This window comes from Rhinopithecus bieti, unplaced genomic scaffold (assembly GCF_001698545.2).
Source record: "Rhinopithecus bieti isolate Rb0 unplaced genomic scaffold, ASM169854v2 scaffold_71999, whole genome shotgun sequence".
NCBI lineage: Eukaryota > Metazoa > Chordata > Mammalia > Primates > Cercopithecidae > Rhinopithecus > Rhinopithecus bieti.
In genome coordinates this window covers 544,401-616,489 of record NW_016826903.1, presented here as the reverse complement: position 1 = coordinate 616,489, position 72,089 = coordinate 544,401, and the positions used below count along the sequence as shown (strand labels likewise).

At 38.8% G+C, this 72,089-nt stretch overlaps 1 protein-coding gene across 1 annotated transcript in view; it reads left to right on the top strand.

Moving 5' to 3' along the window:
- Nucleotides 1-70,909: 70,909 nt before the first annotated feature.
- DEUP1 (deuterosome assembly protein 1) overlaps nt 70,910-72,089 on the top strand; it is a 101,473-nt gene continuing 100,293 nt past the window's right edge. The window contains 1 exon segment of the mRNA XM_017863699.1: nt 70,910-71,069. The gene's annotated coding sequence lies outside the window, so the exon portion shown is untranslated.

Here is a 72,089-nt window from a genome sequence, read left to right as displayed (position 1 = left end):
GATATGGCCAAAGTCATACTCAAAGTCAAGTGTGTATTTTTAAGTTATTTCATTTTAAATAATGAATGGAAATAGATGAATTAAACACTCAACCTAAGAAATTATAAAAGAGAAAATAAACTTCAGGGAAACAAGAATGGAATTAATAAAGATTTTAAAATAAATTAATGAATTATAAAACAAAAAATTAGAATATTTAATTTGCATAATCATGCATATTCAGTGAACATTAGGGAATTGCTTTGACTGCTATCATCTTTACTATGTTTCTGAATATTTATCTTTTTCTTGTTTCTGTTAGTACTGAATGAAATTATGGTTTACACTTTGAAGCCAATAAAATATTATGTAGTATTTTAAGCACTTCAGTGATTCACAAAGCACTTTTTTAAAAAAGAGATGGAGTCTTATTGTGTCACTGTGGCTGGAGTATAGTGGTGTGTTCATGGTTCATTGCAGCCTCAAACTCCTGGGCTGAGAAGATCCACTTGCCTCAGCCTCCCAAGTTGCTGGGACTACAGGTACACACCATCAGACCTGACTTACAAAGCAATTTTGAATACATTTTCTCATTGAACATTTATAACAACTCTGGGGGTAAATGTCAGCATTAAGAAAATCGAGATTGAGAAAAGTTAACAGACTTGCTGTACAGAGTACTTCTTTTTTTGTTCTTTCTTTTCTTTTTTTTTTTTTTTTTTTTTTTTTTTTTTGAGACGGAGTCTCGCTCTGTTGCCCAGGCTGGAGTGCAGTGGCCGGATCTCAGCTCACTGCAAGTTCCGCCTCCCGGGTTTACGCCATTCTCCTGCCTCAGCCTCCAGAGTAGCTAGGACTACAGGCGCCCGCCACCTCGCCCAGCTAGTTTTTTGTATCTTTTAGTAGAGACGGGGTTTCACCGTGTTAGCCAGGATGGTCTTGATCTCCTGACCTTGTGATCTGCCCGTCTCGGCCTCCCAAAGTGCTGGGATTACAGGCTTGAGCCACCGCGCCCGGCCTACAGAGTACTTCTTTACATTTCATTTGTGATTATCTAACCTTAGAAAATGAGGAAAAGTAAAAACAGGTGTGAGTGTATGTTTGGGAAATTCACTATGCCTAACATTATTTTATACATTACCCCTGGAAAGGAGAATAAAATGCATGCTATCATATTTAGAATTCAGACAGTAAGTATGTTTGAATTTAAAACCTGTTAAGAACCACATAACTCAAGTCAACCAGGGGAATGATATGCTTTATTGGCTTTGACTTCCTGAAAAGGTAAAAAAAAAAAAAACAAAAGAAAAAACAAAAAACCTGTGAGCCTGTAAAAATTAGACCTTTGCTTTCTTGGTTGGGCATAAGGAGAAATACATCAATGATAACTGTGCCTCTACTTATGATATTGCAGCTGTGCAAGAGCGAGACCAGTGAGAGGTTACCCTGAATCTGGTGGTTAATACTTGGCCAGGCATGGTGGGAGGAGAGCTCCACAGAAGCTCAGCAGTTGTTCTTTTCACATCCATCTTGTTCTGAAGATACCCTGAGACACAGGGGGCCTATTTCTGCAGTTCTTGTGGAATGGGAAAGTTGGGTTTCAGCCTAGTTCTTGAGGAATTATTATATCCATTTCCATCCATCTCAAAACAAAAGTGTACCCTAGAGACAGGGGTGGAAATATGCATCACTTGGCAATTAGTCCCCTTTCTGTTTATTCCTTTTGTTCATATCACCCAAATAAGAAAAAATACTTTCTTTCCTTTTTTAAAGTGTCTTCTCTACAGAGGGCTTACTGTAGTGACAGCATAGGAGTGGGCTAAATAAAAATGTAAAAGTCCATCTGAAAATGATTTGCATGAGACCAGAAGATATTCTTTCCACTTACCAGTGACCATACTGTTAACAAAAAGTCTTCTGATTCTGAATCTGACATTCCTTTCACTCTTCTCCTATCCCACTACTTGAATAATTTTAGCCCAGATTCAATGCTGATCTTCCTGTACTCTGAGTCCCAGCTTTCTGCTTTCTCTCTCAAATTTCTCATCACCAGTGCCACATAAAGGATACTAGAGGTGCTCTCGCCATTGCTCCACCCGTGAGACACACCCTTCTATAGAAGTAAAATTCCGCTGCTGAGAAAATTAAATTTATGTTCGAGTGCTATTTCTTTTGCGGCACTGAAAATTTATTTCTGATAAATTTGGGGACCCGTCCAGGATTCCCATTCTCCTCTGGGGAGGGTCTAGACCTCTCCCGTGAGGAGGCGCACCCAGTTGCCTCATTGCAGCGGCCTCAGGGGTAAAGAACTGAGACCCACTCAGTGTGATGAATAAAAGCGGACTCAGCAACACAGGAAGAAATAGGCCAGCAGCTTGGGAAAGGATTTTCACATACCATGGTGACCAGGTAACTCTGTGCACAGACCAATGTAAGAAACGTAGCAAAAGCGGCAAAGTATTTCCTCGATGGTAGAGACCAAGGTAAGAAAAGCCGCAGGGGCAGTGAAGTATTCCTTGGTCAGGACATACCAAAGCAAGAAAAGCCGTGGGGGTGGTGAAGTATTCCTTGGTCGGCGTATCTTGGAGGTTAAAAAGAGGCAGGGAATCTCCATTGGGGTGATTGAGCCTCACACAAACCTCCAGTAGTAGGGAAGGCAAGAAATTTCCAGTAAGGGAAATTGAGCCTCACCTCAAAACCACCAAGATGGGAAATACCCCAAGTAAGGTAAGAGATAAAAAGAATAAAGCTAACAACAATAATATTCCCCCTAATAATTCCCTAGACCTAATGTTAAAATATTAGAAGGATAAAACCAAAAACAAGAAAAAGAAGCTGCAGTCCCAGACCCTTCTCCTATCCTTGTTGTCCCCCTCCTTATAATCCTGCCTCTTGGGAATCGTCCCAAGAGCCCACTCACTACCAGCCTAAGTACCCTTCCCTAAAAGGACTCAACGTGAGATAGAGCAATGTAAAAAGGATATCCAGAACTTCCCTTTCCCCTCTTCTCGGGGGAAGAAAGAGGCATGATCTGTAGAGCTGCCATGGGAGCCTGGGAACGTGAACACGCTCCTGGTCAAAATGTTCCTAGAGCGGATCAATAATTTCCCAGCCAAGACCCCCAGTGGGATAATAACAGTGTAGCCTACCAAAAAAAAAAAAAAAATGCCAGACCTTAGGGAATTAATAAAGGGGATTAAAGAATAAGCACCCTGAACCCAGAATCTACCCAAACATTTGATATACAGCAAGGGAAAGATGAAGGGTCTATAGAATTTTTAGAGAGATTAAAAGAACAAATGAGAAAATATGCTGGTCTAGGTCTCGACGATCCTCTTGGGCACAGAATGTTAAAACTTCATTTTGTCACTAATAGTTGGCCAGATATTAACAAGAAATTACAAAAGACAGAGAACTAGAAAGATAAACCTATAGAAGAGCTTGTAAGAGAAGCCCAAAATGTGTATATAAGAAGAGATGAAGAAAAACAAAAGCAGAAGGCAAAAATTCTGCCATCCACCATACAATAAAGTCCCAGGGGGCCTCTAAAAAAAATCTAGACCCCCACTCGCCAGGCAATATAAAGGGTACAAAAGAGTAAAGCCAGGAGACTCAAAGGCAGAGAAAAAAAAATTTAAGAGGAGAGAGAAAGACTGACTAGAGGGAACAGAGGGAGTCAGAGAGACAGAGTCAAAGAGAGAGAAAGAGAGAGAGAGAGGCAGAGAGAGAGAAAGTGATAGGCAAAGAGAGAGGGAGAGAGGCAAAGGGAAAGAAAGAGAACAAAACAAATGTTTCAAATTAAAAACAGGTCACTTCAAAAGAGAATGCCTCAAATGAGAAAAAGAACAAAAGTCATATATAAAAGCAAATCAGCTAATATTCAATTTCTGTTAATTCCGGTAGCAGGGACAAATCTATTAGGAAGAGATTTAATGCCAGAATTAGGCTTAGGCCTCCAAATCAATCACGGAAAATTCCTGCCCTCCCTAAACTTGCTCACCACCGCAGAGGAAGAACACATTCATCCCAAGATGTGGTCAAAAGACAGGAATCGAGGAAAGTTACAGATTCCTCCGATTCATGTTAAATTAAAAACCCCTGGGGAAGTAGTAAAGCGCAAGCAATGTACCTTATTCCTTTAAAAGCTAGGGTGAATTTAAAACCGATAATTGATCATTGAAGGTCTTCTCCGTGATGGGCTTCTTAAACCCTGTATGTCTCCCTATAACACTCCAATACTGTCTGTAAAGAAGCCAGATGGGTCATACCGGTTAGTGCAAGACCTTAGAGCTATTAATCAAATAGTCCAAACTACACACCCTGCTGTTCCCAATCCTTATACTATTATCAGTAGGATCTCATACAGTCACCAGTGGTTTACGTAATAAGATTTAAAAGATACCTTCTGGGCTTGTCCGTTAGCAGAGGACAGCCAGGACCTATTTGCCTTTGAGTGAGAAGACCCTCACTCCAGTGAAAATAGCAATACTAATAGACAGCCTTACCCCCAAGGGTTTATGGAGTTTCCAAATTTATTTAGTCAAATATTAGAACAAGTCATTTAATTAGCAAAGGTAAATGGAAAATTGAGCTTGAATGGATTGAAGGCATTATATCCTTGCCTCTGCCAGAGACTAAACAAGAACTTAGAAAACTTCAGGATTAGTCGGGTACTGTCGTCTATGGATAGACTCTTATGCCCTAAAAAACAAAGCCCTTATACAAAAAGCTCATGCAGAATGGGCCAAAACCCCTCATTTGGCAATTACCAGAAATCCAACAGGTAGAAAGGTTAAAACATCTATTAGTAACTGCCCCTGTCCTAGTTTTACCCTCCTTAAGCAGTCATTCCATCTTTTTGTCAGTGTAAACAAGGGTGTAGCCTTACAAGTACTTACCCAAAAGCACAGAGGCCACTAGCAACCCGTAGCCTTCCTATCAAAAACCTAACCCAGTAACCCACAGATGGCCCAAATGCATTCAATCTGTAGTGGCAACTGCTTCGCTAACAGAAGAAAGTAGCAGAATAACTTTTGGAGGAAACCTCATTGTGAGCACACCTCACCGGGTCAGAACTATCCTAAGTCAGAAAGCAAAAAGGTAGCTTACTGACTCAAGAATCTTAAAGTATGAGGCTATTCTATTAGAAAAAGATGATTTAACATTAACCACTTGTTGGGATAATTCACTTAACCCAACAAGTTTTGGAACAGGGGATCCAAATCTAAAGAGAGCACACACATGTTTAGATTTAACTGATTATCATACAAAGGTCCAACCAGACCTAGGAGAAACCCCCTTCAGGACGAGACGACACTTATTTAGAAATGGTTCCACCCAGGTGGTTGAGGGAAAAAGACACAATGGGCATTCAGTAATTGATAGAGAAACTCCTGTAGAAATAGAGTTAGGAAAATTGCCTAATAATTGTTCTGCTCAAACGTGTGAGCTGTTTGCACTCAGTCAAGCCTTAAAGTACTTACAGAACCAGGAAGGAATCATCTATACTGATTCTAAGTACACCTTTGAAGTGGCTCATACATTTGGAAAAATTTGGACTGAATGAGGTCTTATTAATAGCAAGGGCCAATACCTGGTCCACAAGGAATTAATCACCCAAGTATTAAATAATTTTCAGTTGCCAAAAGAAACAGCTATTGTCTATGTCCCCAGACGCTAGAAAAGCCTTTCTTTTGAAAGGCGAGCAAACAACCTAGCAGATCAGATGGCCAAACAAGCTACTGTTTCTTAGCTGTACAACTGGCCTGCTTTGCAGCTAGGACACAAGGAGTTAAATGCTAGAATAAGCCAGACCTTATCTGAACTTCTGTCTAGGTCCTAGTCTCTACACCTAGCACATAATTAAAATCCCAGACTTACAAGCTTTTCAACAAAAGTAAAGTTTGATAAAAGTTAACAGTGTAACATGTATTATCCTAATTTCTAATCTTGGGGCCTTAGGCAGTCTATCCACAGACATGAAGGAAGTTTGCTTTGGGAAAGAACGGTTATCATCTTTGACAATAAAAAAGGAGAATTTATGTAAGAAGAATCTTATATGGTAAATTCTTGTCCTAAAGTAAATTAACTGGTTGTTTAAAGAAAGGGATGTTTACAATAAGTCAGAAAGTTAAGACATGTCAACGATTGTCTGTGAAAGTCGTGAAAAATGTTATAAAAGGTAATCTATGTAAGAAACTAATTTAAAAGTAATTAGGCCTCCTGAATTTTACATTCAATTTACTATTGAAGAAATAATTTATGTGCAAGGTGTGTAAGGAAAGTAAAACACACTTTTGGTAAAAGCATTATAAGGAGGCATAAGAATGTGGATTTTTACCTACATTAAAAGGTTAAAAAAATTGTTTTAAAGGTTTAAGCAAGTTTTGAAATGTTAATTGTAAAGAAAATTCTGTGTGTAAACATACTGGCTAAAGTTAAAGGGGTATCATCCAGTTTTTCTGTAAACTGGACATTAAAATAAAAGCACAACGGGTTTTCTTAAAGCACTAACCTGCTCTTTAACAAAATTATAAAGGGTTAAAAGAATCTATAAAATCTTACCTTATGGTCAGACATTAAAATTGGATAAATGTGTCTACAAGGTTTTATTAAAATTGAATTTAACATTAATAGCACACCAATATAAAGGTGAAATTTAGCTTATCTGGTATAAAATCATACAGGAATCATTGTCAAATGTAAAATGGTGTTTGGCTTTCTTTGGTCTAAAACTAGTAAAATAGGTGCTAAAGAGAATTCAGAAGGAAAATGGATATTGCCAGACCAGAGAGAAATGTTATCCAAATCCCTTATGAGGGAAATCTTGTTCCAACTGCATCAAGCGACCCACTGGGGGCCCCAAGCCATGTGTGACACAGTCCTCGGAGTTTATGGGTGCATAGAAATTTATACCCTGGCCAAACGGGTTACAGACAGTTGCTTAGTATGTAAGAAAACCAATAAACAAACTATAAAAAGATTACCCCTTGGGAGAAGGAGTCCAGGCTTAAGGCCATTCCAAAGTATCCAGATTGATTACACAGAAATGACTCCAACTGGTCATCCAAAGTATTTATTACTAATAGTAGATCATCTTACTCAGTGGGTAGAAGCTATTACCTTTTCAAGTACAACTACTAATAATGTAGTCAAGGCATCAGTTAAAAATATTATACCCAGGTTTAGATTAATAGAAAACATTGATTCAGATAATAGGGCCCATTTCACTGCACATGTCATTAAGAAATTAGCCCAGGTACTGGATATAACATGGGAATATCATACTCCCTGGCACCCACCTTCATCAGGAAGAGTGGAAAGAATGAACCAAACTATAAAAAAGCCACCCAACCAAATTAGTCTTAGAGACTTGGTTGCCATGGACTAGATGCTTTCCCACTGCCCTGTTGAGAATCTGAACTGCTCCTCGAAGAGATGTTGGTTCATCCCCTTATGAAATGTTATGTAGGTTGCCCTGTTTGCTCTCCACTGCTGACATTCCCACGTTCAAAACAAAAGATCAGTTTCTCAGAAATTGTATATTTGGTTTATCTTCCACTTTCTCTTCCCTCAGAATTAAAGGTCTTTTAGCACAAGTGCCATCCCTAGAGTTTCCAGTACACCAACATCAGCCTGAGGACCATGTCCTCGTCAAAAGTTGGAGGGAAGGAAAACTCGAACCTGCTTGGAAAGTACCCTGCCTAGTGATTCTAAGCACCAAGAACGCAGTTCGAACAGCAGAAAGAGGATGGACTCACACAACTAGAACAAAAGAGCACCACCCACTCCAGAATCATGGAAAGCTATTCTAGGGCCAACTCCAACCATGTTAAAGCTAAAACGGGGTTTGATCCCCTTATACTGCATTTTTTTCTTTTCCCCTTCTATTGCTAGTCTTCTCATTATTAACGTAACTAGGTCAAGTTCACCCCAAACTATTACTTTTGATGTTTGCCTTGTGATGCTCTGTGGAGATCTGCCAAACCAGAGGCAACTCTTCACTTCAGAAAAGTATCTTTATCCTTCCTAGCTCTCCTCATACTGGAAATCTGTTAACTGGGATAAGTTAGTTTGGGAAGAGTTTGGCAAAGATTCCAGTATAAACTGCGAATCTTCTCCTAGAGCAGAGCTTCTCTGCTGAAGTTGGTCCAATGCTGTACAAAATACTAAAGAGCAAGGATGGACCACCCCAAGAAGTACTGGCAGTTTCTTAAAACCATATATTCATTTCACTAAAGGAGTTACCCCTCCCCATGGTCAGCTGAACCAATGTAATCCAGTACAGATGACCATCACTGCTCCCCAGAGTTCTTCCCCTTCATCAAGCCGTTTCTATGGTATAGGAGCAGAAGTCTCAGGGAAGGACCCCATAGGATCCTTTGAAATGCACCTCATTGACTCCTCACCTCCTGCACCCCCTTCTCCCTCTCCTAAGTTCTCCACTAACTAGACCTTCTCTCGATATATATCCAATGATAAAACCAAAGTAGCTGTTGTAGAGGTTAAAGATTTAAAACAAACTATAGCAATTGAAACAGGATATCAGGACGCAAATGCTTGGCTGGAATGAATTAAATATTTTGTTTGCACACTAAACAAAAGCAACTGTTACACTTGTGTGACAGGCAGGCCAGAGACCCAAATCGTCCCCTTTCCACTTGGGTAGTCCTCTCACGGACCAGACCGGGCATGAGCTCTATGGTAGCTCTCTTACAGAACCCCACAGCCTGGGGCAATGAGTCATATAAGACTCTTTCACTGCTGTTCCCTGAGGTCAAGAGCCCTGCAGGTTGCAGGTCAGCCCCTGAGGGCCATCTGGCCTCCAGCCCCTGACGTTAACTTCACTTCTTGCCTTTCATGGCAGGGGGAAATGTTAGCATTCCTTGGAGACTTAACAAGGTGCAGTGAAACCAAGCCTTTTCAAGAGCTTGCCAATCAATCTGCCCTTGTTCATCCCTGAGCAGATGTGTGGTGGTATTGCGGGGGACTATTGTTGGGTACTCTGCTAAGTAATTAGAGCAGCACTCGTACTCTAATCCAATTGGCCAACCCTTTCACCCTAGCATTCAGTCAACATGATAAAAAATAAAATCATAAAAGAAGTAGTGCGTCACATGGGTCCTTTGACCCCCATGTTTATATAAACACTGTTGGAGTTCCACAAGGAGTACCAGATGAATTTAAAGCCAAAGATCAAATCACTGCAGGATTTAAGTCAATATTTTCGTGGGTGGCAATTAATAAAAACATAGACTGGATAAATTACATCTATTATAATCAGTAGCGGTTTATTAACTACACCAGGGATGCTGTCAAAGGGATAGCAGAATAACTGGGGCCCGCTAGCTAGATGGCCTGGGAAAACAGAATGGCCCTAGACATCTTAGCTGCAAAAGGTGGTGTTTTTGTTATGATTAAAACTCAGTGTTGTACCTTTATCCCAAACAACACTGCCCCCACTAGGAGTATAAGAAGGGCCTTACAAAGACTTACCACTTTATCCGATGAACTAGCTAAAATTCTGGAGTTGATAACCCTTTCTCAAGGTGGCTAGAAAGGTGGTTTGGTAAGTGGAAAGAAATCATAGCCTCAATTCTTACTTCTCTTGCAGCCGTAATTGGTGTACTCATTCTTGCTGGGTGTTGTGTCATACCATGCATCCGTGGGCTAGTACAAAGACTTATAGAAGCAGCACTTACTGAAACCTCCTTTAGCTCTCCTCCACCCTATTCAGATCAGCTTTTTCTGTTAGAGAATTAAGTCAAGCAGCAAAGCCAAGACATATTTAAAAAGTTTGAAGAGGAAGTACTATGAAAATTGAAAGGGGGGAAATTGTACGATACAATAAATTCCTCTTCAAAGGTTTTAGCTTGTTAATTGTTAAGTACAATGAGTTCTGAGATCTCTCCAAAGAACCAATGTATCAGTATGTTCAGCTCCCCTGTTCTTTGTGCTTCATTTTAAAGTTTAACTTCCTTGTTCTTTACGTCTCCTTGCCCCTAGTTTCAGTAAACAACCCCCTCCTAGCCTCTACCACCTGCTCTGACCTTAGTCACCATTGGTCACCTGCTCTGTTCTTAGTCATCCTGAGTCACCTGTTCTGTAACCATCCTTCCTGCCAAAGTACTCACCCTGCCACTCCGGCTCATACCCCTGCTGTCTTTAAAATAGCCAATCGGAATTAGCTTAGACTGTGCAGTCCAACCCTAGCCAACAGGGGAACAATACAGCAGTAGCGGCTACCTGTGTCAGGGATAAGAACCCTTTCCCTTCCCTTGTTCAGGTGTGCTCTCGCCATTGTTCCATTGGTGAGATGCACCCTTATATAGAAGTAAAATTGCCTTGCTGAGAAAATTTTTTTAAAAAAGGATGCTAGAAAGGCTTCCTGTTCCCAAAACATGTCCTCCATTCTCTTCCTAAAATGCCACAGCTAGAATCATTTAGATGAGGCAATTGGAATCTAATTTTTGACTCTGGAAGCATCAGAAGATTGTTTAACGGAGGAGATGGATATGATGAAATACAGAAATAAATAATTGCATAACAGAAACAACAAAATGAGAATAAAACAGAAAGAATGTGAAAACAGTTAATAAATAAAACAGACACAAAAAATTAAGGTCTGCACTTAGTCTGATGGCATAGTTAATATAGTAATCAAATTACTATAGTTTTAGAAGGTAACCTGCCCATACGTACTAAGATCCATCATACATTCTTAATGATAACTAACACTCATTTAAATTCTATACCATCACAGCACAGAGAAGTCAAGGAAGCTGCCCCAAACCACACAGCCAGCTGGGATTGATCCCAGGTGGTCTGTTTCCAGAGCCCGTGCTCAGCATCTACACTCTGTGCCTCTGATGGTCTTTGACCTAATAATACTACCCTTAGAGATTTATTTCAAGAAACAAATCCAAACCTAAAACAAAAAATGACAAATGGTTCACACCAGCGTATCTGAAACAAACAAGCAGAAAACTAGTTATAAACTAGACGTAAAAGAAACCAAGAAGTATTAATAATAACCACCCCTATTCATTGAGCACATATCCTTACATACTGGGCACTATTCCTTACGTATACCTGTTTATCTCATCCTCACAGCAGATTGATCTTCCACACATTATCAATGAAGAAATGAAGGCTTAGGAAGGTTAAGTCACCTGCCAAGGTTCATAGAGCAAGTAAGTGACAGAGCAAGAATTGAATTCAGGCTAATTCTAAATACTCTGTTTTCAACCTTCACTTCTCTTGTCTGTAAGAGCACTGAAGAGTGTTCACATCTTTCCCAATCTTGGCCTAGTGGTAACTAAAAATACCTTAAGCAGAAAATTTAGAAAGGTAGGGCTTTGGGCAAAACAGAATTACAACCAGGCCTCGCAGGTCACTTCCACTCTCCAGAGGCAGAGTCATGGACATTCCCCTGTGTCCCAGCAGGGCTTTCCTGTACCTTTCTGCAACTATGTACGGGGAATTTTCTATGTCAGCAGGTATGGAGAAGGGTAATGTCTGCAGTGAAAATCCCTGGTGGATAGCAAGAACGGGGCTGAATCAAATAATCAAGAGAAGAACAGATGAGAAAAGAGAAGAGAAGAGGCATCTACCCTTCTGATACTTAAGGAGAGCAAGGTTTTTCCAGTCTCTGTGTCATTCTGAATGTATGGGAAGAACTTAGCAAAGGGTTGCCAGATCTAGCAATTAAAAAAACAGGAGGCCCAGCTAAACTTGAATTTCAGATAAACAACGAATTTTTTTTTTAGTATAAGTACATCCCATGCAACATTTTATCTGGCAATCCTAACTGGACACTGTTTTTATTTTGTAAAAATGGGACTTCCACTTTCAGGTCATTTGTCTGCATGATATTGCCTTGTGATATTTAGCTTTCAAGCCTGACTTCCTCACTCAAAGGGCAGGGGTGATGTCTTACTCCTTAACTACACCTCTGTGCCTAGCAAAGGGCCAACACACAATATGCATTCACTAAATTCATTTCAACCCTAAATGTATGTCAAAATGAATGAATGACAGAGAAATGTACAATGTACAATTATAGAGTAGATTATTTATAAATAACGTATTATTTCAACATCTCTTTGAAAGGTGATGTCCTCTAGGAAAACTTCCCATATCTGTCTTAGGGTTCTTCAGAGAAACAGACCAACAGGATGGAGAGATATACGAACACACACACACACACACACACACACGCACACGCACGATGGATGGGGCGGGGAGTGTCCATTATAAGAAATTGGCTGACATGGCTAGGCTCAGTGGCTCATTCCTGTAATCCCAGCATTTTGGAGGCTGAGGTAGGAGGATTGCTTAAGCCCAGGAGTTTGAGACCAGCCTGAGAAACATAGTGAGACTTTGGCTATACAAAAATAAAAATTTAGCTGGGCATGGTGATGCATGTTTGTGGTCCCAAATACTTGGGAGGCTGAGGTGGGAGAATTGCTTGAGCCTTGGAGGTTGAGGCTACAGGAAGCCTTGATTGCACCACTCCAATCCTGGGCAACAGAGAGAGACCCTGTCTCAAAAAAAGAAGATGAAAAAGAAATTGGCTGACTTGATTTTGGAGATTGACAAGTTCCAAGATCTGCAGTAAGCAAACTGGAGACTCAGAAAAGCCACTGATCGTTTCAGTCCAAGTCTGAAGGCTCGAGATCCAGGACAGCCAGTGGTGTAGTTCCAGCCAAAAGGTCAGCAGGCTTGAGACCCAGAAACAGCCAATACTTCATTTTGAGTCTGAAGGCAGGGAAAAAAAAAACAATGTACCAGCTCAAAAGCAGTTCAACAAGAGGAATCCCCTGTGGTTCTGTGGAGGGTCAGCCAGCTTCAACTGATTGGGTGGAGCCCACCCACAATAGGGAGGTCAATCTGCTTTATTCAGTCAAATGTTATTCTCATTCGAAAACACCCTCCCAGACACACACAAAATAATGTTCAACCAAATATCTGAGCACACTATGGCCCAGTCAGGTTGACACATAAAATTAACCATCACACCATCCTCAAACAGAATTAGTCATTCCCTGTGGGCTCACGTAAGAGAGCTTATATTTAAGGATGGATATGAGGCACTGGTCTAAGCACTTTAAAGTTATTAGCAGCAATTTCAGTGTGGCTATCATTTTTCTTCTGCTTTAAGGCTCTTCCAGTCTTTTTGACCCTCTGCATGCTCCTATGATGGCTACAAGTCTATGCCACACCTTATTGTAAGCACCTTCAAAACAGAAGCGTAATGTGTAGCATGAAATAAAGCCTCAACTAAGAATTATCTTAAAAACTTGTTTTTGTTTGTCTCTTTTCTGAGCACTGCTTTTCTAGATAGGATGCATTTGGTTCAGCTATCCTGTTAGAATTTACACAGGTGTTCTCCTGAACATGAAGGACAGAGAGACTGCCCCGAAGACATGCCAGTTCTTTGAGTGGCAGAGGAGAATCATGGTCTGGAAACCTCAATGTGCACAAGTGGCTGCCAGATCCTGCCACTGGAATGGAAAATCATTGTCCTTATTTCATAGATGTGACTTCTGAAATGATACACCCCAACCCTCTTGGTACCTGCAAAGATAACTTCATTCATGGGAGACTCTATATGGTAATTTGGACCTTTGCTTCCCTCTCTCTAAAACCCTCCTCCATGGCCCACAATAGGGCTTGAATTCTAATCAATAATCATACATTAATGACTAGAGTTGTAATCCATGAACAACCTAAGTCTGAAAATCTGAGGGATTATTAAAATACAGATACATAGGCTCAAACCCAAAATGTCATATCAAAATGTCTAAGGAAGGAAATCTTCATTTTACAAGCTCCCAAGTGATACTTACGTCCCCTAAGGTCTGAGATCCAGAGCTTTAGAATTTTAAAAATGCCTTCATATATGTTATCCCTTTTAATCCTCACATCATTGCTTATATTAGCCTTGCTATTATTAGCTTCATTTTACAGATTAAGAAAATATAGACATCGCGTTAATTTCCTAATTATAACAAACTTAGTGGGTTAAACAATGCGATATATTCTCTTACAAGTCTGGAGGCCAGACATCTAAAATCAGTCATTCAGGGCTAAAATCAAGGTATTGGTAGGACTGGTTCCTTCTGGAGACCTCAGAGGAGAATCTACTCTTTGCTTCTTTCAACTTCTAGAGACTGCCTTGGCTTGTGGCTACATCACTCCAATCTGCTTCCTTCTTCACATGGCCTCCCTCTTATAAGCATTCCTGTGATTACATTGGGCACACATACATAATCCATGATGATTCCCCCTTCTCCAGATCCTGCTGTTATCACATCTGCAAAGTCCCTTTTGCCATATAAGGTAATATTTACATATAAGGTAATATAAGGGAATAAGAATGTGAGCATCTTTGGAAAGCATCCATTCAGCCTACCATAGGCACTAAGTGACTTGATGAGATCCATAGCTGGTGAATGGCAGAGCTAAAACACAAACTAAGAACTTTTGTTTTCAAACTCAAATTAACACGTTAAATCCTATTGTTCATTGACATTACTGAGCAGTGACTGGTTTCTCAAATTGCCTTCTGTCAGCTAATTCAATCAGGAACTTGAATTGATTGGATGCATGACAGGATAATTCAGAGCATAAAGAAAGGCTATACCCAGGTGGAATGTTACAGTGAGAACCCTTGACTTTCACAAGGCACCTTGCAGAGCACATCTGGAAGGATGAAAAGAATGCAGAACTACTGAAATCTTTGGCTAATCTGAGGCAGGACTCAGATGCAATGCTGCTAGCCTGTAGAACTTTTGCAATTACTAGAGACGAGCCCTCTTCAGACTCCCAGTTGGAGCATTTAGGGATACCCAGGGCTACACAAGAGGGCTTATATTCTTGCTACTCAAACTGTGGGCCCAGAACAGTAGCACCAGCAGCACCTTGTTAGAATGCAGGACCTCAGACCCCACCCCAGACCAACTGAATCAGAATCCCTATTTTAACAAGATTCCCAGGTGATCTGCATGCACATTAAATCTTGCAAAGTGTCGGCCTTATCACAGCCTACTGCCTCCATGTACGTTGGACAGGGGAGATGTTTTTATATCTCAGGCCCAGGGAACCGTTCTTAAAGGGATCCTGTAAACTCCAAACAGCCTGACTGAGGTAAGGCATAGAGCAAAGCTCTGAGACAAAATGACCTCAAGGTTATTTGCTGCACAGAATTGGGGTAGATACTAGTTTATGAAAAGAAACAATTCCAAGCCAGAGAGGACAAGAGTCAAGGCCATCCTTTGAATATAACTTCCATTCAACTTAAGAAACCTGGAAAACATCCAAGTATGATCTTAGGGCTATAGTCATGAAATGCTAAAAGCCACTGCTGGGTAAGAATAAACTGAAAAGAAATGTAAATGTCACCTGAATAGAATATAAGAATGTATGTCATCCAAAGGTTAGTATATTAATGGAAGTGAAGATGTAAAATACAAGAAGTCATTATGGTACTTTAATTCAATTATTTTAGAAAATCGGTTACTAAAGCCAAAGCAGAAAAACTTGTATATGAATTGTATTCTGATTTGGTTAAGCCAGACTTGGATACATTTATTATTCAATCAGGCAAACATTTATTGAATCCTCCTGTGTGCCAGGTACGCTGGGTATAAAAATAAACAAGACACAATATTTGGTCGCAAGAAATTCACAGAAGACACACACACACACACACACACACACACACACACACACACACACACTTTATGCTTTTTTAAATGTCGCAATACAGAATAATGAGACAAAATCTATTAGAGACAAAGAGAAAGAAGCAACCACATTGATGAGTAGAATGAATCGAAAATTCAGAAAATACAAAGAGCAGAGAGAAGAAAATAAAAAGCATATATAGTCCCACCACAGACTTTCCCAGTTAAAATTTTGCCATACGCTCTTTGAGACTTTTTCCCATGTACATATCTCTATCTTAGAGTATTTATTTCTGATTTATCAATTGAAGCAATTGGAATTGCTCATTTTGCAGGTTAAACATGACTAATGACAACTTCAGATGGTTCAACCTAACACTTCTGAAAATGTCTGGGGATAACTTATAATAGTAAAATATATAAAATAGGTCATTAAAAAAATAAAAACAAACATCCTCGACAACAGCAGTCATATAAATGGTCCCAGGCATCTGAGATCCATTAGTTACTGCCTTTGCTCTTTATACTGTAGCTATGAGTTTCCTGGAAACTAGGAAAATATGGAAAAGCTATTGTTATTAAAATCCTCTTTATATTGAAAGGAGGCATATGTTGTTTACCTGGAAAAAATAGATTTTTTTCCTCCCTGTGAAACGAAAGGGATTTATTATTTTAAATGATATTCCTTAAATGACTCTCCATTAGAGCAAAAACTATAATACTAAATCTTTACTCAATGATGACCCAATTTAATGCTGGGAGAGGATTTCAAGAAGCTGAAAACTAACAAGTTTCTCCGAGTCACTCTCAGATACTGCTTCAAGTAAGCTTTAGCAGGTACTCACTCACAGTCAGATTAGCTCCTAAATTCTCTTGAAGTGCTGACAATATTTGTCCTTAATTTAAGAGCACTCCATGTGTTGTTGGTTCTAGAAGTGTTGTCAGAGTTAACTTTCTGCTATGGCAATTAATTTACTAACATGATCCTTCCCCAAGCCAAAGATCCCTTCTGTGTTAGGTTTGCTCAAAGAGTGAGGACCAGAGATGTGCTCAGGTGACTTCTTTGGGGAAATGTCATACCATCAAGCTAAGGAGAGCTGGAATGTGACTATCAGGGACGTTTAGTGTGCCCCAGCATCTCTGTGACCTCATCTTAGCCCTAGTGACATGGTTGTCCTCTCACCCTTCCTAGTTCCTGCTAACACTCATTTTCCTAAGCTTTTTCTCTCTTTACTTCTTTTCTATTTCTGCCTCTTCCATCCAGCATAAGAGGCACATTCAAGATACCCTCCAGTAGGAGAAGATTTGATTGAGGAATCATTTAATGTGGAGCAGAGTCAGCCATAGAGTAGGAGGAGGCCACCACATGGACTATGGGTGAAGAAGGAGGGTGGGAGAATCAGGCAGACAGAAAGACCCGGGGTTCAAGCCCCCACAACTCCACTTACCAGTCTATGAACTGGACCGATGACGAAGCCTCTGGGCTGCTATGGTCTGGGCGAGACATATGCATTTAAAACTGAATGATTATTGCCCATGTTTTGAATCCTGTTAGGGTATCTCTGTGGCTACATGTGTGTTATTATTACTAAGATGGATTTAGTAATATTGTAACCAATCTACTAGGACTATTGTGAAGATTAAATAAAAACAATCATCAAGTGAAGACGTCAACCGTGTTTGACTCACAGTAAGTGCTCATTAAATATTTAGCTACTATTGCTGTGTTCAGCTGTTGATAGTTACTTTTGGTCTCAAATTCTGGTTCAATCTATTTCAGCCAGGTAATACAGTCACATGACGCAAATCCTAGTAACTTTGGGTACAAGGAATTGTCTTTTCTCCTAAAGGGATGATGAACATGACATGTGCTTGGTGTTTTACCTGTTCAGGAAGATCTCATTTTTGTATGAAGATGGGCTGTAGACAGGCTTACAGATAGCAACAATTCTGCAAAGGGAGGTATGTGTCTGCTTAGGTACTAGAACAAGCATTCAACAAGAGAGAAGCATATAGCATTGTAAGGCTTGGGAGATAAGATATGGGCTTTAAATCATTAAATGCATTATTGTAAACTGTCTTATTTGACAGTAAAAGGAAAGAACCAGTAAAAGAATATTCTGAGGAACTGTCCAGGATTTATCTACCATTGTTCCTAATCATTTCTTAGACATACATCTTGATACCACATCTACAAGAGCTTAAGAATAGAAAACAGTGTATTTTTATTTCTTTTATTTCTCCAGATTCTTAGGCAAATGATAGATTCTCAAATAGCAGTTGTAACCTGTCTTGTTGAAGACAGATAAATATTTGTTCATTGATAAATAAAAATACCTCCATTTTTTATTTTTGTTTTTTGCAATTTTCAGGATGTGACTGGAACAGAAATTCTTATGGAGCCTTTTGAAAAAGCTGTGCTTTCACAGCCCCATGTGCCCCCCTCCACCACATTTATCATAGTGCCTTAGCAGGCCTCTATGACTTCTTAGAGAACAAGAGAGGGAGAGGGCACCTCCATTTTTTTGTGGCTTCTGCATTTAAAAATTTTCTAACAGTCAAAAGAAAATTAAAAAGCACAACACAATGCATATAACATTGCTATTTACAAGATAATTTAATGATTTATACAAATATTAATGAAGGAACTATAACAAAAATAATTATAATCATCAATTTATAGCATTTCTGTAGTTAACTTTTCTCAAAATTATAAAAGGAAAAGCAAAAATATAAGATAAATATATTAATTTACACTGTAGTACAGATGGTCTGGCAATGAGATATGCATATTTAAGTTGTATGATCATTGACAACTTCTTTGAACCTTGTCAGGAAGTCTCTAAAACTATATGTATGTGATAATTTGTAAATAATATCTTGGGGTGAAGTCCAAATGGCCCTCGTTCAGCACCCCCACTAGCCAAGCATAATAATTCTATCAGCCACTTTATGAATAATGTCTACTTATAAATGATCTGAATTTGAAGATCCCTTAGATTTTTTTTCTGGCCCAGCACCATTCTCCTACTCAACTTTCTTCTTCTTCTTCTGCTCTTCCACATCCTGCCAACATCTGAATTTAGTCTTCAATAAAAATAAGAGTTGACACTTTTGATAATCAGCAAGGTGATCTAAACTTCCGAAACTTAACTAATGTAAGTCTATAATTGGACCCCTCCTAGCATTTTTAAAATGGCACAGTACAGAGGGATTACGGTTTGTCCTTAATGCTCCTATCATAAAGCTTCATCCATTTTATCTTCTGTACCAGAAAGAGTCCTTTTTCTTCTACTCCTCCCACATATCAATCAGACATCAAACCCTGTCTCTTCTTTTCTTTTCTTTTTTTTTTTGAGACAGAGTCTCGCTCTGTTGCCCAGGCTGGAGTGCAGTGGCCGGATCTCAGCTCACTGCAAGCTCCGCCTCCCGGGTTCACGCCATTCTCCTGCCTCAGCCTCCCAAGTGGCTGGGATTACAGACGCCCGCCACCACGACCGGCTAGTTTTTTGTATATTTTTAGTAGAGACGGGTTTCACCGTGTTCGCCAGGATGGTCTCGATCTCCTGACCTCGTGATCCGCCCGTCTCGGCCTCCCAAAGTGCTGGGATTACAGGCTTGAGCCACCGCGCCCGGCCTTGAACCCTGTCTCTTCTTTCTTTAAAATATTGATTTTTATTTTTTGGATAATAGACCTCTATAGAGTAAAAATTGCTAGGTGATACCATTTTACATTATTGTTGTTGTTTTTTTTATCTCCAGGTTAAGTAACTTTCTAAGATTTCAAAGCTAGTAAGTGATGGTGTGTGAGCCTAGCTTTTCTTTTCAATTCCAAAATTAGTGATTATAGTAGTCAGGGCTCTTCAGAGAAGCAGAACCAATAGGAAAGATATAGATATATCGTGATTATAGTAGTCAGGGCTCCTCAGAGAGCAGAACCAATAGGAAAGATAGAGATATATCGAAAGAGATTTATTATGAGAGATTGGCTCACATGATTACAGAGGCTGGGACATCCCACAATCTGCCATGTGCAAGCTGGAGGCCCTGGAAAGTCAGTGGTATAGTTCCAGTTGAAACCTGAATATCTGAGAACCAGAGGAGCCAGTGGTGTAAATCCCAGTCCCAGTCCCAGTCTGAAGGCCCAAGAGCTGGTGGGTTAATGGCGTAAGTTATGGTTGAGTCCAAAGGGCTGAACCAGGAGCACCAATGTCCAGCAGCAGGAGGAAATGGTTGTCCCAACTCAAGCAGAGAGTGAATTCACCATTCCTCTGCCCTTTTGTTCTATACGAATCCATTGGTGGATTGGATAATGCCCACTCACGTTGGTTAGGGTGGATCTTCTCTTATTTTTTAAAAAATAGATTTAGCAGATACAAGTGCAGTTTTGTTACATGGATATATTGTGTAGCAGTGAAATCTACACCTGAATAATGTACATTGTAGATGGTAGGTCTTCTTTACTCAGTCTACCGATTCAAATGCTATTCTACTCCAGAAATACTCTTGTAGACACACCCAGAAATAATGTTTTACCAGCTATCTAGGCATCCACTATCCCAGTCAAATTAACACATAAATTAACCATCTCAATTATCTTAAAAGAGTGTGCTATGGTGCCCCCCTAGAGAGGTTGGTAAAACCTATAAAACTTACTGTCCATAGAAAACTACACGATAAACTGTACATAAACTCTAAACCTGAGGTCTTAAAAATCCTAAAGTTTATCCTTGTACCCCCTAAAGGGATTCATGGACCACAGATTGTAAAATTTTGCTTAAAATCTTTCCTGATTTCACCTTCTTTCCCTATTCCCATTGCCATCGCCCATGCCCGTGTCTCTGGTAACATCTTTCTTCAAGTCATATCTGTCCTGTTCAATCTATTCTGTGCCAGCTTGATCATCCTAAACACTGCATTCATCATATCATGCTTCTGTTGAAAACATCCACATGGTGTAAATGAGTCTTTGCACATTTTAACCATTTACTTCATTTATAATTTTCAGATGCTGTTTTATCCACTATACTGTAAAATTCATGGAAGGCAAGGATAATATGTTTTGTTTACCACTATATGGCAGTTAAGTATACAATAAATGTTTGTTGGTTGACTGGATTTTGGAGCACTTTTCTGCATGAATAGTGGGAATATAAACTGTAGAAAAATTCACTGACATATTTATATGCATAGAAAAACTGGAGAAACACAAATATGTTAACGGTAAATATCTCTGAGATATTTTGGATTATGCTTCCAAAATATTATTTTCTGAGTCATTGAAAAAAAGCTTTGATGTTCTTAACCTGCTTAAACATATCATTTTTTTTTCTCCCTTCCTTTTTCCTTTCCTTCTTCTTTACCTCCCTCCCTCCTCTCTCCCTTTGGCTTGTCTTTTAAAAGGTCTTTAAGAGTCTGGACCCATTTTCTTATATCTCCCACTGGTCTCAAATTGGGAAGTTCTTCTCCAGTTAATTTATCTATCCATATATATAAATAATATTTATTGAGACCTCATGACTTTCCAGCCACCATTGAGTGAGGAAAACAGACACAAGAACAATTTATTACCACAATGTCGTTAAGTGTTGTGTTAGATACACATACAAAAGGCTGTGGGAGCCCAAAGAAGGGAGTGATTGACTTTGCCCAGGTGCCAAAGGAGGTAAGGGAATGATCTAGAAGAGGAAATCCTATTTGAACTGTACCTCGAAGAGGGATTTGGCCAGGCAGAAAAGTGGAAGAAAATATTCCAGACAGAGTGAGCAGGTCATGAATAATTTTATAAGGGAGGCCTATTCTGGAAATGGCATGGAGTATAATGCTGTGTACCTGCATCACAGGAGTTCACAAGCAGACATAACAGTCCATACCTGAACATCTCAAGTCCTCCCCCCTTCCATAAGCCTTCCTGGATGCTCTTGGTACCCTGGGGCCTCTCCTTTCTTGTAGTACTATCACTCAATGATTTGGTAATGGAGTCAAGACTTCTTTTATGATTCTATTTCCCCATTTGGTTTGCATCCTTCTTACGAGCAGACTGTGCCTTATGTTTTTTTTCTTTACTGTCCACTTACGTGACTGATTAATGCCCGCTCTGGTGCATAGTAAAACACAGAAAACTAATCACTGATAGACAGGTGACCCTTTAGCTTCTATGTTTTCAGAAACAAGACTGTCTGAATAGTGACACAAAAATATAGTTAGTCCTAAAGGTGACTAATCAGAGCATTTTGATATACCACTGGGATAAGGCCTGGAGTGCAACCATCCTAAACTGTCATTTGAATCCTCTCTCAAAATAAAAAGGGCAGACCCACCACTGGTGCAGAACCAGAGTTTCTATAAATAAGTCTTGCTGAGGCCCCATCAGACCTTTCGATGCTGACTGAGGAGCTCACAGTGTTTACTAAACTCCTGAGATCACTAAAGTCTGAAGTAATCTCTCATGCCTCATTAATCTCCAATGTTTGAAGTAATCACTAATGTGTAATAAATCTCCAGTCTCTGAAGGTTTAAGCCACACAGATGTGTTGTTTCAGATGAATAATGACAGCCATGAGTTTGCTGTTCAGTCATCCAACCCACACTGAGGGAATGCCTACCTGTTCAAAGCAGTGAACGAGGCTGTTTCCCTGAGACCCACACTTCCATGTCCCAGCTGCTCTGTGTCATAATGAAAAGTGGACAATGTATAGAATGGAACTGCTATGAATGCAACTTAAAGAATTATTTCAAGATTCAAATAGATCCAGGAAACTTTTTCCATTGGTTTAAGGTAAAGACTTAGAGATTCATTCATTCATTTATTTACTCAATGAATGTTTTAGAGAACCCCATAATGTGTCATACACTGTACTAGAAGCTAGAGATATAATGATGAACAAAAGAGGCATGGTTTCTGCCTGTATGGAGCACATTGCACATAGAAGGCAGAGTGATCTAGAACATTATATCTTACCATTATTTATTGAATACTCATTTTACGCCAGGCATTAATATAGTCAAAATAAGTTGAATGAATTAGTTATGTTCATTATTTTAAGATGTGCATTTTATTTAAACAATACTAAGTGTTTAGGATACGGGATTTGAAGTTAAAAGACTTGAGTTCTGCTCTGCCTTGTATTAGGTAGGTGACCTGAGAAGATCACTTACTTTTTGCATCCCTGTTTCCTCATCTATAAAATTGGGAGAGTTGGAAATGCCCGGGGTTTTGTGGGGAGCACATGAGACAACTCCCTGTGCCTTTGTGCATCTTTTTTTTCTCTCTCCCTGAATCTTTGCCATTTCCCTATCCCTTTTTCCTGAGAAACTCCTATTTATCTTTGATACACCAGCTTGAACAAAGATCACATCATCCAAGAAGTCTTCTCTTTCTATCCCTGATGGTGAGGAGCACTCTCTCCTCTGGGCCATCACTGTGCCCTTACGGGCTTTGATATTGCGATTACCACATGATTTCATCATGGGGAAGGGTACAGCCTATGTCTTACTCACATATTTGGTCGTAGCACAGTGCCTAGGACATAATCATGCTTAAAAATTTTTGCTGAATAAATAAATGAAAATATGTTGGGAAAATGCTTCATAAACTCCAAAGTATTAAACAAAAGCAACGTATCACTAACATCATTATGCATCTTAACTGGGGTTACTATAACCAAATAACACAAACCATGTAGCTTATCAATAACAGAACTCTATTTCTCACAGTTCTTGAAGCTGGAAGTCCAGGATCCTGGTACCACCATGGTCGAGTTCTGGTGAAGGTTCCTTCTTGGTTGCAGACCGCCAACTTCTGTCATATCCTCATGTGGCAGAAAAACAGTGAGCTTGTTCTCTGGTCTCTTTTGTCTTATTGATACAAATATTTCATATATTTATGCATTCATGTGAGTGTTTTTATATGCATAGAATGTGTGATAACCAAGTCAGGGTGTTTGGAGCATCCATCACCTTGAGTATTTATCATTTCTATGTGTTGGTATCATTTCAAGTCCTTTCTTCTAGATACTTTAAAATACACAAGATATTGTAACTAAGTGTAGTCACCATAGTCTGCTATTAAACATTAGAACTTTTTGGTCAGGCGAGGTGGCTTACATCTGTAATCCCAGCACTTTGAGAGGCCAAGGTGGGTGGATCACTTGAGCCCAGGAGTTTGAGACCAGCATCACCAACATGGTGAAACCCTGTCTCTACAAAAAATAAGACAAAAATTAGCCAAATATGGTGGCACATGCTTGTAGTCGCAGCTACTCAGGAGGCTGAGACAGGAGGATTTTTTTGAACCTCAGAAGTGGAGACCACAGTGAGCTGAGATCATGCCACTGCACTCCAGCCTGGGTGACAGAGCAAAACCATGTCTCAAAACACACACATGCACACACACACACACAAACACACACAAGAAATTTTAAATTCTATCTCACCTTTTATTACATGGGAATTAATTCCATTCATGAGGGTTCTACCCTCGTGGCCTAATTATTTACTAATGGCCCCACCTTCAAACCCCATCACATTGGAATTAAGGTTTCGGCATATGAGTTGGGCAAGGGGACACAAACTTCAGTCCATTGCACTTTCCATTCAAGCAGGATTCAATTCATCTTTACAAAATACAAAATTTATTTTGGCCAAATTCTGATAGGTAACTGTGCCGGACATTATGTTGCTCACTGGTGTATCAGTTCTCCTCTTCTTCTGACATGTAAGAGACTGGCAGTTCCCTGCCCACTTGAAGACAGGAGCAAACATATAGGCCTTGCCTTAGCCAGTGAAATATGTGGCATACGTAACTTCCGTATGGAAGCATTTCATTGCCAGTGTTTGACTGTCCAGCTCTGTCTTGGCCACCTTGGCGATTGTGGGAGTGCATGCAGATACAGAGTGGCCGTGAGATTGAAGCAGCCCAGAATGTCAGCCTTGTACCACACGGACAGCGACTGCCTTCGGAGGTACCTAGACCCACAAGGGATTTGGCTTGAATGAGAAATCAACGTACATTCTATCAGTTCTCTGAGATTTTGCCATTTTTTATTACCACAGTATAGTATAATCTAATTTATCTTGATTGATAAGGTCACCAACCCACTTCCAGAAAATTGTATGGCACTTTTCTGGGAATATAAACATGGTAATGATCAAAGCAAACTTACAAAGAAAAACCTTGACTGAGAATTGTACATGAGAGAGTTAACCCACAATACAAAGAATCTGGTTCACTTTATAGGGGTGTTAACCCTCTCTTGAGTCTTCCTCCCAAAATCCAGAGAAATTTCTCTTGCAGTCAATGCTGAAGTAGGGGTCAAATCCCCTACTTACATGGAAAGGAGATTTTTTGAAGCAAAAATATTTTTTGAAACAAGGCATTTGGCATAACTTGTTCAAAGAAATGTGCTTAGGATCTTCCCCTAACATGATCACTGCTAATACGCTCTGTTCCTTGCACAACCTTCCCCAACTGAAAACAGGAACGAGAAGAGCCTCATGATTGTCCACTACATCGACAGCCAGAGAAGGAAACATTCTTTTCTAGACTTAGCTATGTTTTCACTTTTTTGTTTTATTGTGAAATATACACATACACACAGAAACACACATACATAAAACATATATTTACAATTTAACAAAATAATTGTAAAATAAAACTGATACAGTCATTCTCAGGTCAAGAAATAGAACATTGCTCAGACTTTAGAATCTCCCTTACCCCCATGTATTTCTTTCCTGGTAAGTAACCATTGGTCAGGCTTGGGGGATAATCATTTTTTTCATTTTCCTCATAATTTTACTATTGTGCCTGTGTTTAAAATGTGTTATATTTAGTATGGCATACTTTATGTACAATAGAACACACCAATTCAAAGTTAGTTTGCTGAGTTTTGCAAATGTACATGCCTTTGTTTGCTGAGTTTTGCAAATGTACACGCCCAATCAAGATACAGAATTTCCATCACTCATGTCTCATTGCAGTAAATCTCCCAAGTTCCAGCCCCAGGCTACCACTAATCTGTTTTCTATCACTATAGGTTAGTTTGGCTTGCCGTAGACTTTTACATAAATGCAATCATACCATATATACACTTCTTGTCTGGCTCCTTCACTTAGCATAATTTATGCATGATTTTGAACTACACATAAACAGAATTGTAACATATGTTTATAACTCTTTTGTGCCTTGTTTTTTTTGTTCAACATTACATTTGTAAAATGCATCCATATACTTCCATGTACCTATAATTCATTCACTTTTATTACTAGATATAAACCATTATATAACTATAGTAGGATTTATTTATCCATCTGTTATTAATAGACACTTGGGTTGTTCTATAGTTCCACAACTGTCATGTATTGATTCTGTACATTGAATTTATATCCAGCTAGCTTTCTAATTTTTATTCTTAACAACTCATCCACAGATTCTTTTGGATTTTCAGTACATATATTCATATTATCTATGAATAGCAACAGTTTTCCATTCTTACAATCCTTATATCTTTTATTTCTTTTTCTTGTTTGTGTAACTGTTCTCATGAGGCCCTCCAGTATAAAGAGCCACTGATTGTGGCATTCTTGTATTGTACCTGACCTCAAAGGAAACGTTTTCTAATACGTCATTATTAGGTATGGTGTTCACTGAAGGTTTTTGTGGTTCTTCTTCATTCTTTACAAGAATTATCTTTTCATGTAAGAAATTTTAGGGGAAAGATCATGAATTAGTTTGCTGACATGATTGGAAAATGAACTTTATCATTTGCTTTTTCTGCATATATTGGGATGATCAGATGAATTTCTCCTTTAAGCTGTTGAGGCAAACTACCTTAATTGATACCCTATTTTTAAGCCAATCTCCCATTCCTGGTATAATCTGACTTGGTAATGCTATCTTATCTAATATTTATTTATTTTTGTTTGTTTTTTTTGTTTACATCCAACTTTTAAGTTAAAGTGACAGGTAATTTTCTTTTCTCATAGTCTCCTTGTCAGGTTTTAATCTCAAGATTTTGTTAGTCCCATAAAGTTAGAGGAGTTTACTTTCTTTTATTATTTCAGCCTTGTAAAAGGTTAAGCTTATTTTTTTCTTAAACGTTTGGTAGAACTCACCAGTGAAGTTATCTGGGCCAGTAATTTCCTTTGTGGAAAACTTTGAATCACATATCTGAATTTAGGTTTTTAACATCGATTCCTTTGTGAGTACATTTGGTAAAATTTTTACTAGGAATTGTTCTATTTTTTTCTAAAGATTTCAATTTATTGGTATGAAATTCTGCATAAAAATCCTTATATTAACATTTTAAATCCTCAGTATTCTGAAGTGTTGTAGATGCTTTGATTAGATCATGTGACAGTTTATTTTATATGTCAAATTGACTGGGCCAAGGGATATCCAGGTAGTTGGTGAAACATTATTTTTGGGTATGTCTGTGAGAGTGTTTCTGGAAGAGATTAGCATTCGAATCAGTAGATTGAACAAAGAAGATCCCCCTTCACTACTGTAGGTAGGCATTAACCAGTCCCTGTGTGGGAAGCAAGGACTGTACAAAGTCCATTTTGGGGATCAATGGTGGCGGCAATAATGGCTGTATCCACATGCCAAGGACCACAAGTCAGATAGTGGTGCCATCAGCGGCAGCATTAGTGGTATTAGCAGTGTAACCTATGGTGTCTGCTGCTTAGTGGCACCCCCAGTGGAAGTGGTGTCTTCATCATATCAAATATTTGGGGCAGTGTTCTTGGTAGTTTGGCTAGTTTCCAGACCACAAAACTCTCATCATAAATCCTTTTCTACTTGTCAGCCAGAATTAGTTTTTGTTGCTTGTGGCTAAGATATAGAACTGTTTGGTTGTTTGATTTAATACTCTTTCTTGACAATCTTAAAAGTATCAACCTTAAGCAGTCCCTCAATTTTTAGAAAAAATGTATTGGTTTATGAGATTAAAATTTTTTTAGGAACTGCTGTTGTATACTATAAATGCTAAGTTGTGCATTCAAAGCTCTATCTAATGAACAGAGTTAAACTGACCTAAATAGAATTGATTTTATCTTGAACTGGTATAGTAACTAACCATAATTCTGAATAACCATGTAGTCTGCATTATTTAGTTGTTAATACGGCCAAAATAACCAAAGTGACTCTGGCAACAAGTCTGTCTTCTTAGCAAAGTAAATGGATTGACTATATGTCTATATAATTGCTTTCTCAGCAGTTGTGAAATGCTTGATCCAGTTAATATAGATCAGTTCCTCTTTTTAAGAGATTAAAACAGCATGTATTTAATTAACTAATTAATGTATTGATTCATTATATTTTCTTACTGAGTATAGCTATAGGTTTTCACCAAGGAAGATGCCTGGCATACACAAAACACACAAAGCTCATGATAGATTCGGGAGACAACAACAATTATAAACCATTCTTTCTATCTCCCCTACAACCACCCTCATGGCCAGCCACTGTCCAGACCTCTTGCCTGGACTTTTGTGATTACTCCCTAGCTAGTTTCTTTTCTTTCACTCCTGCTCTTCTGCAATCCATTTACCACTGAGGAACTGGGGAGTTATTGTAAATCATTAATTAGGTGATATTACTGCCCTGCTATAAACCCTTCAAAATTTCCCCAATATTCATGGATTTAAATCTAAAGTTCTTAACACAGCCTGGAAGGCTCCATGTGATCTGCTTATATTTCTAAGCTCATCTCACTCCTGCTACTGACCCTCTGCCACCATGCCCAAACATACTGTCCTTTTGATTCCCAAAATGCTTTGCTCTCTCCCCTGACTCAAGGTCTTTAAACATATAATTCCTTCTGCCTGGAATGTTTTTCCTCCTACTGCTCACATATCTAACCCCTACGTACACTTCCTGTTTTAAATATTACCTCCTAGGGGCCAACTCCTCTGACCACCCAACTTAAGACAGACCCTTGATTTACTCTGTCAAAGCACTTTGTAATTTTCCTTCATAACTCTTATTGCAATCTGGATTTTATATTTACATATTTGCTTACTTGTTCAATGTCTGTCTCCTCCATACAAGTCTGTAAACTTTAATAGGACAGGGACCATGCCTATTTTTGCACCACCTAGCACCCAGCAAAGCACGTTGAATGAGTCCTTAAATGTTTGTTAAATGAATGAATGAAGTAATGAGCAAACAAAACAAGGTTTACACAATTCAGTGTAAAAAAAAAAAAAAAAAAATGATGTTCTGGGCAAGTCATGCTGTGAAATCACAGAAAAGCAGGCGCTCAAAGGAGCCAGGTGGAAAGCCTAAGGAAAGGCTCTTGGAGGGTGCAGCTTTTCAGCTGGGCCCTAGAGAATGGGTGTATTAGTCCATTCTCCCACTGGTATAAAGATACTACCCAAGACTGGGTGATTCTTAAAAGAAAGAAGTTTAATTGACTCAGAGTTCCGCATAGCTAGGGAGGCTTCAGGAAAGTTATAATCATGGCAGAAGGTGAAGGGGAAGCAGGCACCTTCTTCATAAGGTGGCAGGAGAGAGAACTGCAAGCAGGAGAAATGCTAGACACTTAAAACCATCAGATCTCATGAGAACTCACTCACTATCACAAAAACAGCATAAGGGAACCACCCCTATGATCCCATCACCTCCCTCCCTCAACACGTGGGGATTATGGGGATTATAATTCAAGATGAGATGTGGGTGCGGACACAGCCAAACCATGTCAACGGGTAGGGTATTAATGGGCTCTGATGAGACCTGTGAAGAGAAGCTTCATTGCTTAAGGAAAGGGTGGGTCTGGGGAACAGGTGGTACTGAGCAGGAGACAGTGAGGGGGTCACACCTGGATGGCAGCAAGTAGTCAGCTTCCAGGTCTAGTGAGGCCATGAAGTGGACAATTTCTTATTAATTATTTCTTGAGTAAACACATTTATGCGGTGAAACTACCCCGGACATAGATTGCCAGGTGTGCAGTGTGAGCACTGTGGCAGACACTGCAGGCTGGTTGCCTTGATTCCATGCCAACTCCTTGCATGGGTGTGCGTGCCGCATACTTGAACCTAGTATCCTCAATCTCCTTCAGCTTTGGTTCTGCACCTGATCTCAATTCTGTCAGGCAGATAGCCCCAGGTCAGATTTGGGAGGAAGTGAACATCATGCATAAGAGGTCACTGCTGCTGCTGCTGCTTTGTGCAAGCACAGTAGTCGGGACACTTGTTTTTCTAAGCAGCTGTAGCAGAGGTCTCAGGGTCCAGTCATTAGTTTCCTGGTTATTGAGGGGCATGGTGCAAAGTATACCTTTTTCTTATGCAGATCATGGCCAAGGTAAAGTGGTTCCAGGATGAAAACTCCCAGATCACTCATGATTTCAAGTCTCTTGTAACAATAAAAAAGTGTAAAAGTCACTTTAGGACATAAACACAGTGTCAATTCAATCATTTTAAATCTTTGGTCCCAGATAATAATTATAATTCTAAATTTGATCAAATTTAAAATCTTCTCCCCTTCCACAACTAAATTAGAGCCTGGACACTTGCAGAGATTAGAGAAACTGGTTCTTCTTCTCTTCTGTTCTTTCTCTAGCTTGCGTTCCAGCTATTGACCCCTCTGGGACTGGTGATCAAGGAGGCTAGAAAGAGGATAGGAGAGTCCTCATTTGACTGGTAATATTGTAAGATGGCTTTACACTTGCTGGGTCTGGCAGATGTTTAAAGTTGACCCACTTTGGGTGTTTCTTTAGAGAACTGAATATCACGTGGTTTTTCACCAGCAGTTTCTCTGATCTGGGCAAATGCACACCATCCCTGCACTTCATTCCTCTTCAAGCTCTAGGGAATGGGGGACCCACTTCAGCTTCATTTTTGTTGAGGGTCTTTGTTCCTCCCATATACGTAATGGAAAGGATCTAAGATGATTTTCATAGCGTCTCTCTATTGCATATCTACCACCCACATCCAGGCCACAGGAAACATTCACACATTCCTTATTCCCAAAACTGTGTGAATACAGATCCGACCCAGTATAGCAGCAATCCTTCTTCACTCTGCCTCCAAAACAGCATGCCAGCCCACCTCCAGCCTCTAGATTTTTCAGGGTGACAGTCAAGTCACATCCACGCTGATTCTCTAACTGCAAAGGAAACAGTAAACTCTCCAAGTGATTCCAACACAGCCTCACTTACTCAGCTTTGATACTCCACCCGCTTAGGGTGGGAGCTTGAGACTCACAGCACACCAGCATCTCTTTCTTTAAAACCCTTTCACACCAAATCCTCTCTCAATTACTACTCTGTCTACCATTTTATGTACTTGATATAATTGATTCATTTAATCAGTTCTCTGCCATCTCTGCCACCTACTTTGAAATTTCTGCCAAGTAATCTCATACAACTCACTGATAGTATTGCTGTCTTAGTTAACACATAGATTTTAATATCTTTTTGCATTAACATTAATTTCTCCACCTCTAACTTCTGCCTTTCTGAGAGAACACGGCCCATTTTGGATATTCGTTCCATCTCCAGGATCCTGACTGGTGTACTCCAATCTTACTGTTTTGTTCCTCTTACTATAATGATTAAATCAGGAATCAAGGCATAAGCTACTCAAGAAAGATTCTCCCCGGTCTGTGATTGGCTCAGGTTAAGCATATGTCCTAAATTAGCACAGTTATATCAAAGGGCAAGAGGCTCCCTCTCTCTTTTACGTGCTTGGGATGAGAAAGGAAGTGTGTCACCCTAGCTGCTGCCAGCAGCCTTCTTGTGATCACGAGGAAAATCATCCTGAGGACAATATCAACCTGTGGAGAAGGCAAAGCTAAGTCTTGGAGCCCTTACCATGGTATGGCTGGGATTGCTCTACCTTTAGACTTCATATTGTAAGAGAAAACAAATGTCCTTGAAAACAATGCCAATTTGAGAGTTTCTGTAATCAGCAACCAGATGCTAGTGATTGTCCATAGATTTCCTTGACAGGTAACAAGCCCTGAACCCTCACTGCGGAAATGAAACATTTGATAATTGAAAGCACATGGTGATGGAAAACATTGTCATAGCATGGGTCAGTTGTTTCTTCCCTGGAACCAGAGGTAGAAGGACTTTCAAGGAACCGCAGTACTCATCGCATTTTGGGGAAAGAAAAAGAGGTTAAGGAATGCCAATGAGGCAAACACCCCCGCTGAGACTGTAGGCAAAAGATTTTAAAATAACTTTTGAACCCATTCTTTTTTGTGGGAAGGAGTTGGGCTGCAGTTTTAATGTTCCAATCGCCTGGGACCTGATTAACAGCACCTGGACAATTAATGTTATTTGAAATAATTGCTTCACTTACATTGCAGAGGTCCACTATGCTTGATTATTTCCTTCCCGGATAAATTTTTAACCTAAATTTTATTAATTTATGAGGCTAGTGGATTTATTTTAAAACCCTGCAAATGTATTTTATAGGAAAATATGAAATCAACATATGACCTTCTGAGCTTCATTTTTAATTGGATAAATGTCTTTATTGGAAGTCGCTGCTTCCCGCCAACAAGGCTCTTTAGTTAACCATTTTGTTTTTATTCTATTACAGTATTTAATTCTATCCATTTGGCACATTATCTACGTACTCTATGTGTTCCTGGGAAGCTCAGGATCTTTTTGTGGATATTTTGAGGTGTTCATTGTGAAAAAATATGATCACGCTATAATCAGTGACACTTTGCTTCTAGCTACCTGTGCTTCTAGCGTCAATGATAAAAATAGACAGGAATGAGACAGAGGATGGCATCTGTGAATAACACAGATGATGACATCCTCCATCTCATTAGAGAAATAATCAATAACTTTTGAATCTTGAATCTTACCCCACACCTTCTACCACTTTAGTTCAGACTTTCATTATCTTGCTGGATTACTGCAAAGCTGCTGAAGTGGTATCTTTTACCTCTCCTGTCTTTCGTGTCTTCAGTCCAGGCATCACACTATTTCCAGATAAATCTTAGAAATGCACAGCTCCCATTGCATCACTGTCTCACACAAGAGCCTTCAGGGACGTTCCACTGCTGGCCAAAATCAATGGCATTTGGGGCCCTGGTGATCAAGGGGCTTGCCGTGCAACCCAAATACATTTTCAAACTTTTCCCCTACTCTTTCCATGCATGTATCCCATGATTCAATCAAATTGATTGTTTACTATTCCCCAGATACCCATCATACTCCCACTCCTTGGAGCTTTGGCTGTAATCTTGCTCCTCTGATGACTGTTTCTGGTCTGTGCCTCCTGCCTTTGTACTCATTCTTCAGAGCTCATCTCCAGGTAAATAATTCCTTCCACACACATTTATCAAGCACTCACTATAGGCCAGGTACAGGAGATAAAAAGATCAGAAAGGCCTGTCTCTGCCTTCAAAGGGCACATCACATAATAGGGCAGTTTCCTGAACTTAACTAATCACAAGGATCACCAAATGGGAGTGGCAGCACCCACTATTACACCTAGTGATTGAATAATAAAGAAAAAAGTCCCATATCACTTGTAAAAGATAGTAAGAAAGACTTTTTTCAAGAGGGACTATCACAATGAGGGTTTTACTATAAGGGAGAGAAATCGGGCTCAACAATGAATATAGCAAGTTAAGATCTATAGCCAAGGAGCAGGGCAGTGGTTAGTGGATGGAAAATTACTAAGAAGCATCAAGGATAGAGGGATTTTGGCTAGACTGATTCAACAGGATTCTTACTGACCAGGATGCTACGATACTGGGGATGGGGCTGAGGAGGTTGGCCAGATATCGAGGGTGATCAGATACCAAGGGGGTTTTCACTAAACTGACTCAGCAGTATTCTTGCTAAAACTGGACTACGCAGGCCAAGAACAGAGCCAAAGGTCAGGGCCTAGTCAAAAAGAGGAATATGAAAGACCCTGACTCAAGTTTGGTCAAAAGAGAGGGTCTTTGTCAACACTAGCAAAACTTCTGCTTCCTGCCTCTCTGAGATCTTATGCTTCACTTGTCTCAAGGTCTTAGTTCCAAGCAAAGAAGGAGACACAACAATAATTTTACCAGGAGACACAACAATAATTCCAACGAATGGAAAGTTAACACTGCCATCTGGCCACTTTGGGCTCCTTATGCCTCTGAATCAACTGGCGAAGAAGGGAGTTACTGAAATGGTTGAAGTGATTGATCCAAGGGTAAATTGGACACAAAGGAAGTGAGGAAGAGTCTGTATGGAATACAGAAAATCCCTTAGTGTATATTCCCATACCCTGTGATTAAAGTCAATGGAAAACTACAACATTCCAATTCAGATGCGAATATTAACAGCCAGAACCTTCAGGGATGAAACTGCAGGTCATTCCACCAGGTAAAGAAACACAGCCAGCTGAGGTGCTTGCTAACAGCTAAAGGAGTAAGGAATGGGTAGGAGAAAATAGAGCGATAAATACCAGATACAACCATGTGACCAGTTTCAGAAATGAGTACTGTGATTGTTAATATAACATCAGGGAGTTATACCTGATGTAAATGACGAGTTGATGGGTGTTGACGAGTTGATGGGTGCAGCACACCAACATGGCACATGTATACATATGTAACAAACCTGCACGTTGTGCACATGTACCCTAGAACTTAAAGTATAATTTAAAAAAAAATTAGTATGTTGAATATATTATATTATATATAAGAAATATATATTCTTATAATAGATAAAAAAATACTTATATATGTATGTGTATATGATATAAATATATCATATATATAAAATATATAAATATATAATAAACATTTATAATCAATATATAAATAATAATAAACATATTTATAAATAATATTATAATACACAAATATATATAATGAATATATAATATATTAATTAGTTAGCTGGGATTGTGTTTATATAACAAATATATTTTACTTATTTTAATATATATTCTTTATATTATATATAATAAATATATAAAAATAATATATTATAAATATATTATAAATGGTATATTAATATATTACTATTATAGTATGTTATATTTTTATACATCATAACTATATTATTATATATTGTTATACTACTAACTATTATAATACTGATATCTTATTATATTAACCTCCATAATTATATATATTAAACTCACATAAGGGGCTTGCTAAAACACACAAATGCCTAGGCATCATCTCAGACCCACCAAATCTGAATCTTTAGAGAAAGCTAAGGAACCAGCATTTTTAATAAGCACCTCATATACTTCCTATGAATACATGAGTTCCTTGTATGCTATAATGATAAGATATTGGTATCATTGGTAAGTGCTATAAAAGATAAATACGTATTAAAGAGAAGGTAGTAGTCATTAAAAAGTTCATGGGATAAATGATTAAGTTGCTTCCCTGGCAAAGAAGGAAGAAAGGGCATGCCACATAGAGGAAAGAATGTGTGCACAAAGATAATTTTTTTCTTTTTTGAGACAGAGTCTCACTCTATTGCCCAGGCTGGAGTGCAATGGCACAATCTCGGCTCACTGCAACCTCCACCTCCCAAGTTCAAGCGATTCTCCTGCCTCAGCCTCCCAAGTAGCTGGGATTACAGACATACACCACCACACCTAGCAAATTTTTGTATTTTTAGTAGAAATGGGGTTTCACCATGTAGGTCAGGCTGGTCTTCAGCCCCTGACCTCAGGTGATCCACATGCCTTGGCCTCCCAAAGTGCTGGGATTATAGGTGTGAGCCACTGCGCCCAGTCACAAAGATAATTTTTTTAAAAAAAGATTCAGCGTATATCAAACAGTTCATGTACTATGCTCTGCACTAAGAATTATCCATATGTTATTTCACTTAGTTCTTACAATAACTCTATGAAAGGAGTCCCAAACATTATTGTCTACATTTTACAGGTATGGAAACTGAAGGCAGTAATGAAGAGCATAGGTCTATCTTCAAAGAGCTTAAGTCTATGGAAGTCAGATAGACTTGGGTGTAAGTCTTATCTTCATCACTTAGCAGCTGTGTGACCACATTTATAGACAGTTTATGTTAGTATTGCTAAATTTTCCTTTATCATTCTTCATCTTTGCCTCACTCACACAAGACCTCTTCACTTTCCCTCTCATCTTTTCCATTATCTAACACTATCTACCACTGAATCCAGTAATATCAGTTTGTTTTCATCTTAGCTAGAGGTATTAGAGATAGAAAATAAGATTGGCTTAAACAAAATAGAAGTTTACATGTTCTAAGCAGTCCAGTTCAGGTATGGCAAATCTGCTCAGGAAAATCTTCAAGGAAACAGAGTCTTTCCAAGTTCTTCCTCTGCGCATGGCTTGTATCCCCAGGGTCATTTTATATTTCAACTTGGTTGCTTTAGCTCTAACCATCTTGTCTACATTTCCAACCAGCTAAAAAGGAGGAAAAGGCAAAAGAATAAGGAGAAAGGATAAAAAGTAGATGCTAGCAGTCTTTTAAAGATTCCCAGAAGCCCTGGATAAGATACTTCTGCTTATCTTCCCAGTGGACAGAATTCAGTCACATGACCACCCTACTAACAAGGCCACTGGAAAGTGTAGTCTTTATTTTGGGTAGCCATGTTTATTCTGGGCCTCCTAAAAGCAAGAATTCTATTTCTGTGGGAGCAGCTGAGAATGATAGTGTATAGAGTGTCCAAGGGACTTGAAGGTTGATCAAGGAAAAAGACATGACCAGAAGAGCCAGAAGAGGAAGTAACATAACAACTTTGTTGCATACCTCTTGGACAGAGTTGCACAGCATGAGACTGTGTCCAGAGGCTACAGTATGGGGACCACCATCCAGAAGGGGAGGAGGGCCAGGGAACTCCTGGGCGAGAGGGGTATAGATAAGGGGACTCACATGCCTAGGTGAAGTCACTCAGGAGCACAGAGGAGGAATCTCTGGGTCTAAAAACTCTGAGGGGTCCATAGCAGCTTGTGGGTCTTATAACCACAGCCTCTTTCTTATCGATGGCCAGCAGATGTGGGGTGAAGTTTTCTGGGATGTGCAAAGTAGGAAAACTCTAAATGGTCATGAATTTGGTTTGGGCTATTTTGAAAATAATTGAATGTGTAAAATTGGAGTTGGAGATACTCCAGCAAACAAGAAGACTTATCCTTTAGAAGTATAAACTAGGGGCCAGGTGCGGTGGCTCATGCCTGCAATCCCATCACTTTGGGAGGCCGAGGTGGGCAGATCAAAAGGTCAGGAGATTGAGACCATCTTGGTCAACATAGTGAAACCCTGTCTCTACTAAAATACAGAAGAAAAAAAAAAAAAGAAAAAAAATTACCTGGGCATGGTGGCGCATGCCTATAATCCCAGCTACTTGGGAGGCTGAGGCAGGGGCATCACTTGAACCCGGGAGGTGGAGATTGCAGTGAGCTGAGATCGTGCCACTGCATTCCAGCCTGGCAATAGAGCAAGACTCTGTCTCAAAAAAAAAAAAAAGTATAAACTAGGAAAAGATAAAACCAATCTGATTGGTGATAGCAATACTTGGAAATGGGGGAAGAGGAGGCAATTGTTGACTCAAATAAATGTGATACATAAGGTCAGCATAGATGTCCTACTATATTTTTATTCATCTTTGCCTCACTCATGCAAGACCTCTTCACTTTCCCTCTCATTTTTTTCATAATCCAGTAATATGAATTTGTTTTCATCTTAGCTAGAAGTATTAGACATAAAAAATAACAGTGACTTAAACAAAACATAAGTTTATATGTTCTAAGCTGTCCAGTTCAGGTATGGCAAATCTGCTTGGAAAAGTCCTTAAGGAAACAGTCTTTCTAAGTTCTTCTTCTGTGCATGGCTTGCATCCCCAAGGTCATTTTATATTTAACAGGGGAGAGGAGGCAATTGTTGGTGCAAATAAATATGATATATAAAGTCAGTATAGATGTCCTACTGTTTTGTTTTTTTTTTTACTTTAAGTTCTGGGATACATGTGCTGAACATGCAGGTTTGTTACATAGGTATATATGCATCGTGGTGGTTTACTGCACCTATCAACCCATCATCTAGGTTTTAAGCCCCACATGCATTAGGTATTTGTCCTAATGCTATCCCTCCCGTTTCCCTCCACCCCGACAGGCCCCAGTGTGTGATGTTCCCCTCCCTGTGTCCATGTGTTCTCATTGTTCAACTCCTGCTTATGAGTGAGAACATGCAGTGTTTGGTTTTCTGTTCCTGTGTTAGTTTGCTGAGGATGATGGTTTCCAGCTTCATCCATGTCCCTGCAAAGGACATGAACTCATTCTTTTTTATGGCTGCATAGTATTTCATGGTGTATATGTGCCCCATTTTCTTTAGCTAATCTATCATTGATGGACATTTGCATTGATTCCAAGTTTTTGCTATTGTAAATAGTGCTGCAATAAACATACGTGTGCATGTGTCTTTATAGTAGAATGATTTATAATCCTTTGGGTATATACCCAGTAATGGGATTGCCGGGTCAAATGGTATTTCTGCTTCTAGATCCTTGAGGAATTGCCACACTGTCTTCCACGATGGTTGAACTAATTTACACTCCCACCAACAGTGTAAAAGCATTCTTATTTCTTCACAGCCTCGCCAGCAACTGTTGTTTCCAGACGTTTTAATGATCACCATTCTAACAGGCATGAGATGGTATCTCATTGTGGTTTTGGTTTGCATTTCTCTAATGACCAGTGATGATGAGCTTTTTTGAAGTCATCTCTTTCTCTCTCCCCTCTCTTCTAAATAAATCCGTGGGAACAGTAGCAATCCAGCATGTCACTCTAGTCAGAGTTCAACCCAAGATGCCCAAACCGAGGTGTTAATCAGTATGATAAGAAACAGAGGCCCCCAACGCTGCGACCACACTAATGGTGCCACCCAATGACTGTTGTGTAGGACTTCTCCACAAAATGGAAACGTTGAAAGTAGTTGGAGAAAATGCACTATTCTGCCATGAGGTGGTGCACCATTAGAATTGTTGATGTAACTATTTAAAATGTTCCACAAGTTATACTATTGTCCCACAGCATGTATGTTCTTTGCTTTAATATAGGAAGTTTCTGTAATTTGGGCTCATTTTCTACAGTACAGAATTCATAAATACCCCAATTATTTATTGCACATAAGTGCATAAGTACAGAAATCCTTAACATAATGAGAGCTTAGTATATTAGAAGTTCACAAGTCGCTTAAGTTTCTAGGACATGGATTATAAGATTTTAATTATGATTTACTACTCTTTGAGATGTTTTCTAAGTTAATTCAAAGAGGGGGTTCCCATCATCTTGACCCTTGATATCTATTTTTTTGTTCAATAAATATTTATTGAGCACTTGCTATGAGCCATGCACTGAACTAGAAGATAAGGATGTGGCAGTGAGCAAGTCCAAGGTGATGCTGCCTTACTGGTGTTGGGGCTGACGTGTGGTCATAATGCCACCCACAATGGTTGCCCCCAAAATGGAAGATTCTGACAAAGTTAGACAAAAAGGAGTCATTTGGGGTTTTTGTTTGTTATTTATTTGTTCTGAGATGGAGTCTCATTCTGTCACCCAGGCTGGAATGCAGTGGTGTGATCTCGGCTCACTGCAAACTTTGCCTCACAGGTTCAAGTGATTGTCCTGCCTCAGCCTCCCAAGTGGCTGGGACTACAAGCGCCCAACACTACACCAGGATAATTTTTGTATTTTTAGTAGAGATGGAGTTTCACCATGTTGGCCAGGCTGGTCTTGAACTCCTGACCTCAAGTGATCTGCCTGCCTCGACCTCCCAAAGTGCTGGGATCACAGGCATGAGCCATTGCACCTGGTCTGTTTTTGTTTTATTTTGTGTGTGTAGTCTGGGCTGCCCTGGGGCTGGACATTTGTTGTAAATCTGACTGGAGATGTAGCAGGATGAGCCGCAGACAAAACTCTTCAGACACCGAGTTAAAGAAGGAAGGGGTTTATTCGGCCGGGGGCATCGACAAGAGCTGAGCTCCCGGAGTGAGCAATTCCTGTCCCTTTTAAGGGCTCACAACTCTAAGGGGGTGCACGTGAGAGGGTCGTGATTGATTGAGCAAGCAGGGGGTACGTGACTGGGGGCTGCATGCACCAGTAATTAGATCAGAACAAAACAGGATAGGGATTTTCACAGTGCATTTCTATACAATGTCTGTAATCTATAGATAACATNTTTTTTTTTTTTTTTTTACCTTTAAGAGAATTGATAGCTATATAAGAGAATCACTGATCTGAGAACTTGAGCTTAAGCCTCAGTTTGTTTCATTAAGGTCCCTGACCATTGGCAGGGAAGCCAGTTCATGAAATCCCACATTTTGACTTCTCAAGATATTCATTTGACCTTGAAAACATTCTTGTTGATGCCATGTGAGTAGAAAACAGATAAAATATTTGAACAAAATGTTTGCATCAGTGACTTCAAATTGACACAAACTCTGTAGGTTGTCTGGGAGGAGAAAGCTCTCTAAGGCTCATTTTATTTAGTGCCTGCAGGGTTTTGTTATTCTCTGCTAAAGGATGACAAGTAGCACGTTAATCAAAGAACTGACATCTTTCAATTTACTCTTTTCTCTTACTATTTACAACATTCCTCTTTCTCCCACAACTCCTATTCCCACTCCCACCAGTGCCAAAGAAGTATAAATGAAAGGTTTCACAGTTTTTACATGAATAATGTGGGGGCAGATTCTGTTCCTTTCATCAACCACCTTACAGCAAAGTCAAATTGTGTGCCCTTTTATGTTAAATTTTGAACTTTTTAACACAAGAAAAAATCATTTTGATAAAGGTTAATGCCTCCTTAATATTTATACACTTGAATCATATTGAAAATGCTTTTAAAATTCTGAAATCTTGAATTAATATGACAATGTGCAAAGACTATGTGACACCATTTGTAATTCATTAGCTTGTATTTTACAATATATTAGCATCAAATGTGAAATATTCTGTCATGGTCCTGGCAAGCCTGAGTTTCATCTTAGTCTGTTGTCTAGAACTTTAAGATTTTGACATGAATGTCCAGAGACAATTCCAAATGATTCTTGCAGATCAGGAATAAGTTAATTTATCTAGAAACCTGCTAGGTATAATTCACTGCCTTGAGAAACATGCTTACCTAGCAGCCATCCAGCATATGTTTGTCTAGTTTTGAGCAGATTTTGAACACCAGACTGCCATAACGTGAATGAATTGTGACATGATCCTGGTAAATTGGGGACAGCATCTGCTGTACTGCACCTGGCACATGTACTCCTCCCATAGTGAGTCTGTAGATGATTAACGGTCCTTAAAATTCACATTATTTTGAAATAGTGCCTGGATAACCCCACATGCATCGTTAACAGCTCCTGGAACAGATGGAAATCTAACAGTGTCATAGATTTCATAAGTTTGTTTTTTGCTGATGTTAAAACCCTCTGGAATATTTATTTTAATGACCTGTTCTTCTGGGAATCTGAAAAGTAGTCTCTGACTGACAGAAACACACAGTGTCTGAAATATAGTAATTTAATGACTAAATATAGTTTGTCTATCCCTTCAAATATTTAAGTCTTAGTTATTAAAAAATTCCCAAATCTTCAGACATCCTCTGACATCATAGAGCATTCAGAGTTCCCCTGAGCTTGAATACTTTTGTAGGGAGCATAGCACAGAGTTTATGTTTAAAAATATTTATAAGGATGTTTCTAGTTTTATTAATAAAGAGAAAGCTGACTTGTCTGAATTTTAGAATTGACGGAGTTGCTTCATGTTTATTATTAATCTCTGAGACTGAATTATGTAGAGCTGTACTATATTTTTGACCCATTGTATAGTGTGTACACTTAAGTATATGTCAGTGTGTGTGCGCACATGTGTACAGATCTTTATGGGACAAAGCAAACACATTAGCGAAAGCCCAAGCATGGCCTTGTCTTTGTGATCATTATTGTCTGCACAATTCAACTTGATTTTGCTTCCTCCTTCGAGCACTGACAGACAACTTTGCTCTCAGCCTCATCCTGCCACGCTGCTTCATCGCTCCAGTACCGTGTCAGGAAGTGCTAACTTCTCCCTTCCCATCTATGGTAATAAAACAGTAGCTTTTAGCTAGATAACACTGTTGTTCATGCAAAAATTCCATTTTCCAGTCTTCTTGCAGGTACATGTGGCCAAATGACCTCATTTAGAGAATAATACATAAATGGAATTGCATGGAGTGCATGCACTGTCCCTCTTGGACCCTTTCCATAACCTGTTGCCTGGAACACACCGGCTCAACACCTTGGGCTTCAGCAGCCATCTTGCGCAAATGTTGAGTGAGGTCCACACAGTAAATGAGAAGGAGCCTAGTTCTCTGACAACTAGGGGACCTCACAAGTCTGCCTATCTTTTGTTGTTTCATTTTTCTTGAAGCTTTATTCTGTATACAGATAGTTTCTAGAGCAGTATTTTCTAAGTGGTACCTAGCTTCTTAATGCCTTTCTCTGACTAGACATAATTGTTCCAGCCTCAAACTACCCAAATGGAGTCCTATGTATTCTGAACCTACCTTGGCACTGCTCTTAACACCGGTCACGCTTTTTGATTTTTCTAAGAGAATAAAGGATAGTCTATCCATATTCTTTCTATGTTTAAACACTCATTTATAGGAATCCTAAAAGTTGTAAAATATGCCACATCAGTATTGAGGAAATTTGGTGCAATGAGGTATCTTACAGATCACTGAACCTGCCCATATTATTTTACAGATGAAAGAAATGGGACTTAGAGGGTAAGTGATTTATCCAGTGTCACGCCATTGGTTTGGCAGAATTTGGGGTCCTAGGTCTTCTGGTGCTTTTTTGAACATTGTACCAGTACTCCACATTGTTCTGTATCTCATTTACCATGCACCGCCTAGGTCTTCCTCTCATGGCATGAACTATCATCTCCTTTGAGACTTTGAGGGGCCAGAAAATTCATGCTATAACCTTTTGCCCTTGCACATTAGCCATGTGATCCATATAAAGATGAGGCAGATATAATCAAATTCCAGGAAATATGAAAGTGCCATTGAAAAATGTCAGGAGATTTTAACAAATCCTGTGCTTGATGGATACAAGTGTTCTTCTTGAATCTTGTAAAAAACTCATTTTCATCAAAGAACAACTAATCCTACCACTGCAGTAGTTGAAATGAAAAAAGAGAGAGGAAGCCATGATAAAAGAGTGACAATAAGTCCTTGCAGATGGCTGCTTAACATCATCTAGATAATTCTGGTATTCTGTTTTTCTATCACAAGGCTTTTCTTTTCTCTTCCTTTTAATAATCCCTTTTCTGAAGCTGTTCAAACCTCATTAAGTTGTCATGTTGTCATGGTAGCCTCATCTCAAAATGTGAATTAACTATACACTGACCTGAAGGAAAATGATTTTCTCACGAAGTTGTATGCCAATACTGCTAGTGAAGAGATATACACTATTTTGAAAACTCTCAGCAATAAAATTCTGTTAATCATGGTGCTGTAATGCTTTGAAGTATATCTTTATGTTAATGTTGAGAATATTTTTTAAATCCTAAATGGCTTTTTTCAATGGTACCAATTTCACTGGAATACTAGAGTTCTACAGTAGTGACTATCATCCTTTAATTAAGTTGATTTTCAGAGTTAGGTATACAGGGATATATGTTCTAGTTTGGTATACCATAAAATATATTTGGGCTTGTTTTCATTTAAGTTCAGAAATGCAACGGCAGGCCTCTAAGGGATTATTTCCGCTTAGGCCAAGAATGGCAAATGGTTTTCTTCTGAAGACCCAAATCTGATATGCCTAAAACTGGATGCTGGGAAGGATTGGGTCTGTCTCCAGGCTCCAGAGAGAGAGAGTTCTTATCAATTAGTAATGTCTCCCACAGAGAAAAAAACAGTGAAGTAGCACCCATTTACTCTCTCCAAAAGATTGTCCTCATTGTCCCTTTGTTGTTCTTATTGTTTCAATTTTAAATTTTATAAGACATACATAAATATATATATATCTTTTTGACTACCCATATATAGATATATAATTGACTACATACACACACTGTATAAATATATATATATATAGTCATGTGTGTGTGTGCACGCAAACATGCTCTCTTATAGACCTGGCCTTGCATTTCTGAACATATGTGTGTGTGTGTGCGTGTGTGTGTGTGTGTGTGTGTATACATAAGTAGTTAGTCAAATAGTTTTCAAAGGCTTGTAATGAAAACCAGTAGTCACTTGATCTACCTTCCCTGCCCCCCATTTTCACCCCCAAAGGTAACCATTTTGAAGTTTATTTGAGACAGAGTCTCACTCTGTCACCCAGGCTGGAGTGCAATGGTATAACGTTGCCTCACTGCAACCTCCACCTCTCAGGCTCAAGTGATTCTCCCACCTCAGCCTCTAGAGTAGCTGGGACCACAGGCCTGTGCCACCACACCCGGCTAATTCTTGTATTTATTTATTTGTAGAGATAAGATTTTGCCATGTTTCCCAGCTTGGTCTCAAACTCCTGAGCTCAAGCAGTCCACCCAACTGAGCCTCCCCAAATGCTGGGATTACAGGCGTGCCACGGCACAGAAGTTCTTTAGCTATGTGTTTGGTATTTGTCACTGTAGTACTCAGGGCTGTCAGTTGCAAACTACAAAACTGACAATGAATATTAGGTAGTTCATGCTGATGCTAAACTTCCAAGAACAATCGTTAAAAATGTGGGGCAGAACTGTCCTAAAAAAAGAAACAAATTCTACCACTACTTTCCCTGCTAGTGCTGTTAGGTTGGTGCAAAAGTAATTGCGGTCTTTTCCATTAAAAGTAAAAACCGGCCGGGCGCGTTGGCTCAAGCCTGTAATCCCAGCACTTTGGGAGGCTGAGACGGGCGGATCACGAGGTCAGGAGATCGAGACCATCCTGGCTAACACGGTGAAACCCCGTCTCTAATAAAAAATACAAAAAACTAGCCAGGCGAGGTGGCGGGCGCCTGTAGTTCCAGCTACTGGGGAGGCTGAGAATGGCGTGAACCCGGGAGGCGGAGCTTGCAGTAAGCTGAGATCGCGCCACTGTACTCCAGCCTGGGCGACAGAGCGAGACTCCGTCTCAAAAAAAAAAAAAAAAAAGTAAAAACCACAATTATTTTTGCACCAACCCATGGTTGTCCTCCAAAGCTGAATGATTCTGTCCAGCCCACACCAGCAAAGTGTTTTCCATGCAGGGCCACCTTTCTCAAGTTGTTCCCTTCTGTGTAAAAATCTCATGTGCGTGAGTCTGGTAGTAAGGCCTAGATCACAGGTGTCTGTTCTAGTTGCAAAGGACACTGCAGAACAGAATTTTCTGAGTTAATTTTGGGAAGACAAGACTCATACATCAGAAAGTTCCCCCAAATATAATAAGATGTTGTTTAGACGGGGCAGAGCAACATGGCCAAACAGAACCCTTCAGCAGTCGTCCCCTCCCCATCCTCGCAGGAACAACTATTCATAGAAAATTTTGATTATTTCATAAGAATCAAAAATCAGATGAATGATCACAGTACCTGGTTTTAACATCATATCAAGGAAAGAGGCAGAGAATGTGTGTGCTTTGGGGAGGAAGAGCAAAACTATTATGGAACTTTACATTGGAATTCAGTGCTGCTGTGTCACAGTGGAAAGCAATGCAGGTAAGAATTTGATTGATGCACATGGAGGGAGCATTTAGACTAGCCCTCACCAGAGGGGAATTGTCCATCCTAGGGGGACAGAGAGAGAGAGAGAGGGATTATGGTAGAAATTTTATACAAAGAGATAATAACAGAAAACTTTCCACACTTAGAAAAAGATATCAATATTCCAGTATAAGAAGGTTATAGAACACCAAGCAGATTTAACCCAAAAGAAGACTACCTCAGACATTTAATAATCAAACTCTCAAAGATCAAAAATAAAGAAAGGGTCTTAAAAACAGCAAGAGGAAATAAATAACACATAAAGGAGCTCCAAACTGTTTGGCAGTAGACTTCTCGGTGGAAACCTTACAGGCCAGGAGAGAGTGGCATGACCTATTTAAAATGCTGAGGGAAAAAATATTTTATCCTAGAATATTATATCCAGTGAAAATATCCTTTAAACTTGAAGGGGAAATAAAAACTTTTCCAGACATACAAAATTGGAGGGATTTGTCAGCTGAAGAGAGTTCTTCAATCTGAAAGAAAAAGACATTAACAAGTGATAAGAAAACATCTGACATTAATAAAAAAAAAAAGGAAAGAAAAAAGAAAAAAAAAAACCACTCACTGGCAATAGCATGTACACAGAAAAACACAGACTATTAAAACATTGTAATTACTAACAGCAAACTTCTCACCAGAAACCTTACAAGCCAGAAGAGAGTAGGGGCCAATATTCAACATTCTTAAAGAAAAGAAATTCCAACCCAGAATTTGATATATAGCCAAACTAAGCTTCATAAGCAAAGGAAAAATAAAATCCCTTTCAGACAAACAAATGCTGAAGGAACTCATTAACACCAGATCTGCCTTACAAGAGCTCCTGAAGGAAGCACTAAATATGGAGAGGAAAAACCATTACCAGCTACTACAAAAACACACCAAAGAACACAAACCAGGGGCACTATGCAGCAACCACATAAACAAGTCTGCAAAATAGCCAGCTAGCATCATGACGACAGGAAAAAAATCCACACTTAATAATACTAACCTTAATGTACATGTGCTGAATGCCCCAGTTAAAAGATACAGAGTGGTAAACCAGATAAAGAATCAAGACCCATTGGTATGCTGTCTTTAAGAGACCCATCTCACATGCAAAGACACACATAGGCTCAAAATAAAGGGAGAGAGGAAAATTTACCAAGAAAATGGAAAATAGACAAAACCAGGGGTTGTAATCCTCAGTTCTGACAAAACAGACGTGAAACCAACAAAGATCAAAAAAGACAAATAAGGGCATTACATAATGGTAAAAAGTTCAAGTCAACAAGAAGAGATAACTACCCTAAATATATATGCAACCAACACAGGAGCACTAAGATTCATAAAGCAAGTTCTTAGAGACCTTCAAAGAGTCTTAGATTCCCACACAATAATAGTGGGAGACTTTAACACTTCACTGACGATATTAGACAGACCATTGAGACAGAAAATTAACAAAGATATTCAGGACCTGAACTCAATTCTGGATGAAGCAGACCTGAAAGATATCTACAGGAATTTCTACCAAAAACAACATTCCACCAAAACAACATTCTTCCAAAAATATACATTCTTCTCATCTTCAGGCACTTACTCAAAAATTGATCACATAATCAGAAGTAAAACACACCTCAGCAAATACAATACAACTGAAATCATAACAGTCTCTCAGACCATAGTGCAATCAAATTAGAACTCAAGACTAAGAATTTCACTCAACACCATGCAACTACATGGAAATTGAACAACCTGCTCCAGAATGACTCCTGGGTAAATAATGAAATTAAGGCAGAAATCAAGATGTTATTTGGAACTAATGAAGCAAAGACACAATGTACCAGAATCTCTGGGACACAGCTAAAGCAGTGTTAAGACGGAAACTTATAGCACTAAATGCCCACATTAAAAAGCTAGAAAGATCTCAAGTAAAAACCTAACATCTCAACTAAAAGAACTAGAGAACCAAGAGCAAACAAACCCTAAAGCTAGCAGAAGACAAGAAATGACCAAGATCAGAGCTCAGCTAAAGGAGATAGAGACACTAAAAACCTTTCAAAAGATCATTGAATATACAGGTTGTTTTTCTGGAAAAATTAATAAAATAGATCATTAGCTAGATTAATAAAGAAGAAAAAAGAGAAGATTCAAATAAACACAATGAGAAATGATAATGATTTCTGACCCCACAGAAATACAAATAACCATCAGAGAATATTATAAACACCTCCATGCATATAAACTAGAAAATCTAGATGAAATGAGTGAAATCCAGGACAAATACACCCTCCCAAGACTGAACCAGGAAGAAATTGAATCCCTGAACAGATGAATAACAAATTCTGAAATTGCAGCAGTAATATTCTGCCAACCAAAAAAAGCCCTGGACCAGGATTCACAGCCAAATTCTGCCAGATGTCCAAAGAAGAGCTGGTACATCTGGGAAAATTCAGCTGTGAATCTCTCTGGTCCTGGGCTTCTTTGTTCATTCCTACTGAAATTATTCCAAAAAATTGAAAAGGAGGGACTCCTCCCTAACTCATTCTATGAGGCCAGCATCATTCTGATGCCAAAATCTGGCAGAGATACAACCAAAAAAGAAAACTTTAAACCAGAATTCTTGATGAACATCGATGCAAAAATTCTCAACAAAATGCTGGCAAACCAAAGCCAGCAGCACATTGAAAAGCTTATCCACCATGATCAAGCAGGCTTCATCCCCAGGATGCAAGGTCGGTTCAACATATGCATATCAATAAATTTGATTCACCACATAAGCAGAACTAAAGACAAAAGCCATATGATTATCTCAATAGAAGCAGAAAAGGCTTTTGATAAAATTCAACATCCCTTCATGTTATAAACTCTCAATAAACTAGGTATTGAAAGAATATACCTCAAAATAATAAGAGCCTTATATGACAAACCCACAGTCAATATTATACTGAGTGGGCAAAAGCTGGAAGCATTCCCCTTGAAAACTGGAACAAGACAAGGATTCCCTCTCTCACCACTCCTATTCAACATAGTATTGGAAGTTCTGGCCAGGGCAATTAGACAGGAGAAAGAAAGTCTACTCAAATAAGAGTAGAGGAAGTCAAACTATTTTTGTTTGCCAATGACATGATCCTATATCCAGCAAATCCCATTGTCTCAGCCTTAAAGCTTCTTAAGCTATCAAGCAACATAAGCAAAGTCTCAGGATACAAAATCCGTGTGCAAAACTTGCTAGCATTCCTATACACAAATAATAGGCAAGCTGAGAGCCAAATCCTGAATAAACTGCCATTCAAAATTGCCACAAAAACAATAAGATACCTAGGAATACAGCTAACAAGAGAAGTAAAAGACCTCTTCAAGGAGAACTACAAACCACTGCTCAAAGAACTCAGAGATGACACAAGCAAATGGAAAAACACTCCATGATCATGGATAGGAAGAATCAATCTCATGAAAATGGCCATACTGCCCAAAGCAATTTATAGATTCAATGCTATCCTCATTAAATTGTCATTGACATTCTTCACAGAACCAGAAAAACAACTATTTTAAAATTTATATGGAACATAAAAAGAGCCCAAGTAGCCAAGACAATACTAAGCAAAAAGAACAAAGCTGGAGGCATCACATTACCTGACTTCAAACTATGCTACAGGGCTACAGTAACCAAAACAGCATGGTATTGATACAAGAACAGACACAAAGACCAACGGAACAGAATACAGAACCCAGAAATAAAACCACACACCTACAATTATCTGATCTTTGACAAACCCAACAAAAACAAGCAATGGGGAAAGGATTCTCTATTTAATAAATGGTGCTGGGAAAACTGGCTAGCCATATACAGAAAATTAAAACTGGACCCCTTCTTTACACTGCCTACAAAAGTTAACTCAAGATGGATTAAAGATTTAAATGTAAAACCCAAAACTATAAAAACTCTAGAAGAAAACCTAGGCAGTACCATTCTAGACATAAGAATGGGCAAATATTTCATGACAAAGACACAAAAAGCAATTGCAATAAAAGCAAACATTGACAAATGGGATCTAATTAAACTAAAGAGCTTCTGCACAGCAAAAGAAACTATCAACAGAGTAAACAGCCTACCAAATGGGAGAAAGTTTTTGCAATCCATGCATCTGACAAAGTTCTGATATATTCATCATCTATAAGCAACTTAAACAAATTTACAAGAAAAAAACAACTCCATTTAAAAGTGGGCAAAGGACATGAACAGACACTTTCACACGACCAAAAATCATATTGAAAAAGGCTTAACATCACTGATTATTAGAGAAATACAAATCAAAACCACAATTAGATACCATCTCACACCAGTCACAATGGGTATTATTAAAAAGTCAAAACATTAGATGCTGGTGATGTTGTGGAGAAAAGGGAACACTTTTACACGGTTGGTGGGAGTATAAATTAGTTCAACCATTATGGAAGACAATGTGGGGATTCCTTAAAGACCTGAAAACAGAAATACCACTAGACCCAGCAATTCCATTACTGGGTATATACCAAAAGAAATACAAATCATTCTATTGTAAAGACACACACATGCCTATGTTCACTGCAGAACTATTCACAATAGCAAAGACATGGAATCAACCTAAATGCCCATCAATGATAGACTAGATTTTTAAAAATGTGGTACATATACATGATGAAATACTATGCAGCCATAAAAAGAAATGAGATCATGTCTTTTTCAGGGACATGGATGGAATTGGAAGCTATTATCCTTAGCAAACTACCCACAGGAACAGAAAACCAAATACTGCATAGTCTCACTTATATGTGGGAGATAAATGATGAGAACATGTGAATACATAGAGGGGAACAACACACACAGGGTCCTATCAAAGGGTGGAGGTGGGGAGGAGGGAGAGTATCAGGAAAAATAACTAATGAATACTAGGCTTAATATCTGGGTGATGAAATAATCTATACAACAAACACCCATGACACACGTTTACCTATGTAACACACCTGAATATCCTGCACATGTGCCCCGAACTTAAAAGTTAAAAAATAAATAAATAAACCCTTTGAACATTGTTTGCTTACAGACAACTTGAAAGAAATTTGTGAAAATTGTATAAGTTTTTTGTTTTTTGTTTTTTGTTTTTTTTTTTGAGATGGAGTTTCACTCTTGTTGCCCAGGCTAGAGTACAATGGTGCAATCTCAGCTCACCACAACTTCTGCCTCCCAAGTTCAAGTGATTCTCCTGCCTCAGCCTCCTGAGTATCTGGGATTACAGGCATGTGCCATCACACCTGGCTAATTTTGTGTTTTTAGTAGAGACGTGGTTTCTCCGTGTTGGTCAGGCTGGTCTCCAACTCCCGACTTCAGGTGATCCACCTGCCTCGGCCTCCCAAAGTGCTGGGATTACAGGCATGAGTCACTGCGCCCAGCTGAAAATTGTGTAAGTTTTTAAAAGATCATTTACTTTGATTGGAAGAAACACATAAAAGCATTTCAGAATTTTCTGTTTTTAAATAAAAATTCAAAAGTGAAAAAAAGAAAACTATAAAACATTGATGCAAGAGGTTGAAAAAGACACCAAAAAATGGAAAGCTATTCCATCTTCATGGATTGGAAGAACCAATATTGTTAAAATGTCCATACTACACAAAACAATCTACATATTCAATGCAATCCCTATCAAAATACCAAAGACATTCATCACAAAAAAGAAAAAATGATCTTAAAATGTATATAGAACAAAAGACCCAGAGTAGCCAAAACTATCCTGAGCAAAAAGAACAAACCTGGAGAAATAATACTGCCTGACTTCAAATTATGTTACAGAGCTATAGTAACGGAAACAGCATATTAGTGGCATAAAAACAGGCACATAGGCCAATGGAACAGAATAGAGAATCCAGAAATAAACCCACACATCCACAGTAAACTCATTTTTGACAAAGGTGCCAAGAACATATGTTGAGGAAAGGACAGTGCCTTCAATAAATGGTGCTGGGAAAACTTGATATCCATATGTAGAAGAACGAATCTAGACCCCTATTTCTCACCATATACAAAAATCAAATCAAACTGGATTAAATACTTAAATCTAAGACCTCAAACTATGAAACTTCTAAAAGAAAACAATGGGGAAACTCTACAGGGCATTGAACTGGGCAAAGATTTCTTGAGTTATACCCCATAAGCACAGGCAACCAAAGCAAAAATGGACAAATGAGATCACATCAAGTTAAAAATCTTGGCCAGGCATATTGGCTCATGCCTGTAATCCCAGCACTTTGGGAGGCTGAGGCAGGCAAATCACGAGGTCAGGAGATCCAGAACATCCTGGCTAACATGGTGAAACTCCATCTCTGCTAAAAATACAAAAAAAAAAAAAAATTAGCTGGGTGTGGTGGCCCATGCCTGTAGTCCTAGCTACTCAGGAGGCTGAGGCAGAAGAATCACTTGAACCCAGGAGGCAGAGGTTGCAGTGAGCCAAGATCACACCGCTGCACTCCAGCCTGGGTGACAGAGTGAGACTCCGTCTCAAAAAGAAAAAAAAAAAAATATTTTGCACAGCAAATGAAACAATTAACAAAGAAGAGACAACCCACAGAATGGGAGAATATTTGCAGACTACCCATTTGACAAGAAACTAACAGCCAGAATATAGGTTACTATAGCGCTGTAGCATAATTGCAAGTCAGTTAATATCATTCCTCCAGTTTTGAACAACTTAATAGGGAAAAATGTAATGATCCAACTAAGAATGGGCAAAAGATCTGAATAGACATTTCTCAAAAGAAGACATACAAATGGCACACAGGTATATGAAAAAGTGCTCAACATCATTAATCATCAGAGAAATGCACATCAAAACTGCAATGAGCTAGCATCTCACTCCAGTTAAAATGGCTTTTATCCAAAGGACAGAGAATAATAAATCCTGGTGAAAATGTGGAGAAAAGGGAACCCTTGTACACTGTCAATGGTAATGTAAATTGGTACAACCACTATGTAGAACAGTTTGGAGGTTCCTCAAAAAAACTAAAAATGGAGCTACAATGAGATCAAGCAATCCCACTGTCAGCTACATACCCTAAAGAAAGGAAATCAGGATATCAAAGAGATATCTGTAATCCCATCTTTATTGCAGCAGTATTCACAATAGCCAAGATTTGGAAGCAACCTAAGTGTCCATCAACAGACAAATGAATTAAGAAAATGCAGCACATATACACAGTGGGATACTATTCAGCCATAAAAAAGAATGAGATCCTGTCATTTGCAACAACATGGGTGGAACTGGAGGTCATTATGTTAAGTAAAATAAGCCAGGCACAAGAAGACAAACTTCACATGTTCTCACTCATTTGTGGGAACTAAAAATTAAAACAATTGTACTCGTGGAGATAAAAAATAGAATGGGCCGGGTGCAGTGGCTCCTACCTGTAATCCCAGCACTTTGGGAGGCCAAGGCAGGCGGATCACGAGGTCAGGAGATCGAGACCATCCTGGCTAACACGGTGACACCCCATCGCTACTAAAATACAAAAATTAGCTGGGCGTGGTGGCGGGCACCTGTAGTCCCAGCTACTCGGGAGGCTGAGGCAGGAGAATGGCGTGAACCTGGGAGGTGGAGCTTGCAGTGAGCTGAGATCATGCCACTGCACTCCAGCCTGGGTGACAGAGTGAGACTCCATCTCAGGAAAAAAAAAAAAAAAATAGAATAATGGTTACCAGAGGCTAGGAAGGATAGTGGGGTGGGGAGAGAAAGTAGGGATGGTCAATAGGTACAAAAATACAGTTTGACAGAATGAATAAGATCCAGTATTTGATAGCACAACAAAGTGACCACAGTTGACAATAATTTATTTAAATTATTTAATTTCATTTAAAAATAATGAAAAGAGTATAATTGGAATGTTCATAACACAAAGAAATAATAAATGCTTAAGGTGATGGATACCCCATTTACACTAATGTGATTGTTATACATTGTATACCTGTATTAAAATATCTCATATACCCCATAAATATATACAGCTACTATGTACCCATAAAAATTAAAAATAATTGTTTAAAAAGGATGTTGTTCGAAAGATGCTGGACACCCTTAAAAGAAATAATGAATGCCTACCGCAGACTCCATGTTTTAATAAACAAGTCTATTCTATACTTTTTAATTTTGCATTTCAGATATTGTCTAGGCACTCTTCACTGTTGAAGATACATCATAACTTCCCTGAATACCCCCACAGACTTTTCTCTCATCCACTTATATATAGCTATATCACATGTATTAGTCCATTCTCATGCTGCTAATAAATACATACCTGAGACTGAGTAATTTATAAAGAAAATAAGTTTAATGGACTCACAGTTCCACATGGTTACATTGGGTAAGTACACTCATTCCAAACAGGAGAAATTGGCCTAAATGAAGGGGCTAAAGGCCACATGCGAGTCTGAAATCTAGCAGGGCAGTCAAATTTTAAAGCTTCAAAATGATTTCCTTTGACTCCATATCTCATATCCAGGTCATGCTGATTCAAGAGGTGGACTCTCATGGCCTTGGGCAACTCCACTTCTGTGGCTTTGCAGAGTACACTCCCCTGCTTCTGGCTGTCTTCACAGGCTGGCATTGAGTGTCTCTGGCTTTTCCAGGCACATGATGCAAGCTGTTGATGGATCTACCATTCTAGTGCCTGGAGGACAGTGAGCCCCTTCTCACACCTCTAGTAGGCAGTGCCCCAGTGGGGACTCTGTGTGGGGGCTCCAACCCCACATTTCCCTTCTGCGCTGCCCTAGCAGAGGTTCTCCAGGAGGCCCCATCCCTGCAGCAAACTTCTGTGTGCCCATAGGCTCAATACCATGTGAAAGCCATCAAGGCTTGGGCTTGCACCCTCCGAAGTCATGGCCTAAGCTGTACCATCACAGCTAGTCACAGCTGGAGTGGATGGGATGGGGAGCTGGGCCCAGCCCACAAAATCATTTTTTCCTCCTAGGCCTCCCAGCTTGTGATGGGAAAGACTGCAGTGAAGACCTCTGATATGCCCTGCAGACATTTTCCCCGTTGTCTTGGGAATTAACATTTGGCTCCTCATTACTTATGCAAATTTCTGCAGCCAGCTTGAATTTCTCCTCAGAAAATTGGTTTTTCTTTTCTATGGCATAATCAGGCTGCAAATGTTCTGAACTTTTACGCTCTGTTTCCCTTTTAAACATAAGTTCCAATTCCAAACCATATCTTTGTGAATACATAAAACTGAATGCTTTTAACAGTACCCAAGTCAATTATTGAACACTTCACTGCTTAGAAATTTATTTGGCCAGGTGCCCTAAATCATCTCTCTCAAGTTAAAAGTTCCACAAATCTCTGTCTCATGCCTGTAATCCCAGCACCTTGGGAGGCTGAGATGGGCAGATCACGAGGTCAAGAGATCAAGACCATCCTGGCCAACATGGTGAAACCTTGACTCTACTAAGAATACAAAAATTAGCTGGGCATGGTGGTGCATGCTTGTAGTCCCAGCTACTTGGGAGGCTGAGGCAGGAGAATTGCTTGAATCCAGGAGGCAGAGTTTGCAGTGAGCTGAGATAGTGCCACTGCACTCCTGCCTGGCACAGAGTGAGACTCAGTCTCGGAAAAAAAAAAAGTTCCACAAATCTCTAGGGTGGGGGAAAAATGCTGCCAGTCTCTTTGCTAAACATGGCAAAAATCACCTTTGCTCCAGTTTCCAACAAGTTCCTCATCTCCACCTGAGACCACCTCAGCCTGGACTTTATTGCCCATATCACTATCAGCATTTTGGTCAAAGCCATTCAACAAGTCTCTAGGAAGTTCCAAACTTTCCCACATCTTCCTGTCTTCTTCTGTGCCCTCTAAACTGTTCCAATCTCTGCTTGTTACCCAGTTCCAAAGTCACCTTTACATTTCCGGGTATCTTTACAGCAGCACTCCGGACTCCTGGTACCAATTTACTGCATTAGTCTATTATCATGCTGTTAATAAAGACAAACCTGAGACTAGGTAATTTATAATGGAAAGAGGTTTAATTGACTCACAATTCCACATGGCTGAGGAGGCCTCATAATCATGGAAGAAGGCAAAGGAGGAACAAAGTCACATCTTACATGGCAGCAGGCAAAGAGCATGTGTAGGGGAACTCCTCTTTATAAAACTATCAGACCTTGTGAGACTTATTCACTATCACAAGAACAGCATGGGAAAGACCTGCCCTCATGATTCAATTACCACCTACTGGGTCCCTTCCATGACACATGGGAATTATGGGAGCTACAATTCAAGATGAGATTTGAGTGGGGACACAGCCAAACCACCTCACCATATTTTCAGATAGATTAGTATTTGGGCTTACATTATTTTGTCTATGCAAAAATTATTTATCTGAGCCAAGTACTTTGTTAATTATATTCCTTTCTTGTATAATGTTATATTTTCCCTGGAATTAATAACGATCTTATTTTTTCCCATTTGATAGTTTTAATTCATGCATTCTAAATTTTATTACAGAATTGTAATCTCCACTGAAAACATCAAACATATTGAAGATTATGTCCATTTTATACATATTACTTCTTCCTTTCCTCCTGGAGGTTCTGTCCTCCTCTTCAATCTGGGCCAGTTACATTCAAGGATGCAACACAGCTGTTGCCTTGGGAATCTTCTTTTGCCGTCATCCAAGGACTTCCCTTTGACTCTCTTCAGTGAGGTTCCTGTTCCTTGGATTCCATATCTTGCCCTTTCTTAGTTTACTCTTTACTTAATGAACACATCCTCCTTTAGCTTTCTGAGAAATGATGCATAGAATGTAAATTTGATGAGATCTTGCTTGCCTGAAACTGTCCTTATTCTAACTTCACACTTTATTAGTTGTTAGGGTACAGATTAGAGGTTGGAAACAATCTTCTCTGAGAACTTTGAAGACATTGCTCCATTGTTCTACAGTTTAACTTGCTGTTAGAAGTCTGACAATATTCCGATTTTCAATCCTTTGTATGTGAGTTTTTAAAAAAATCATGATGCTTCTAGGGTCTGCATGTTCCCAGTGTTCCGAAATTTCATGATGATATATTCTGCATGAGTTTGCTTTAATGTGGGATGCTGAGTAGTTGGTGGGGTTCATTCAATCTGGAAATATGTCCTTTCATTCTGAAAAATATTAGATTATTTATTTGACAATATTCCCCTCCATTTGCTCTGGTCTTTTTCTGGTATTGATATTATTCAAATGATGGACATGTAGACTTTATGTTTTCTCTGTTATTTTACATTTTCTTCTTGTTGTTGTTCTACATTTTTAAGACATTTTCTTAATCCTTTCCATAGAACATTTAAATTTTTGCTTCTTACAGCACATTTTAAAATGTCTTTATTTTGTTTTCCAAATGTTGACTTTTATAACTTTTGTGTGTGTGTCATGGATGTAATACCTTTTCTTATTTCCCTGATGATAATTACAGTTTTTTTTTTCTTCTACTTCCTACATGATTTGTTTTGTTCATGTTACCTTTTTCTTTGTTTGGTCCTTTCTGATGTTAAAAGTTTTTCCTAAATCTCTTGTCATTCTTATTTTGGCTCATATTAAGAAAGAAGCTAAGCCAGGTGCAGCGGCATGCACCTATAATCCTAGCCACTTGCCTGGCTGAGGTGGGAGGATCACTTGAGCCCAGGATCACTTGAGACTGAAGGAAACAGAGATAGTATCAGTGAGATCGTCATTTCTGAAATAATAGTTTTAAAAAATAACAACAATAAGGAGACAGAAGCCTTACAGTTGTGTGTGTGAGAGAGAATAGGGCTTATTAAAGACTGGGCTTCACCGAAGAATAATTGACTCCAATTTTATTGAAGGACTCCCCAACTGTCTACATTTTGTTTTGTTTCGTTTTGCTTTGCTTTGCTTTCCTTTCCTCTTGGGCTGATAAATTTTCCTTTTAGAGAAATCCACCAATCTCCTGCCTTTAAATATGACTGCCAGAATTATAAAGCTGAGCCATGGAAGAGATTGTTTAGAATAGAGACTTTCAGCTACTTTCTCTGTTTTTGGTATGGTATTCTTATTCTCCTCTCTACCTAATGCCCTAAGTCCAGAGTTCTCTGGCTTGACATCTCCAGAGAGTAATCCTCTAATTTTCTGCCAAGGTCAGAAAGAGAAAGTTGCCTGACTGGGGGTGGTGCTACAGATCTGGGAAATAAATCATGTCCTAAGCAGATTTGAAATCAATCCTCTTGTTTTCTTCTCTACTTGTGTCCCTTACATTCTGAAGTACCTGGTGCTCTCAGCTCCCAAGACTGTTTTTGGAAATCCCTGGCTTTCCTCCTCATGGGCTTCTATTTCAGCTTCTTCTGATCTACAAAGGCAATTTACATGCATCAGCTTTCCAGCAGTCAAAATTACATTGTTGCTGTCCTCTTTTATGTTCTCTCTCTCTCTATCTCTCTGTCTGTCTTTCTGTCTCTTAAATGTGTGTGTGCATGTGTGTGTGTACACACAGCCTTTACTGACATTGTAGTAGAGTTTCAGGAGGGAACAGTAGGTAAAGTATATTTTAGTCTGCCATGTTTCCATTTTAACCAGAAGTCCTTTGTTTTCTATTCTATCTTAAAATCTTGTCAACATTTACTCTGTGGTAAAGCAGATAGAGCTGAAGTTATGTTTTCGTAATTTACATGGCTGATTTTATCTACTTTGAACAAATTAGACCTTCAGTAGTAACAAACTTATTTTTTTCTTGGACACTTGATTATTATATTGAGATTTCTGGTGGATCATGCCCTCACGTCCATTCTTCTCCAATCTCAATTTAACATTTATAGCTGAGTAAGCATTCTCCCCTTGGTAAACACAATTGTTAATTGTGTAAGTTACACATGCTTGTTTTAGAAAGTTTTTAAAACATGGCAAAACACAAGTAGAAAGTTTAAAATGCATAAATTCTACCTCTTTTTAAAAGCAATATTTAAAACTCATTCTTCTCCTCTTATGTCTCACTAGGCTCATTCCAACTGCCTAACATATGGAAGAACTATCAACATTTTGGTCTGTAGGTTTCAAGAACTCTTTATGTTTTTACCCATATATGTAAGGTTAGATTGCTTTCTCCCAAAACAGAATCATGCTATGCATATAGATATAAAACTTGCTTTGCTTTTTTACATAATAATATATCAACGTTTTCTAGGTGAAAGGGGAGAAACTAACCCCCCTCTCCTGAGTGTGGACTGAACCAATGACTCACTTCTAATGGACAGAATGTGGCAGAAGTTATAGTGTGTGACTTCTGAGACTAGATCATAAAAGACATTGTGGCTCAATCCTTGCTTTCTCTCCCAGATCACTCACTCTTGGGGGAGCCAACTTCCATGTCATGAGAACATTCAAGCAGCTGTAAGGAAAGTCCAACATAGCAAGGAATGGAGGCTTCCTGTTAATAGCCAGTGAAGAACTGTGGTCCTTTGCCAATGTGTATGTGAGTGAGCCATCTTGGAAGTGGGTCCTTGGGCCTCCTTCAAGCCTACAGATGACTGTAGCCCTTACTGACATGTTGACTGTAATCTCATGAGAGACCCTGAGCCAAAACCACCCACATAAGCTGCTCCCTGATGCCTAACCCACAGAAACTGTGACATAATAAATGGTGTTACAAGCTACTGTGTTTTGGAGTAATTTGTTACACAGCAGAAAATAAAAATAACTGATACAGATTTGATACCCCAAAACAGGTGCTGTCATAATAAATACATAAAACTGTGGACATGGCTTTGGAACTGGATGTGGGCAAAAGCTGTAAAGGCTTTAAGGGAGAGTATTAGAAAAAGCCTAATGAAACCGTTAATAGAAGCCTGACGGCTATAGGAAGGCTAAGGGTAAAAGCTAAAAGAAAAGTAAGAATAAGCTTATTGGAACCTGAAGAAAAGTGATCCTTAGGATGTAGTGGCAGAAATTTTGCAATACTATCACTTGTGGTAATGTGGAAAGTAGAAAATGTACCTAATGAACTGAGTGATCTTCCTAAGGAGATAGCTGGGCAAAGTGCTGAATATTTCACCTGGTTTCTTCTTGAACCACTCAGTGAAACAACAGAGAGGAAGGAGATAAACTAAAAGAAGAATTGCTAAATGTGAGAAGCCATTACTTGATGGTTTTGAAAATCTTCACCATCCCTAGATGGCAAACAAACCTAAACAAACTTTATGTCATGGCTTCCCAGCAAAAATCCAATTCAGGGCACTGATGGAAAGATATGTTCCAGAGATGAAGATGAGAGTGTGGCTGCACAATACTTTGTTTACAATCTCAGAAAGATGTAAGATGGTGCCTCTGAGAACCACTCAGTGAAACAACAGAGCTTTGAACAAGCTTAAGGGTATTGTCCTTCCACAGTTCAGCAGAAGCCCAAAGTAGAGAAAAACTTTCCTTGAAAATGTTTTGGGGTATGACTTTTGTCTAATGAAGTGAGCTTGAATAAGGTTCGTAGGGGATTCAGAAAGTTTCTAAAAATAATGATATTGACAGAAATACCATCAGCTTAGACTGAAGGGAACAGAGATAAGACACAATGAAAGGAGGCATTTGAAATTCCAAAGTGTTCCTGAGAAAACTGCACAGCTCCAAAACAGTCTACCTTTCAAGGGGAAGGACAGATTAATCAGAGGAGGGAACCAATAAACCAGAAGGTACAGCCAAGAGCCATGGAGATCCATTCCTAGGAAGTTCTTTGAGTTAAAATCAAGAAACATTGAACATGTGCCTGGGTGGATTTCAGAATTGCTATGGACCAGTGATTGCTTTAGGCTTCCCATTTTTCCACTCTTTGAATAGGATTGTCTACAGTTATCTTACGCATGTTGGATGAGTATGCGGGTAACTTGTCTCTTAAACCCACAGGACTTGAGTTAAAAGGAACTGTACTCAAGGAGCTGCACTTAAAAAACAACACTAGAGAAGCTGCATTCACATTTAGGTCTGATTAAGATGGCAAATTTCTAGACTTTTAGCTGATGCTGTAAAAGATTAAGACTTGGCACTGGGAGTTGGTATGGAAAAGGGTGAATATATTTTCCATATATGAAGAATGTAAATAACTTGTAGCCAGAGGACAAAGAGGAATAGTTTTAAAATATGTCCATAGATTATTCAATATCTCTCCCCCCAAAAACTGAAGCCTAATTTGCCACCTCTTGAGCTTAGACTGGATTTGGGGATTCAGTGCTAATTAACAGAATGTTGTAGAAATGATATTGTGTGACTTCTAAGACTAGGTCATAAACGGTATTGCAGTTTTCTTTATTTTAATTAGTTTTAAACTACAAATAAAAATTATATATATTTACCGTGTACAACATGTTTTTAAATATGTATATATTGTAGAATGACTAAATTAAGCTAATTAACATATGCATTACCTCACATACTTATTATTTTTTTGTGGTGGCAGCATATATCTTTCTCTCTCTTACATGACTTTCTCTGCAAGAAGTCAGTTGCCATGGCATAAGGATGCTCAGTTAGCCCTATGGAGAAATCCATGTTGTAAGGGAGTAAGGTCCTCTGCCAACAGACATGTGAGTGTAAATATAGGAATATATTATTCTGTTGCACTCCTCCTTCCCTTTTATGTGATTATAAACAACACTGAAGCAAACCTCTCTGTCTCTCTCTCTCTCCCTAAAGAGAAAACATATTATTATGTTTTCTGTAAGATATTATTTCTGTAAGATATTATTTCCCATGATATTATTTCTGTAAGATAAATTCTTAGAATTGCTGGCTATGCACATTTTAAATTTAGATAAATAATTTCAAATTACTCAAATATTGCCAAAAATAATGTAATAATTTACATACCTCCAAACAGTAGATGACAGTATGCCTATATCTTTGCCAATTTTAAATGTTACTAGTCTTTCTAATTTTTTGCAGTCCTATGAGAGAAAGTATCTTATAATTTTATTAATTTATATTATTTAACTACTGTTGACAGTGAACATCTTTTTGTATGTTCTTGGTTTGGAAAAAGTACTATAATTATTTAGATGGAATTCTCTTTGCATGCTCCTAACCCTTGATCTTTCTTCTACCACAATGCCCAGCATATGGTTAATGTTACATAAATATGCAGTTTTGAATAAATGAATGAGTGAATATATACATTTCAGACATGCAGAAAGTCTTCACTTAACCCCCTGGTTTTGACTTTCAATTGGGCAAAAATACTTTAGCAACCAATTAATGTAATTATCTTTTCACTTCCCCTTTATCACTGTTCAATATATACCATTCAAGTGTCTTCTGGGTAAGCTCTTTATTGTTACAACTTGCTCTGGCTAATTTGTTTCTAAAAGCATCCATATACTTTTTCTCTCTGAATATTTTTTAAAACAACGTAATAGTTATGTAATAAATAATAGTAATAATAGCAATAACAATAATGATGCTACATGATAGGTATGTTATATACATAACTGACCTAATTTAATCTTTACTACAGTCCTGTAAGTATTGCTATTCCCCACGATAGAAACGAGGGAACTAATTTTTGATTGGGGCAAGTAAACTAGCCATAGTCATTTAGGTAGTAAAAGGCAGATTTGGGATTCAAATTCTTGTTGTCTGAATGCAAAGTCCATATTCTTTCTACAATGCTCAGCTGGCTTTCTTAGAAATAAATCATTTGTAGAGTTGTTTTCTCATATTGTATGCTCAAAAAAAAAAAGGAAGATTCAAGAAAAGAAGAAAATTCACAATTTTAAAAGATGTACAATGAAACTAAATATTTTCCTGCCTGGAGGGCTTACTGCTATTGATTCCTTTTCAATCACTACTGGAATGAAAAGATTAACTAAGATGAAAGAACATTTTCCTTTCCTTCATGGTTTACAAACTTAATTCAGCTATCAATAGACAAATGACTGATACCTACTTAAAATGAGAAAATGCAATTGAAACATTTAATCATGAAAAGAGAACAAAAGGAAATGTGGTTTCTTCTCACAATGATTAGTCTCTATCATCTGAGGATTTACATCAAGTTGAGGAATTTCTCCCAGTCAGTTCAGAAATAGGACTGCATAGTAGATTTTAACACCACACTGTGATAATGAGACTGATGCCTTCTTTACAAAGCAATTTACACACTTTCAGAGATAATTTGAGTTTCTGGGTGTTGAGGTCACCGCAGACTGAAGATAGGTATACTTTTCAGGTGACATTCTGAAATGTTGCAATAGAATGATGTATATTTACTCTTTAGAGAAGATAACTCCCCTAAATTATCAAAAGTTGTTTTCTAACAAGGCTTATATAAAATCATTGCACGTCGAAGTGCAACCATATGGGGAATAAATGGTACTGTATGTGAGGACATTATGAACTAGGTTTCATGTGTAAGCAACTGAGACATGTCTAAGAGTTTTATAATCTTAGTCTGGGAAAAGGAAAAGAAAAAATTGTTGTTGTTATTTTCTACCGTATGTAGCAAGCTCATGTTCCTCAGATGTGTCCTAGAATAATGTTTTATAATAGGTATTACCACATATATTCAACAGCAGCAGCAACAATGCTAACATGCTTTATACCACAAACAAAAACAAAAAAGGCATCATGGTGGCAACATGATGAGTGGTCTTACAGCACAAACCTAAGTAATGAGGATACTGAGAGTCATTTTTCTCCAGTCTGCATGTTGTTCCACCTGATCATTGAAGGCTGACACTAAAATGGATAAAACATTGGTATCTCTCTAAAACAGGTGCCACAGTCTCAAGGTAATGACAGAATGTTTATTTATTAATATTTGTTTGAAGTATTTGCTCATATATTTCTAGCTCAGTTTTATTCAGCCAACTGCAATATTAACATTGTTTATAGGGTAACCAGAAAACATGACACTCAGAGATATACAGAAAGTAATTCTCAATTCATGGAAGTCATTACAGTAAAATTAAATACCAACAAAATAACAGTTGAATTTCCTAATACAAAATTCTTATTCTAAATGTATTTTAAAGACATGTTCTCTTATTTTTATAAGTGGCTATGTTGTATTCTTTAATTTTTCTCTAACATCACTATTTATAACAAATGGAATCGGATCTTGAATCATGATTTAACTCATTCATAATTTTCCCCTTTTTGTTTCCAAAAATAAAGAGCTGAGGAAACTTAAAAGATGTTTATAGATAATGAAATATTTTTTTAAAATTAAATAATGTAAAAAGGACTTCCATTTCTGGTAGCATGTTTGATTAGATACTCGGAACAATCTAACTGAAACAAGTAAAACATTGTAAAAATGTAAATATCTTACTGAGTTGGAGTGAAATAATAGAATCAATAGATTTCATAACCTAAGTTATGTGAGAAGTGAGAAGAAGAACCCCCACAAGGGAGTGAATGCTAAAAGAAACTTTTGCTCTGAGTGTTTCTGCTTACACTATGGTGGCTACATGCAGAAGGATAATAATAGGGCATAGGGCCCAAGACCAGCCCAGGTGAGGATTCCAACAAACTTCTGCATAAAACTGGGATTACAAAAGGTTACCTTCACTATAAAAGTAAATAAGATCAGGCACAGTGGCTCACACCTGTAATCCCAAAACTTTGGGAGGCTGAGGCAGAATGATTCACTTGAACTCAGGACTTCAAGACCAGCCTGGTCATCACAGAGAGACCTGCCTCAACAGAAAAGAAACAAAATCAGCTGAGCATGGTGGCATATGCCTGTGGTCTCAGCTACTCAGGAGGCCGAGGTGGGAGGATTGCCTGAGCCCAGGAGGTCAAGACTGCAGTGAGCTGAGATCATGCCACTGTACTCCAACCTGGGCAATAGACCAAGACCCTGTCTCAAAAAAAAGTAAATGAGGCACAAGTAGTGAACCTTAGTGCACGCAAATTTAAAAAAATATTCAGGAGGCTGGGAGATCCCAAAAGAGAATAGAGAATGTGACAAAACATCCTCATTGTGTTATAGATTTGTAAAACAACCTCACTAAAAGAGGAATATGGAGAAGGTACTGATTTAAGTAACTTTGGAAATGAGTCCAATCTATTGAGGCTAAAGGCAAAATTTACTATATATATGCACTGTACTTTAATTGATAATGTCCTCTTCCATATGGGACAGGTTAACAATTCTGATACTGTTATACACCTATACTGCAGTTGTGCAGTTAAGTAAATGGGTGGCGGATGATGGGAAGCCACTTTTTTACTATTGGAGCAGGAATTTACAGGTAAGTAAGGGGAAGAAGCTAGAATGATCTGTGTAACAGAGTTGGAGATAACAGTGTGAACTCATGTTTAGCTTATATAAACTCATGTTAGTTTAGATATAAATGGCTGCATATAGAAATACTTATAGTTATTTGTACATACAAGGGTCAGTATTACATAAATATGTTTCCTTGTTCTGTCAGCTGAGAGGGTTTAGGAACAAGAACAATCAAGCAGCAAGGAGCATTCCTAGTGCCCAGATACTGGTTTCTAATTCATTGTTAATAAGTGCTCCCTGAAGAAAGAGCTGATTGCTGGAGCAGGAAATACACATATACAAGATGAGACTGGGACATCTTATAATGATAGAAAGTAATGAAGTTCTCAAAAACAAAAATTCCACAGTGATGAGAGTATGTCAAAGGAACATAGGAGCCAACTGGAAGAGCTCCCAATGACCACAGCTGGAATAATTTGAGAAACTAATTTTTTTTATTTTCTCAAGCAAAGTACCTTTGGATTATAATTCAAAGTATACAATAAATATCCATGAGTCCATACTGATATAAATAAATGGGGGGGATAGACAAATCTTCCATGCAGAATTCCAAATAGTTGATATATATACTTTACCCTTTGGAAGGCAGAGCATAACTCTCTACTCCTGAAGTGTGTGCTGCACAAAATGACTTCCATTCAAAAAGTACAGTATGGAAGTGAGGGAAAGAGTAACTTTACAGTGGAGAGAACAGACAAACACCATCTCAACCCGATGATCAAGGTCAACATCAACAGTCATAATAAATCAAGTTGATAGTATGTGATACAATGTGATGAAAATGGCAGTTAATTTCTGTGAGTTTCCTTCCAATCTAATCATGAGAAAAACTGCAGACAAATTTCAATTAAGGGACATTCCATAAAATACCTAACCAGCACTCTTCAAAACTGACAAGATCATTAAAAAACTCTTGGAAACTGTCATAGCCAAAATGTGCCTAAGGAGACATGACCACTATTTAGTGTGGTGTCCTGGAACTGAAAGGACATTAGGTAAAATCCAAGAAAATCTGAATAAAGTATGGATTCTGGTTAATATTATCAGTATCAGTTTATTAATTGTAACAAATAGACCAGACTAATGTAAGATGTTAATAATAGAGGCTACTGGATGTGGGGTAGATGGGAGCCCTCTGTACTATGCTAATAATTTTATATAAATCTAAAACTGTTCTAAAATAAAACCTGATTTTCTTTTAAAAGGCAGAAAATTGAACAGTAGAAAACATTCCTATTTTAACTTTGGCACTTGGTGAAGAAAACTAAGAAAAGGAAAAAAAAAGTTTTGGAAATTTGTATCATAAGCTGATTCTAACACTTATTTTTCATTCATCATATTACCTGTGTTGTCTAGAAAACCTCCTGTAAAAAAATTAATGTAAAGCAGTTTGGAGCTTGTCACAACCCCAGACAATTCTCAAAAGAAAATTCAAAATCAAAAGATTCAGCCTCCATCCTGGCCTCAAAGATGTCCCAGAAATACAGCTCCCCCTCAAAAGTATCTCATAGTCAAAAATTATAAACCCACACAAGAAAACAAGGCAACATGGGTAAGAGCTAGCAGTAATCGATCCAAAATATTTTAGAGACTGGGATCATAATATGCAAAATAAAATAGAAAATTATTATTAATATGCTTTAAAAGTTGAAACAAAAAATAAAATAGAAGCTTGAACATTTTGGCAAAGAAATGGAAATTATATAAGATGACAGAGATTACCTGCGAAATCAACAAATTAATTTTTTAAAATTTCAAATTCAACAAATACTTTTTGAGTTCTCCCTATGTGCTAGGGCATGTATTAAATACTTGCACATATATTATCCATTTTTACTTTCATAACAACAAATAATTCTGTTAATAAGTACCAAAGTTAAAAAACCTTCATACTAAAATATTTCATTATTTTTATTTTCTCTACAATCTGGATACTTTCTTCTGTTCTGTTTTCCAGTTCACAAGTTATCCTGTCACCTGTACCAAATCTATCATGATTCATATCTGTTATGTTCTTATTTTTGGTTATTAGTAATTTTTTCCTAGTTTTGGAATTTCTATTTTCTTTTGTTCTGGCCTTTGTATTTGAGAAGTTATTTTAGGAAATTTCTGCTTGCTTCTTCCAGGTACGACCCTATTCTGAGTTCAAAAATGGAGGTTGTCCCAAATTACAGATGATTGCAAGCTGCCTGTGAGTCAGTAGGAGTACTGATTTACTTCCGCTTCACCATTTTCATGAGGGCAAAGTCCTCTGAAGCCCCAGCTTTAAGACAGGGGGTGTTTATTTATTTATTGAGCCCAGGCTTTGTCTTCTGCCCCTTTTTTTCACAAAACTATCAAACGGCTGCTAAGTTTTGCAGCTGTTTCTTCCAGAGCAACAAATGCTTTCAAAAGCAGCCTTAAGTGCTGGGCTCACTTCTCTAGGTTCATGTCTTTTCCTTGATTTTGACCTAGTAATTTCTCACTATCATATTAGCTAGTGACCTGAAAGGTTTCTGCAGAGTTGAGCTTAGAGAAGAAGTTGACCCAAGTGAAAAGAGGCCATTAAGCAGGCAGGCCCAACTTTCCTCTCTGGTTACAAATTTGTTTTCCCATTAGGACCCTTTCACTTCAACATTGTCCTAGCCATGACTGGCTCCAGGAAATAAGTATTACATCTTTAAAACTTTAGCTCACGACTATACAAAAATCTTTCTCCTTTAGTTCCCTTTAATATCCGAAAGAGGATGACATTTTCAAAACCACAGTGTCGAAACACTAAAGTCCACAAAAAGTAAAAGTAGAGAATTTAAAAAATCATGATAGCCATTTTTCAAAGAATTTGGCTTTGTTTTCTGATCCTGAAGTGAAAGCTGGTGCTTCTAAATTCCCATCAGGAGGAGAAGCAGCCCTGATAGTGATGACTGACAGGCCTAGCAGGCATGACACAATGAAAGGCCTCATGCTGCCTGGTTAAGGGCTCAAATTTATGCCTTTCTCTTCAGATGTCTAATGCCTATCCCAGCCCAGAGTAGGTTGGTAAGGAAGCTGAGGCAGGACACTTTCAAAATCTCTCTCAAATCACACCCAAATAATTAAGAATCTCTCTCTTTGCATGGCCCTTCACACTTTAATGAAGGGCTTTAGGACATTGACCAAGCACCCATGTTCTCCAGCTTCCCTGTCCAGCATAATAGCCACCAGTCATGTGTGACTATGAAGCACCTACATGTGGCCAGAATGAACTGATTGAGCTTTAAGTAAAAACTATGCACCAGATTTTGAAGACTTAGTATGAATAAATATATAAAATATCTCCATAATTTTTATATTGACTAGGTGTTAAAATGATATTTTAGATATATTAGATGAAATATATTTCATCTGTTTTTTACTTTTTAAAATTTGACTACTAGAATATTTAAAATTATACAAGTGACTTGCATTATATTTCCATTGGACAGTGCTGCTCTAGGAGATCTTAGTTCTAAATAGTGAATCTCTTCCTGCTGAATGGTTATTTTCTCAACTAGAATGTGTATTAAGCATCTCCAGAAAATTCCTTTGAAAATGTTTGCCATTAACTACCAATGAAACTAATCAAATAATTATAACTCTTTGGATCTGAGTTTCTTCACATCCAAAATGAAGAGGTTAGACCAGCAGTCCCCAACCTTTTTGGCATCAAGGGGTATGGTTTCAGGATGACACTGTTCCATGCCAGATCATCAGGCATTAGATTCTCATAAGGAGTGCACAACCTAGATCCCTGGCATGTGCAGTTCACAATAGGATTCATGCTTCTATGAGAATCTAATGCTGCCACTGATCCGACAGGAGGTGAAGCTCAGGCCGTAATGCTTGCCTGCTGCTCACCTCCTGCTGTGTGGCCAGGTTCCTAACAGGCCACTGACCAGTACTGGTATGCAGCCCAGGGGTTGGGGACCCCTGGGTTAGACTGTATCTCCTCTATAGTTTCTTCAGTTCTATGATTATTTCATTATAATTGTTTTTAAAAAATTTTTTAAGTATGTTCAAGGCATAAGGATATACTTAGTTTTAAAATTATGATGTATATATGTAATTTTAAACTTTTTTAAATATAAAATAATATTTCCTTGTTGATATATAGACAGACACGAAGTTATTTTATATAGCCATGCATATGTTAAAGTTGCACATTCATTTACTATATTGCTATTATAAATTTTCCCATGAAATGATTTTGTTATGAAGGTTTTTAAATTTTAAAGGTTTAGCCTATTGTTTCATTATTTATTCCCTATAATTGCTCCCTTAGCTTTTCTTCCATAGGTCATCCTTATTCTTCATCTATTGATGCCCCCTATATTCTCCTTTGACCATTTCTGGTTACATTTTATCTTATCCTTACTTTGCCATGTCCTCCGATTTTCTTTCATGACTGAGCTCTCTTGTCACTTCTCACTAACCCTGTTTAGGAAGATTTCCACCCTGGCCACACTCTTCCTATCCTTTAGACTGGGGCTTTCCTGGTCTCATCCCTTTCAAAACAAACTTACCTGAAAATATCTAATAATAAGGACATTTCAAGGTGAATTCAGGTCTTTACTGTCACTTCTTACTAGCAGGGTAGGGGACAGGTATTTGCATTTTAAATCTTAACTCTCGTCCTGAAATGAAAACCTTTATTTGTATTAAATTGAATGGGATGTTCCTATTCTATATTTAAATTTTCCTAAAATCCATTATAGTATGTGTCTTCTCACACGTTTTTGCAAGCATTCCCCTGCACCTATTCTTCCATGTGAAAACATGAAACCTACAGTTTGCTAAGGAAGATCCTGACTGCTAAAGAAACCAACTCAACCTTAATGTTTGGAGAACACTGGATTTGGAGTAAGATGATCTACGTTTATATCTTGATGTATCATCCATTTCAAGTGCAAATAGATGGACAAATCCATGGACATATCCTTCATTCTCTCTAAGCCTGGGTTTCCTAATCTTCTGAAAGGAGCTATAAATAACACCTGATACACTTGCTGAGTGTATTTCTGAGCCTCTAAAGAAATAATGAACATGGAAGTACTTACCAATGTTACATAGCCTTAGTGATCTTGGGCATCCTGAGATTTCATTAAATTTCATTCCTAGTTCCATTTTCCCTTCCTTGGGTTAGAAAAAAATACATTGACCCATTCAATTCAGACAAGAATAAAGAATATACCTAAGAGTTTTCAGAATAATGAAAAGTTTCAAGTTAAGATAACACAGTCACCCTCTTCATGCAAACATGAGAGCTATGAAACACTTATTAGAACTAATATCCCAAGTGATTATATACAATTCATCTATGAAGCTCAATTTGTCAAGAAACAGCATAATGGTTTTATAAAATTCAGTTGGAACCTGGATGGAGGGATGTGGATGCGCATTAAATTCATGGAATATTAAAGTCGCAAATTAGCGTTAAAGTGATGAAAGTAAAGTGCAAATAAAAGACTTTAAGAATTAAGTAGTCGCCTCCATGTATTAGGAAGGAATTCTTTGGTTAAAATAAATCAAACACAAAATTCAAGTGCTTAAAACAAATCACTCGAGGTGTCAGTTGGAAAATATATATTCTTTCCTATTATTTCCTCTATGAAACGAAGAGAGACAGAAATTCTGTCATCAATGACTCTTGGAATTTGGTGGAAAAAGGAAAGAATCCGGAGTCAGTCCCATTGAGTTTCGTTCCAGCTTCTCTCAGAAGCTATTCCCTTCTCCCTGAAGGGAGGCAGCACTGTCCGCTCGCCTGACTAGCAGTTTTTTTAAGGACCCATCGCGCTTGGAAAGCCAGGTACAAGCAGATGCTGTTAATCACCACAGGAATCGGGCTGAGCGATGAAATCCAGCTCCTCCCAGCCGGAAGACACTAGGGTGCACGGAGAGAAAAGCAGTTCTCTTTACCCCAAGTTTATTTCTTTTTCATACCACTTCAAATTTGAGTAAGAGGAAAGAGGGCCAAGGGGATTTAAGGAACCTGGATGATGAACTCCCCAGCTGTTTACAGTTCCTTCGTGATCTCTTTGGTTCATTCATTCAATCAGTATTTCCGGGCTGCAGCTTGGGTGCCGGGCCCTGGGGTAAGGCAGTGGGACTACAAAGAGGATAGGACCCAGAATAGAGGGGGCACTGGACGCATAACTGCGGGATAGCGAGGTCGTGCTCGCGCGGGGCGAGGTTGAAGGCAGCCGAGGAACCCCCACAGGGCAGCGTCTACCGCCGCTGCAGCCGCCGCCGCCGCGCCCATCCCCCATTCCGACGGCCACGAGTTCGGGCCGCGACGTCCCCATGGCAACAAGCGGCGGCGCTGAGCGCTGGGAGGGAGAGGCCCAACTGCCTGGTTGGTCGCGCGGCGGGAGGGCCCAGGCGGCGGGAGCGCAGAGGCGGGTGGCGAGGCCCCTTGGGGCGGGCCTGGCCAGGCGGGAGGTGACCTACGCGGTCCTGCGCCCCCGGCCGCAGACCTCTCGGGCGAGCGCCGCGCAGCGCAGGTAATGGCTCTTGGCCTTCCCGGCCCCGCCTCGCCCCGACCCTCACCCAAAGGCCAGGCTGTCCCCCGGGCTGGCGCGGGTCCTTGAGCGGGACAGGGGAACCCCAAAAGGGTGGCCGCTCTGCGGAAAGCTGGGCTTGAACCGATCGCGGTCCTGGAGGGGCGCGTGGCGCGGGGACAGAGGCTGGGAGGGGGGCCCACCCATACATATCCAGAGCAGAGCTGCGCCGTAAGTTAGAAGGCCTGGGCTTTAGTCCTGTGGCCTTTGGCAAGCCACTTAGCTTGTTTGTGCCTCAGTTTCCCTGGCGTTTAAGTGAGAGATTTGAAAATCTACAAAACCATTTATAGGTCTGCGCGTTCTGGTCAAGTTTTCCTTCACCATCCCTTACTCCTCTCTGCTCTGTCCCACACATAGTTCCAGGGTCTCTCCTAAACTCTTCGAGTTGGAAGTGATGTGAGCTGGAATCTTCCTGCTCTTTCTACCTTCTTGAATGCTCTTTGACTTTTCAGTGATTTGGAGGAGTTGAAGTCCTTTTCAATACTTTCTCCAGTTATCGTCATAGATTATTTTTTAACTAAAATTTTATTACTGAGAAAAACTGTTTTTTTTTTTTTACTTTAGGCAAATACTAACGTCCCTATTTTGTCAAGAGGTGAGCTAGTGCCCATAGAGCCATTGAAGAATTTCAAGATTTCTTTTTAAAGGCATTCGTAGCCTTTTTGTCTTAAATCTCATAGTTATATTCATCCTAACAAAACCCAGAGAGGGCCAAAGAAAGAATGTACTCAAATAAAGGCACACCTTTATTGGATCCACAAGAATAGAAAGTTTGAGAACATCTGGCTAGAATTTCTCTTTTAATGGGAATTCTGTTTTACTCATTCTCATGTACTGAGCCCTTTGCACACAACATAGTACCAAGCTATTATTCAATAAGTAGTAAATGGATGCTCATTTTAGTCAGTACCTCATATTTCAATTCATCACTAAGTCAATATCATAAACGCATAGGGGTCGCTA